The sequence below is a fragment of the Pseudorca crassidens genome, chromosome 3 (genome assembly GCF_039906515.1).
Source record: "Pseudorca crassidens isolate mPseCra1 chromosome 3, mPseCra1.hap1, whole genome shotgun sequence".
Taxonomy (NCBI): Eukaryota; Metazoa; Chordata; class Mammalia; order Artiodactyla; family Delphinidae; genus Pseudorca; species Pseudorca crassidens.
Genome location: NC_090298.1, coordinates 25,028,287 through 25,100,375, shown reverse-complemented (window position 1 = coordinate 25,100,375; position 72,089 = coordinate 25,028,287). Strand labels below are relative to the sequence as shown.

The following is a 72,089-nucleotide window of genomic DNA, read 5'->3' as shown; positions in this document are numbered from 1 at the left end:
AATCTATAATTTAATTCAATGAGCTTTGAAGTAGAATGGTACATACTGCTATTTCTAGTTTAAGCAATACAGCCACAGAATTTTTATTTGACAGGGATTGGGACATCATCCCATTTCTTACTGATTTAAGTTTAACAACAGATAGACATCTCATAAGGAATGAAAACAGAGAGGGCGATAGAAATGTTACCTGGGGAAAGAATGTGTCAAATGCTCTCAAGTAAATTAAAACTATAACATTTGAGGTTTTGTCTTGTTTTGGTAAATGCTATTTTTGTTAATTTTTTTTCAAGTCTCCACTTTATAATGAAAAAATAATTTGAGTACCTAGGCAACTTGTTAAGTCTCCTAAAGGTTTTGGTGTTTAGAACTCCCTGGTTATACTATGCACATAATGAATTGTCCCCTTGATGTGATAAATTATGTATTAGAATAATGGACATATCAATCAGTGGAGCTGTGTAAGTGAAACACACAGCTTTTGGCAAAGCAAATTCTGCATGTTTGCATTTATCACCCAAATGCCTTGACTTTGATGTAGACCTTTGAGATGCATTTATTAATCATGATTTCATTAAAAATGTTGGCTAACTAATGACTTTTATTTGTCAGAAATATTGCTGATGATATACTGCTGGTATCCAAAAACACTAATCTTCTTTTTGCTACTTAACCTTCTGTGTGATTGTTAAACAGTAACTTGCATGAGACATCATATTTTAGATTACTAGAAAGGTCTTGGTGTCAGAACTAATCAGATTGTGTATTTGCTGATAGCAGAATGGTGTGGCTTTTTCAAGTACAGTTCCAGTTAGATGTCCACTTACATCTGTTGAAGAAGGAAGAGTTCTACTCTAGGGGAAAATGAGTGCTTTTACTGTTATTATGAATGGAATGATTAATGGTACAAATTGTTAGCGTTTTAATATATGTCAGTGATTATGAAAAACTTGGTTTGAGTAAACTACTCAAAATAACCAAGTGTATTTTCCTTTATGACCTCTTTTTCTTCTATAAATAAAAATACCTATTGTGATACAAAATCTAAGCAAGTTACTCTGTGGGGAAAGAAAATTGAACTTTTCCATAATCCCAAAGAATTTACAGTCTACTTGGCTAGACAAAAATTGTTACGGAAAGTGATAGACTAATAAAATACACTATATATTCGTGAAATACCTATAAATAATAAAACAAAAAATGGGAAAATGAATAATTCAAAACATAGTACTGTTGCTTTAGAAAAGGAGAGAGATCTTTGTGATTTTTTTCTATAAATTATATTTAGTAGATACAGTTTATAATTAGACTAATAATTTGAAGTTTCCTGGGATAATCTATTTCCTGGTGTTTAGAAAACAGTCATTGAAGTACATTATTGAGTCAGTTTTAGGGTATGATATTAACTTTGTAAGTTTGTTTTTCTATTTTCATAAAAGGTAAATTATTATAGCTTCATTTACTAGAACTTACTTAAAGAATGATTCAGTTAATTTTCTAGGTAAAAAAATAGGTGCTTTGTGTGGTTTTATTGCTAATTAAAATCACCCAGGTGAAAAGGTGCTTAGGCTCCATGTTACGTATCTAAGAGTCCTCAATCTGGAATTGGTGACCACATATTTTTCTGAGTAACTAGACATACACTTGGCACTTGTAAGAGCCAAGTCTCTTGCTGGATCCTGTCTATTTCTCTCATACATTCTCTTGTTGATTTTCATAAAATGGAAAACTTCCTTAACTCAAATTTCTTTGTTGTTACACATAGATATAAACCAGAAGAAACTTACAAAGTTGAAGTGAATTGCCTCTGAAGGCAGGTCTTTGTCTTCTTTATTATAATCATTCTAATACATTTCAAGTTATAAATTAGGGGGGTGTGTGTGTGTGTGTGTGCGCGCATATATATATAGAGATAGATATGTATATATATAAGACTTTGATTAAAAAGTAAATACCTCCTTTTAAAAGGAGCCAGTAGAAGAGCAAGCCAGTTAGAAGGAAGAGAAAATAAAAAGGCCTGGAGGCAGGAATAAGCTTAGTGTGTTCAGGTAATTGTGGTGGGGAAGATGGGAAAGAGATTGCAAGAGTATAATGGATGAGGAAGAGTCATCTCAGTAAAAAGAGGAGCAATTGAAGAATAGGAGAGTATAAAACGACTCCTGGGGCTTCCCTGGGGGCACAGTGGTTGAGAGTCTGCCTGCCGATGCAGGGGACACGGGTTCATGCCCCGGTCCGGGAAGATCGCACATGCCTCACGCAGAGCGGCTGGGCCCGTGAGCCATGGCTGCTGAGCCTGCGCGTCCAGAGCCTGTGCTCCGCAACGGGAGAGGCCACAACAGTGAGAGGCCCACGTACCGCAAAAAAAATAATAAATTAAAAAAAAAAAAAAAAAAAAACGACTGCTGTGAGGTGTGTCTCTTCTTCAAGGTTGCTCTCTGAAATTGGTTGTTATCTGGAGATGGTTCGCTATTCCCATGTTCAGTCCACACTCAACTATATCCTTCCCAATTGATTCCAAAGGCCATTTGGGAAAAAAAGATTGTTTCATCTTTGTCCTAGGTTTCCCCGTCCTAGCAAAGGATCTGAAGCATAAAAAATCCACAAAATGTAATTTGCTTTCTTTTTGTTAATTGGAGATTGAAGAAGGCCTTAGAGATGTAGTTGCAACCCATAATTTTATAATGAAAAGATGAAAACAAGTAGTAAGACAAATATCATTTGGTAGAGTTGGGATTATAACTTATGATTCTAGTCTCCTAATGCAGAGTTGCAACCTTACCTGACATTGTTATTAACAGTCTAAAGGGAAATAATGCCATTTGCAGCAATATGGATGGACCTAGAGATGTCATACTGAGTGGAGTAAGTCAGGCAGAGAAAGACAAATTACATTCAACTTATATGTGGAATCTAAAAAAAAAAGAATACAAGTGAACTTATTTACAAAACAGAAATAGAGTCACAGACGTAGAAAACAAACTTATCGTTACCAGAGGGAAAATGGAGGGAGGGATAAATTGGGAGATTGGGGTTGACATGTACACACTACTATATATAAAATGGATAACTAATAAGAACCTACTTTATAGCACAGAGAACTCTACTCAATACTCTGAAATGACCTATATGGGAATAGAATCTGAAAAAGAGTGGATATATGTGTATGTATAACTTATTCACTTTGCTTGTACATCAGAAACTAACACAACATTGTAAATCAACTATACTCCAATAAAAATTTTAAAAAAAAAGCACACAGGAAGTGGAAAAGAGAAGTCTAAAGGGATAAAGCCAAAATATCCCTAATAAGCCAAATAAAATTTGGGAGGGTCCAAGAAATTTTGAAAGGTCTTGAAGAGCTAAATTTAATACTAGAATTTTTAAAATAAAAGAGTTTTTAAAAGGGAAGTTTTGTTGTTGTTGTTTATTTAATCAGTTTAATGATTATCAAGTGAGAATCAGAGAAAGATGTGTTTTTCAGTTTTCAACTTGGATGAAATGCACATCATCTTGACCCCATAATTCTGTTTTTCCTAAATGAATCTATTATGTTTTGTGACGAAGATATCAAGTCATCAAGAAATTAAAGAAGCATCAGCAAAGGGAGACTAGGACAGGGGTTCATCCATGGTAAATTTTCATTTTATTTGTCAGATTTTAGAAATCAGCTGTTATAATGCATATAAAGAAAAAAATAAATGTTTAAATATTGTAAGAATTTAATTTCAGAGAGTGTGCACTCTTACTTTTTTGGGTATCATCCTATGTGTAATTATCAACCCAATGAGAATAAAATATTATTCTTTTTTTAACATAATTTCCATGCTTGCATCATGTACAATGTAGTAAAATTAACCACCTTAGCATGAGTTATGTCTTACTAACTAAATAGTTCATTTAAGTGTAATGGCATAAGGAACATGACATTAGGTTGTTATAAGGGTAGTTTATGTAAACGCTTTCCATGGAAAAAAAATTTAACCTGGGCCTGAACTACGAATCAGTAAACTCCAGGTTATTTGGAGGAATATGCTTCTTATCTTGAGGCAGAAAGTGCACTTTATTTTCAGGAAGCCTACGTAAGTTTTTGGCTCATATCCCTAAAGTACCCTGTTTCACTTCTGTTCTATTTGCTTACTCTGCCTAATTTGAAAAAAAGTTTCCCTTTTCAACACAAGTGCTATTTTAATAACTCCCTTAAGGATCCAGGGAGAGAGAAAATCATCAGTCCAGCTTCCTCTATGGCTTCTGCGGTGGAGAGATGAGCCTGTTAAACACTCTGTGTTGATACCAAACACCTAAGGTCACTGACAGGGATTAGAGCAAGAGAAGGCGAGGAAGACTATCTCTAACAATGTGGGAGGTGGCGGCTGTGAATGAGGCCTGGGGACTCATATCTTTGTCAGCCACACATTGTTGAAAGTGGGAATCTTGGGATGAAGCTAGAATGAACTTCTTTGGAGCAAAAGCTGTCATAGAAACTGAACAGTAGAATCCCTCATTTATAAGTAAGGAAATTGATGGCCGAAGAAGGTATGTTTTATATGACAAGTTTGTGAAAGGTATTATACAGTTCTGAATTTATAAAAATCTGAGCCCATTGCTCTTTCATTTTGTCCATCCAACTAGTTAAAATTTAAATAGCATTTATTTATCAGGAGTCTATTTTGTGCCATTAATTTCCTTATTGGAAATTGACAGTGAGCCACAAAAACCCTGTTCCTACCCTCATAGAAGTTACTTTATGTGAATTAGATCGACAGATATTTGTGTAGTAGCATTAAATAGAATTTTCAAAGAAGGCTTTAAAATACTGTGAATATTTTTCCTTCAGACAGATGGTACATTAAATCACCAACAGTCAGAAACTCATTTATCCATTTTCCTCTAACCCTTAGGCCAGTTGAAAAAACAAATCTTGCAATAAAATTATGCTATTATATTCCAAGTTTAAAATTTTAAAAAATTCTATTTCTTGAGAAGTCCAGAATTGTCTTCCAGTAAAACCATTATTAAAACCAATATGATAATGAAATAATTGGTAAAGACTTGGACTTCATGGAAGTTTTTCCTCCATTGAGCATTTGACTCCCATGCATAAAAGATAGAATGATAAGGAATGAATAATAACATCTTTGGAGGATGTTGCATTGCTTGAGCAAATATAAGAATGCAAATTAAAAGCATGCCTCAGTTTTACACCTCACAAGTTATGGTGGTGGACACAAATTCCCTGGCTCCAAACAATGAAAATTTGGTCACTGTGAATCAAATGAGGAATCAAAATATCCAAAGCTGCATTTTGAGTTAGGCAATTTTGTCTATAAACTGTTCAAATTACATAGAAAGAATGATCTCAGAATTGAAAGCAATGATTTTGTCCCTAATTACTTTAATATTTAGCTTAATTTTCTGTTTTCCTTGTCCTTTAGAGATAATTACAATGAACTACCCCTGCTCTATTCCCACCACAAACATATGGAAACAAAGCAAAGATTCACAGCTCTAAGGAATGGCTTGTCTATAGAGATGGAAGGAACAGAACCCTGAATTAGCTTCCCACTTTCCACTGATGTATTAGCCCAGTGATACTGACCTCAGTTCCAATATTGTGCGTAGCTTTGTATGTTCTGCTTTTGTGTATTTTCTTAGACAGTAAAACCAGGGTGTTCCAGATGCTCCAAAGGAAGGCTTGATAACATATTTACAGCATGCAGCCTGGATAATAATGTGAGTTTGTGGATGAGACAATGTCAAAGATTGTTATTATCATGAAGAAAAATAGAGCGGATCATTATCAGAACCACTGATGCTGCTAGAAAAAAAGAGTAGAAGGAGTATAAGATTTTATTTGCATCTGTATTTTACTTCCTGTTGATGAGTATGTTATATAGGAACAAACTATTCATTTTAAGATTGCTAAGACATTTTTGGTGTTTCACTGAAAGAAACAATACAAAGCAGGTAATTGAGAAATGTACCTATAAGAAAATGATTTATATCTGGGATATACTTCTAAGGAACTGAGAAATGCACCTATAAGAAAATGATTTATATCTGGGATGTACTTAATTCTAAGGAGTACCTGATCAAGCGTTATTCCCATAACACTTTTTAAAATAATGATAACAGATGGAATTATGATAATGATTCTACACTAAAGACATATTATTTCCCTTAATAATCTTTAAACTTCCTAGAGTGTAATGCACAGTGAACAGTAATCTTTCTTAGGTTAGACCATGCACAGTGTTGTTTTCAACTTGTTTGCCCAATTTGGCAATATTATCCCTACTGTACATGTCAGATGTGGTCTACCAAATAACAATTAATAAGATTAGGAATGCTTCTTAATGAGGAGGTTAATGAAAATGTTAAGGGAGAAATCAATGGGAGTCATACAATGAAATACAATGGATATAAATTTTCTATAAATTAAGACAAAAAAATTTAATCTAAGATGGTGGTAGGACCTAGATGAATATTTTATTAGTAAATCAATCCCATATGCACAAAAATCTAAATGATAGGCTCTGGGGGTTCAAATACTAATTTTTAATTTCCTCCTAACTGTGACATTTTAAAACCCTGCACTAACTCTGTTCTCTTTTGTTTTGAATTTCTCTTCTATTACTGATCCTCTTGTGCCTAATTCACACTATTCATGTCCACATTATCATGTTCTTGGCTGACCATACCCTTTAATTAGTATCCATATTACTATGCACAGAGAATTCTAAGTCTCTAAATATTCAAAGTTTACAATAATTATATGTTTTTCAGTCATACTTTTCAAAAGGGTTATTTTGATCTAAACACCATTTTTAAAATACTGCCATCAGTATTTTTGTGTGTGTTAAGAGGGACAATTCATAATTTCTCTAATAAAAAAAACCCAAATCTCAGTGTCTTAGAACAATTTCTAATTTCATAGTTTAGTGAAGGTCAAGTGACTCTCTGAGGCGTCTCCTCCATCCCTTTTTCCAAATGTTACATTTCATCTTTCTTTTTACACATAGAATGCCCTTACTTTTGCCCTCACTTTTGCCCTAAGAGTGACAACACAGAATTTCATCATTCAGTCTCCACAGATCAAATCCAGAATCTCCAGAAAGAATGAAAGGCATGCAGAGTTTCGGCTCACCTGATTCTTGAAATCCACAGAATCTGTATAATGATACAAGTATCCAGACTTCTTCCACTGTATGGCTTTGTCTATTGTAACTCTTTGAATTCACCCCTGAGGACTGAGGCCAATAATTATGCAAGAGAATAGAGGACATTTCAAAAACCAGGCTTAAAATGTCATATTCCTGTGTCCAGAACAGAGTTACACTTAGCAGCAAGAGGTAACTGGTAATATATTCTTCTTGTGTGATGAGTGGAAAAATGAATTGGTTTGAGGAAAATAAAATTATATCTGCCACACCAGAATCGCTTATGTTTCTTCACCCAGGACTCTACAGTTCTGCTCTTTTTTAATCTGAAATCAACATATTGTTCCATCTATACTATGCTTTCTTCATCAAAATGAGAGTAATATCTTTAATGTTAACTCTTTATTGCTGGAGTAATAAATTCATGATTGAATCTAAACTGGGGTTTAAACCTAAACTTAGGTTCTTAATCCTGCCTTAGACAGTAACAAGAAAAAAAAAACAGGGTGCTTTTTGTGTAACATCATCAGTATCTTCTCTGACTACAGTGGCAAAGGGGATTTTAGAATTTGGAATTTACCTGCCCTTATCTAGAAAATAGCAGAACTGGTTAGACAGGTTTCTTACCTGAATGCTATTAGCCAGCGTTCAAATTATCTAGAATTATATCTGATAAAATGTTAGTTTAGTCTTTTGGGTCAGATAAATATGCTCTTTCTACTCCACATGTGTGTTTTTCACCCAGTGTTGGATGCATTGGCTGTTAAAAGCGTATCTACAATTTGGTCCAAACCATTTCCTCTCTTATAATCTTTCTTTATATTAAAAGATAAACTGAGCTAGATTAGAATTTTCAAGAGTTTACTTGATTAGATAGATTTTAATCCTGCAGTGGCCAAATCAAAAGTGACTAGCAGTGCTCTGCCGACTGGAGTTAGGGGAAATGCTTTCATAGGGCAGGGCAGACCCGGAAGCACAGCAAGGACGTTGATTGGCTGTAGCTTAAGTCATTGCCTTATTTGGGAAAGCCTAGTTTGCTGTTTGTGATTGGTGGTTCTTAAATTTTTTTTTCTGAGATATGAATGCCTTTATGGAATTGACTCTGGCGTAGGTTTTGATTTGCTTATATAGGCCACCAAGGCATTAGTGCCACCTCAGTCTAATGACTTCTTGTTTAATCACTTTAACATGTGCAAAGATATAGGCACAATACTAACAACAACAAAAAGAGATGAAATCATTATTTTTTAAGTTTGTTCGTATTGATCACATGGTTATGTATAGAGACATTTCCTAAGACATTTAAGTAACTGTGATGCCCTATAAAATACATGCTCTTCCGTGTTGAAGTGTAAAAATGAATGAGTGTAATCTACTGAACCAACAATAATTTATCCCTAGACAACAGACCAGGGGTCATTACTTGATGTCATTCAGTCATATGCATTGTCTAGCACAGGCTTTTCTGAATTGAGCAGGTGTCCCATCTTTGAAGTAGGGAGTAAGCATCAGGATTAAGTGCTTTAAAAACAGCAGTGACAACAAGAAGTCATTTTTATACCTGATTGGAGGTTATATCTTGGAGAATGCAATGTTGAAATTAAGCTTTGTTCTGATATTCTGAACATAGAATCACAGCAGATCTTAATCCTGTGTTAAAATTCTCTACAGTGCTTTGAATTGAAACACTTTTGCATTTTCCAAAGCATTGAATTAAAAAAATAACAAACTTCTAAATGATATTTAGATAGCTAAGTGATATCAAAGATACTCTGAAAATTAAACCTACTTCTTTATTTATATTCAGTCCATCTGAGCATAGCTTAAATTTTTCATCTAATGTCCATCCGACAACCTCAACCAATTCTGAATAAATCTCAGTGTGAACAAATATTTATAAACTCTGGTAATAGCATGAGACAAATCAATTGTCTTAACCCACCATTTGGAATGTATGTCCTTGAAATTACTATACTTCTTCAAAAAAAAATCTCAAGATATTTATATACTTTCTACTTAGGAGAGTTTATAGTTTTAGTTGAAAGAAAGAAATTCAATAATTAGCCTTATCCATTTTCCTACATATTTATTGAGTCTCTATAAATTTTTGTATTATAAAATTTGTCATTCAAAAACCTTAAGTTTCAAGAAATCGAAACATACATTGGGAAAAGGAGGAGAGTCCATTAGGAAGATACAAGGGTGCGGGACCAAGGAAGATGACACATTTTCTTTTTCACACACGTGTTCCTTCTCCTTTCCTTGCTTGGTCCATGAAGGAACTTTTTCTACTTCACAGTACACATGGTATGCAAAAAGCAACCCAAACCATGGCTTATACCTCAAATTCACTTTATGTAATCCCAGCTAACTAGAAGAGCTAGGGAAGAGATTTTAAAAGAAGGGAGTGTTTTGGATAAAATTCATTCAAAAAAAAATACAAAACAAAAACAAAGAAAAAATCACTTTATTTTTCCATAGAAAGCTTGAAACTCACTGTCAAAAGCAAATCTAATTTTGTCTTCAGTTCTTCTTCCTCATAATACAAACTTTAAAGACTGCACAGATTTTTTTTATAGCTACAAATATATGCAGTCTTACATAGAAGCACATATACATGTCAGTTTTATTAGTCCTAACCAAGACTAGCTTTGAAGGAATTTTCCTGGAGTGAGAAATAGAAAGTTTAGTTGGAACTAAAATTAAATAAAAGAAATGGATTAAATCTATTCTGGGCAATTTTTTGAAGCAGTTTATGTATTTTATTGAAAAATGTCACATCATAGCTAAACAGATTGTTTTCTGTTAATCTACCATATTATTTCAACAGAGGTACTGGTTTCAAAAAATATTGCCTCATTTAAATGCTAATATAGATACCGCTATGGAGGTCTCTTAACAATTATGGGTTCTGAATACTCTAGTTATAGAACATTTGGACTTTATAAAGTTCCTTTAGTTCAGTTAAAACACTGTATCTATAAAGGGAAAATGACTTTGTCACTCTGTTGGTTCCTAATATTATTAAATATTTATTAAGATTCAATAGTACATTAAGCATTTATAAAGTAAGAATAGAATAATGTTTACTTTAATTAGCCTAGTATCTGAAGTCTCTTAAGGGAGATGGATATACATTACATACGCTTATGTGTAGCTTTTCTGGTCATAGATAGGATTCAGAATCACAGTAGCTCAGGTATGTCATCTTTTATTATTATGGAATTAGAAAAAAACACAGTTTACCTAAGTCCATGATAGTAAGCTCCTTAAATTGTAGACCGATATGTCTTTGAGATTGCCCTTACTGCTTGCACAGTTTTGTTCTTTCTAATTTTTATTTTGATGTTTATTCCACTAAACATTGTTGATATCCACATTGATCAAAAAGCAGTATGTATATTTACGGCTCACATTAAGATGATATAATTTCTGTGTGATGTATTGAATCACCAACTGTTAGAGCCTCATGAGACTTCTAAGATAAACTCATTCACTTTGCCAGAAAAAATTTATGGCTTAGAGAATTTAAGATCCATTGACAGTCCAATGCTTTTATCAACCTGTCAGTTATGAGGACAGACAGACAAGTGATCTTCCTTCTATTGTTGAAATATTTCTTATACTTATGTGGTAGATAGTTCACCCTTTAAAGTGAAACATTTCTCATTGATTTCAGGGTTAAATGTTACTGTTTTAATGTTAATAATATAGAAATACACATAGACCAAAGACTAGAAATAAATTTCTATTCTTACTGTTTCTAACCCGATAATGGGAGAGTGGGAATGACTCTTCAGTACTACCATGTGCCGAGAGATGACTCAACATTGTCCTAACAGTCTTCTCTTTGAATCACTGTGAAATCAGTGCAATGGAGCATGATATTATTTGGCTTCCACATGACAGGAAAGGGTTATTTGCCTATTAAGTTTGCCTTTGTTCTTTTCTTATCAGGCTGTGATATGTCCAGTGGGACTACTTGGTATCCAAAGGCAAATATAGAGACGGAAATCACCTGTTGTACTTGGTGGTGAAGATGGTGATGATGATAATGATGATGATGATGGATGTGGTGGTGGGAATGATGATCATGATGTATAACATTGATCTAGGATCTCCTATAGGCTAAGCATTGTTCTTATTATTTTAAATGTATTATCCCATTTATTTATCACAATAGTTTTATGAAGTAGCTACTATGGTTATCCTCTTTTTTACCTCATATATAGAGAGGGAAAGTACCTATATTCAAACACTGCACATCTTACTGTAACATCCACATTCATCCCATTTATAGAGTGTACACTCATATTTATTAATACTCTCATCAGTATATATGACATATATATTATATACTTACATGTTTATATATATAATGCATCATATGTTTATTTTAAAGAGTTTACAGTTAATTTGAAGATCTCAAAAAATGTTATTGAATTCCAGTTTGAGATCTCCATTTTTATATCACCAGTAGAGAGCATCTATGTGTACTATCTTGAAGTGATCACTCATTTTTGTGTGTGTGTGTGTGTGAGCTGATTTTTTTTTAATAGATTTTTATTGGAGTATAACTGCACAATACTGCACTAGCCTCTGTCACACAACAGAGTGAATCAGCCACATGCACACATACATCCCCGTATCCCCTCCTTCTTGAGCCTCCCTCCCACCCTCCCTAACCCACCCCTCTAGGTTGTTGCAAAGCACCGAGCTGAACTCCCTGTGCTATGCTGCTGCTTCCCACTAGCTATTTTATATTTGGTAGTGTATACGTGTCAATGCTACTCTCACTTCACTCCAGCTTCCCCCTCCTCCCCATGTCCTCAAGTCCATTCTCTATGTCTACATCTTTATTCCTGCCCTGCCACTAGGTTCATCAGTACCATTTTTTTTTTTTTTTTAGATTCCATATATATGTGTTAGCATATGGTATCTGCTTTTCTCTTTATGACTTACTTCACTCTGTATGACAGACTCTAGGTCCATCCACTTCAGCAGAAATAACTCAATTTCGTTTCTTTTTATGGCTAATATTCCATTGTATATATGTGCCACATCTTCTTTATCCGTTCATCTGTTGATGGACATTTAGGTTGCTTCCATGTCCTGGATATTGTAAATAGTGCTGCAATGAATATTGTGCTACATGTCTATTTTTGAATTATGGTTTTCTCAGGGTATATGCCTAGTCGTGGGATTGCTGGGTTGTATGGTATGGTAGTTCTATTTTTAGTTTCTTAAGGAACCTCCATACTGTTCTCCATAGTGGTTGTATCAATTTACATTCCTACCAACAGTGAACTAGGTTTCCCTTTTCACTACACCCCTTCCAGCATTTATGGTTTGTAGCTTTTTTGAAGATGGCCATTGTGACCGGTGTGAGGTGATACCTCATTGTAGTTTTGATTTGCATTTCTCTAATAATTAGTGATGTTGAGCATCCTTTCATGTGCTTCTTCGCCATCTGTATGTCTTCTTTGGTGAAATGTATATTTAGGTCTTCTGCCCATTTTTTAATTGGATTGTTTGTTATTTTGATATTGAGCTCCATGAGCTTCTTGTATATTTTGGACATTAATCCTGTTGTTTCATTTGCAAATATTTTCCGTTGTTTCATTTGCAAATATTTTCCGTTGTTTCATTTGCAAATATTTTCCGTTGTTTCATTTGCAAATATTTTCTCCCATTCTGGGGGTTGTCTTTTCATCTTGTTTGTGGTTTCCTTTGCTATGCAAAAGCTTTTAAGTTTCATTAGGTCCCATTTGTTTATTTTTGTTTTTATTTTCATTACTCTAGGAGGTGGGTCAAGAAAGATCTTGCTGTGGTTTATGTCAGAGTGTTTTTCCTATGTTTTCCTCTAAGAGTTTTATAGTGTCTGGTCTTACATTTAGGTCTTTAATCCATTTTGAGTTTATTTTTGTGTATGCTGTTAGGAAGTGCTCTAATTTCATTCTTTTACATGTAGCTGTCCAGTTTTCCCAGCACCACTCATTGAAGAGGCTGTCTTTTCTCCATTGTATATTCTTGCCTCTTTTGTTGTAAATTAGTGGCCATATGGGTATGCATTTATCTCTGTGCTTTCTATCCTGTACCATTGATCTATATTTCTCTTTTTGTGCCAGTAGCATACTGTCTTGATTACTGTAGCTCTGTAGTATAGTTTGAAGTTGGGGAGCCTGATTCCTCCAGCTCTATTTTTCTTTCTCAAGATTGCTTTGGCTATTTGGGATCTTTTGTGTTTCCATATGAATTGTAAAATTTTTTGTTCTAATTCTGTGAAGAATGCCATTGGTAATTTGATAGGGATTGCATTGAATCTGTAGATTGCTTTGGGTAGTAGTCATTTTCAAAATATTGATTCTTCCAATCCAAGAGCATGGTATATTTCTCCATCTGTTTATGTCATCTTTGTTCATCAGTGTTTTATAGTTTTCAGAGTACAAGTTTTTGCCTCCTTAGGTAGGTTTACTGCTAGGTATTTTATTCTTTTTTTTTTTTTTTTTTTGCGGTACGCGGGCCTCTCAGTGTTGTGGCCTCTCTCATTACGGAGCACAGGCTCCAGACGCACAGGCTCAGTGGCCATAGCTCATGGGCCTAGCTGCTCCGCGGCATGTGGTATCTTCCCAGACCGGGGCACAAACCCGTGTCCCCTGCATTGGCAGGCAGACTCTCAACCACTGTGCCACCAGGGAAGCCCGGTATTTTATTCTTTTTGTTGCAGTGGTAAATGGGAGTGTTTCCTTAATTTGTCTTTCTGATTTTTCGTTGTTAGTATATAGGAATGCCAGAGATTTCTGTGCATTAATTTTGTGTCCTGCAACCTTATCAAATTTGTTGATTAGTTCTAGGAGTTTTCTGCTGGCATCTTTAGGATTTTCTATGTATAGTGTCATGTCATCTGCCAACAGTGACAGTTTTACTTCTTCTTTTCCAATTTGTATTCTTTTTATTTCTTGTTCTTCTCTGATTGCCATGGCTAGGATTTCCAAAACTATGTTAAATAATAGTGGTGAGAGTGGACATCCTTATCTTGTTCCTGATCTTAGTGGAAATGCTTTCAGTTTTTCACCACTGAGTATGATGTTTGCTGTGGGTTTGTCATACTTGGCCTTTATTATGTTGAGGTGGGTTCCCGCTGTGCCCAGTTTCTGGAGAGTTTTTATCATAAATTGGTGCTGAATTTTGTCAAAAGTTTTTTCTGTATCTATTGAGATGATCATATGGTTTTTATTCCTTAATTTGTTAATATGGTGGATCACATTGATTGATTTGCATATATTGAAGAATCCTTGTATCCCTGGGATAAATCCCACTTGATCATGGTGTATGATCCTTTTAATATGTTGTTGGAGTCTGTTTGCTAGTATTTTGTTCAGGATTTTTACATCTGTGTTCTTCAGTGATATTGCTCTATAATTTTCTTTTGTTGTGATACCTTTTTCTGGTTTTGGTATCAGGGTGATGGTGGCTTCACAGAACGAATTTGGGAGTGTTCTTCCCTGTTCAATTTTTTGGAAGAGTTTGAGAAGGATGGTGTTAGGTCTTCTCTAAATGTTTGATAGAATTCGCTTGTGAAGCCATCTGGTCCTGGACTTTTTGTTTGTTGGACAATTTTTAATTACAGTTTCAATTTCTTTACTTGTGATAGGTCTGTTTATATTTTCTAATTCTTCCTGGCTCTGTCTTGGAAAATTGTACCTTTCCAAGAATTTGTCCATTTCTTCGTGGTTGTCCATTTTATTGGCATATAGTTGTTTGTAGTAGTCTCATATAATCCTTTGTATTTCTGTGGTATCAGTTGTGATCTCTCCTTTTTCATTTTTAATTTTACTGATTTGCATCCTCTCCCTTTTTTTCTTGATGAATCTGGCTAAGGGTTTATTAATTTTGTTTATCTTCTCAAAGAACTGGCTTTTAAGTTTATTGATCTTTGCTATTGTTTTCTTCATTTCTGTTTCATTTACGTCTGCTCTAATTGTTATGATTTTTTTTTCCTTCTACTGACTTTGTGTTTTCTTTGTTTTTCTTTCTCTCATTGCTTTAGGTGTAGGGTTAGATTGTTTATTTGAGGTTTTTCTTATTTCTTGAGGTGAGATTGAATTGCTATAAACTTCCCTCATAGAGCTCCTTTTGCGGCGTCCCGTAGGTTTGGGTCGTCGTGTTTTCATTGTCATTTGTTTCTATGTATGTTTTTATTTATTCTTTGATTTCTTCAGTGATCTCTTAGTTATTTAGTAGCACACTGTTTAGACTCCATCTATTTGTGTTTTTCACAGTGTTTTTCCTGTAATTGTTTTCCAATCTCATAGTGTTGTGGTCAGAAAAGATGCTTGATACGATTTCAATTTTCTTAAATTTTCTGAGGCTTGATTTGTGATCCAAGATGTGATCTGTCCTGGAGAATGTTCTGTGTGCACTTGAAAAGAAAGTGTATTCTACCCCTTTTGGATGGAATGATCTGTAATTATCCATTAAATCTATCTGGTCTATTGTGTCATTTAAAGCTTGTGTTTCCTTATTTATTTTCTTTTTGGATGATCTGTCCATTGGTGTAAGTGAGGTGTGAAAGTCCCCTACTATTATTGTGTTAGTGTTGATTTCACCTTTCATTGTTGCTAGCATTTGCTTTATGTATTGAGGTGCTCCTATGTGGGTGCATAAACATTTATAATTGTTTATATCTTCTTCTTGGATTGATCCCTTGATCATTATGTAGTGTGCTTCCTTGTCTCCTTTAACAGTCTTTATTTTAAAGTCTATTTTGTCTGATACGAGTATTGCTACTCCAGCTTTCTTTTGATTTCCATTTGCATGGAATATCTTTTCCATCCCTTCACTTTCAGTCTGTATGTGTCCCTAGGTCTGAAGTGGGTCTCTTGTAGAAAGCATATATATGGGTCTTATTTTTGTATCTATTCAGCCAGTCTGTGTCTTTTGGTTGGGGCATTTAATCCATTTACATTCAAGGTTATTATCGATATGTATGTTCCTATTACCATTTCCTTAATTGTTTTGGGTTTGTTTTTGTGAGTCCTTTTTCTTCTCTTGTGTTTCCTGCCTAAAGAAATTTCTTTAGCATTTGTTGTTAAGCTGGTTTGATGCTGCTGAATTTTCTTAGCATTTTGCTTGTCTGAAAAGCTTTTGATTTCTCCATCAAATCTGAATGAGATCCTTGCTGGCTAGAGTATCTTGGTTGTAGGTTTTTCTCTTTCATCACTTTAAGTATATCCTTCCACTCCCTTCTGGCCTGAAGAGTTTCTGCTGAAAAGTCAGCTGATAACCTTATGGGGTTTCCTTTGTATGTTATTTGTTGTTTTTCCCTTGCTGCTTTTAACATTTTTCTTTGAATTTAATTTTTGTTAGTTTGATTAATATGTGTCTTGGAGTGTTTCTCCTCGGGTGTATTCTGTATGGGACTCCCTGTGCTTCCTGGACTTGGGTGACTATTTTCTTTCCCATGTTAAGGAAGTTTTCCTCTATAATCTCTTCAGCTATTTTCTCAGACCCTTTCTTTTTCTCTTCCTCTTCTGGAACCCCTATAATTTGAATGTTGTTGCGTTTAGTGTTGTCCCAGAGGTCTCTGAGATTGTCTTTAATTCTTTTTGTTCTTTTCTCCTTATTCTTCTCCTCAGCAGTTATTTCCACCATTGTGTCTTCCAGCTCACTTATTCATTCTTTTGCCTAAGTTATTCTGTTATTGATACCTTGTAGTAGATTTTTCATTTCACTTATTGTGTTGTTCATCTCTGTTTGTTTGTTCTTTAGTTCTTCTAGATCTTTATTATTTCTTGTATTTTCTCAATCCATGCCTCCATTCTATTTCTGAGTTTCTGGATCATCTTTACCATCATTTCTGTGAATTCTTTTTCAGGTATATTGCCTGTTTCCTCTTCATTTATTTGGTTTTGTAGTTTTTTACCTTGCTCCTTCATCTGTGACATTTTTTTTTGCCATCTTATTTTTTTTCTGATGAGTGGGATTGTGTTTCCTCAGGTTGTTTGGCCTGAGGCTTCCAACACTGGAGTTTGTAGGCTGTTGGGTAGAGCTGGGTCTTGGTGCTGAGATGAGGACCTCCAGCAGACCTCACTCAGATGAATATTCCCTGGGGTCTGAGGTTCTCTGTTAGTCCAGTGATTCAGACTTGGAGCTCCCAGTGCAGGAGCTTCGGACTGACCCCAGGCTCACGAACGAAGATTCTGCAAGCTGCACGGAGTGGGGAAAAAAAAAAAAAAAAAAGCGAGGGGAGAACAATAACAAAGTAAAAAAATAAAATTAGACTAGGAAACTAACAGATATGTTAGAAAGAATATTAAAATAAAAATATAGATGAAACAACAACCAGAAGGTAAAACAGAACCACAATAGTAAAAGAGAGGAGAAGAAAAAAAAAGGTGGAAAAGGCCTTGGCTGTGGAGGGTGGGGCCTAAGCAGGGGCGGGGTTTGGGTGGTGGGCAGGTCCTATGCTTAGGACCCCCAGGGATGAAAAAGGCCCTTGGGGGTGTGGAGTGTGGGCCTTAGGCTCTATTGAACAGAAGGGGCCCAGACGTGCCTCCCGCCTGTGGTCTCAGAGGGTGGGGCCCCCACCTGGGAGCCCAGCAACTTCCTGGGCTCGAGTGGGCAGGGCACACGTCCTCAGCTTCTCTCCCTCTCGTCCGGTCCTGGAGGGCCCCTCCTGCCTGCCTCTCCTCTCCCCCCACCTCCCTCCTATGTCCCCAGGACCCATGTGGCCTGGAGGGGACTTTAGAAGGCAGGGGACCTGGCCTGGGAGCTCAGTAGGCTTCTGAGGCTCGAGTGGGCAGGACCAAGCCCTCCACTCCTCTCCCACTGCTCCAGTCCTGGAGGGCCCCTCCTGCCTGCCTCTCCTGCTCTCTTCCAGCTTCCCTCCTATGCCCCCAGGACCCACGTGGCCCAGATGGGGCCTCTGAGGCTATAGGACCGAGCCTGAGAGCTGTGCAGACTTCTCCAGCTGATTGGGCAGGGGATACACTGAGCCTGCTCCCCCCTGATCTGAGCCCCCAAGGGTCCCTCCAGGCATGGGAAACACTGCCCCCTCTCAGCCACCCCTCAGGGGTGCCAGTCCTATCTGACCTCCACTTCTCCTCCCCCCTTAATCCCCCCACATCCTACCAGTTTGCTTGAGGGTTCCTCCCGTCACCTTGGGTGTCAAGGTCTCCCACCAGCATCCTGCAGGCACCCTAGTTGTGGGGAGACGCGAACTCCGCATCTTGCCACACCGCCATCTTGATTCTGCACCTGAAGTGATCAGTCTTAATAAGGTTCTCATACACTGTCTTTCAGGGCTGTAGGTGAGAGCATTCTGTTTAATATAAAATGTTATGGCCACCTTAATTTATTTATGCTAAGTAATAAAGACCATGGTGCAATTTCCAGTAATTTACACTTTAGGTCATTTTCCTTCTTAGACAATTTTACATTTACATTTTAAATTATTTTGGGTTAATGTAGTGACTCAGTTATTCATTTCACAATGTTTGGGAAAAAATCAGTGGTCCAAACATCTTATAAAAGTATATATTGATATGAACTGACTCTAAGTCAGACTAGATTAAAATGGGAGGTTATTTGGAAATTTCCTAACATTTATATAAAGTGAGTTGCACTTACTTTATCTTCAGTGTAGCCTGAAATGAGAATTTGCTATATAAAGAATATTATTTCCTAAGATTAGGGTAGTTTGACTAGATGCAGCATAAATAGTTAGGTATTGCAGGCTGTTTAAAGCGACAAGTTCAATGATTGAAGACGATCATCTACTTTTACCTTTTCCCCAGCAGGTACATAGGCTCCCTCTAATACAAATCATGTAGTTCTTGTTATGGACTGAATGTTTGTGTGCCCCACAAATATATAAGTTGAAGCTCTAACCACCAGTTTGGCTATATCTAGAATTGGGGCCTTTAAGGCAGTGAGGTTAAATGAGGTCACAAGGGTGGGTTCCTGATCTGATAAGATTAGTGTCCTTAAAAGAAGAAATATGAGAGTGTTCCCTGCTCTTCTCTGTCTTTCTCTTTCACTCTCCCTGAGTGCCCAAAAAAGAATTCATGTGAGAACACAGTGAGATGGCAGCCACCCCCAAGATGGGAAGAATACTCTCACCAGAAACTGACCATGCTAGCACCCTGATCTTGGACTTCTTGCCTCTAGAACTACGAGAAAGTTAATTCCTGTTGTTTAAACTACCTAGTCTGTGGCATTTTGTTGTCTCAGCCTGAACAGAGTGATAGTTTCTAAATATAATTTTTCCTGTTTCTTTTCATATCACTGTACAGTAAAGTATTTTTGTACTAAAATTATTGGGGCAATACCTTGGGTTGTATTTAGATTTTGTCTTTCATCTCAGTTTAGCTCCCAGAGTTATTATGTTTGACCTTAGCATAGTATTCAGGGGATATAGGCATTGACTGCAGACTGTGAGAGTTATACCTCCTTAGAAGAGGTCATCAAAAAATGTGACTGCCAGTTGACCTGCAAGCTGGACTGGGCCATTGGAGGCTCCCCACTCCTTCCCCTGTCCCTGGAATGTGTGTTCCGCTTGCCTTCCCCAACCGCAGAAGCTGCTCCAAGGAGACAGCTTTGACATGGAAGTGTGATGTTGAGACTGTCTGGGCCTAGGTATGTGATTGAACCTGGTTAAGGCCTCCTGGGTATGTGACTGAACCCAGGTAATCTTAATTTTTAAGATTCCGGTGGGCAGGTATGGAAATCTATTCATCTTGCAGCTGCCTAATATAGGCCTCATAAGTAAATTCCCTTGCTTTTTAAAATTAGCAGCCGCCAATCTGGAGTGCTCTGCCTCTCTCTTCAGTGTCTCTGCCCACTGCATAGGGGACCAGTTTCAGATTACACCTGGGAAGCTCCCATGAACCAGCATACCTAGAGACATGTATCTTTCTTTTTAAATCCTCAGCTCATTTTTTAAATTGTTTGATCAAATCTTTTCAAAGTCAAATGTGAGAAGCCAAATAGTTAATACTTAATTGTCCCTCCAAAGCTTTGTAATAGAAAAATAGAAATGAGAGATATTTATTTCCAAGTTTAGAATAGGGTTAGGGATGCTGAAAATCATTGGGTTGTCTTTTCACACAAATTGCATACTTGAAAAAATGTCCTGGAACTAATTTAGATAGCAAGATATTCCTGAACTCGGTTATACATTCACCTCTTAAGCTCCACTTCAGATTTTACTATTGCACGTGGGCAACAGAGGACTTAAAGCAGAGCTAGTCTGGCAAGGCCAGCATGAGGCTTTCCTATATTGGTTGTGAAACTGAATATTTAGACATTTCAGTTAGTTAGTTAGTTGTTTTATATTGTTACCTTTTAATAAACAGCTTCTGAAAGTATATTCTACTTCTGAAATAGTCTTATTTAAATAAGAAGGAAGTAGGTCTTTACTCTTACTGAGGCACCGGCAAATCTTAAGCCACCTGAGAAGTCTTGGTAATCTGTATGAACAATATTTTTTGAGAATACTTATTTAGAGAGATTACAATATTGGAAAGCTCCTAAAGGTCATTAAATTCTTAACCTATACTAGACAGAAAGGTGAAGTAAGATTTCAATATATTGACTAGAGAGCTCTAGGCTGTTAATGCCAATGTTATAGCTGTGACATTATATGAGACCTTATCATCTTTATTCACTGTTATACTATAATTAGTATAGCTGTACCATTATGATAGTAAGGATTAATTACACAGGCTATCAGTATTCTTTGTAAATAAACGATCACTTATTTATAAGTGTAGTTAATATGATATTGATTCGCCAGCTCATTGTGGAATCAGTGTCAAATCTCGACATTAGGCAAAGAAATTTTTCCTCAAGGATACAGCCTAACTTAGTGAATGGCTTAATATTTTCTGATTTTATACAAAACTACTTTTACAAAGTTTGATGGATTATAATTTAGATTAAACTATTTTAATGGATTCTGGAGGTGGAAGTTTTTCATCTTGATTGAGGTTCTCTCTAGAAGTATCTGCCTCTGAAGAAATTAGATTCCATTAACTGTTTGATTCATTTAACCTGCAATTCTCAGAAAACAAACACATTCGCCATCACCAGAGGCTGAATATTTGAAGAAGAGACCACTTTGGTTTTATAAGCCTGTGGAATTTTCCATCTGCTCAGTGTGCTTAGGTAAACTGTATCTATTTACTCTGTGCCATAGAAGGACTGTAAAAAATGGTTCCACTTTTTGGAACTTATCCAAATTAAAGAAATAAAGTTTCCATAGAAATACAGCTGACTCCAGTCAGCTATGTGCTCCAGTATATCTGTGTTTTCTAACTTGTTCTCCGTTCTAAATATGCTTCTCTTCTCTGAAATGCCTGTCTCCTTTGTGCGTACAGTTATTTAGTGGTCCCTTATTTTATCTGCCTGCCAAAATCCACAGAGAAAGGAAACGTGCCATCCTTACAACTTGCATAGGCAAGTTTTGAGATTTTGCAACTACAGTTGTGCACGTATTGAACGCTCCCCTTCCTCCTCGTGCATTTGCATGTGGAAATTGCATGCTTTATTCAATCCCCTAGATAATTCAACTTTGGGGTGGAAAAAACAGATTCTGAATTGGTATTAGCAACTTGAATGTATATTTACTGACTTTTTACGTGACGTCATTGTAAAAGTCAAGAAAATATCAGAGAGTCTCAGAACTTTATGTTTAGGCCACTTGAAAAGTGTTCCAGGTTCTTCTCTTGGTTCCTTCTGTTTTCTGCTCCACACTGAATGCGAAGAATGTTAAAAAGCCAACATTCTGCCAAAAAGCAATTACCTTCATGAAAAGAGCTTGAATAGATATCTAAATGGACTTACATATGCTCAATTACATTATGTGAATTTTCACTAAAATTATACTTTTAAATATACTACAAGTTTATAAATCCTGAAAATAACTGGCTTTGTCACCTGGAAAGTTTCTCTTCAGTAGCCATGCCCTCCACATGTATACTGCATAACCTGAGAAGATACAGAGTAGATAATGAGAGATACTTTACACCAAAGGAAAGAAAAATTTAATAAAAAACAATGATTATACTCATATTGTTTTCTTCATTTTATTACCTTTCTATAAGATTCTTTAAAATTACTACAAAATATAAAACTAAGAGTAGGCTAAAACATGAGAACTGCAGAGTCAAGATCATGATGTAGGAATCTCTGTGTTAGTTCAGGATAGTTGAGTTATGAGGGTAAGATAAAGCCAAGTGTGGAGTTAAGGGCACTAAGCTATGCAAGCTATCGCCTCCCCCCAGGATCTTTTTCCATCAAACCTCCTAAGATCACTGAGAAGACTGATCTCTTGTACTAAATTCACCAGTGGACATTATTGACCTGACTTTGTAGTTACTGTGGAAATTCTAACAGCTTACGTAAAGTCTCTCATTGGAGAAATTTATCTTTTCTGACAACCACATGGTGTTGTGACCATGAAATAATGGGATATAAAAGGGTCTGTCTTCATATACTTGGCAGTGAATTCTTTATAAACATCTCCCTATTCTGTGGTGATGGGAAAACAAAACAAAACAAAAACTCAAGATTTTGGGGGCTGGTTTTCACTCATGCTTTATTGATTACTGTTTTATGAAAATTGGCCAAACCTTTATCTCTTTGGATTTCAGTTTTGTATTATATAAAATAGAAATTAATAGTCCTTGTTTTTCTTTGTGCTTCACAGGAATTTTGTAAGTAATCAGAGTTTTTAAAGTTTGTGTGTATGTGTGTGTGTATGTATGTGTGAATTAAAATATTTTGAAACATGTAAACATCTAAATGTTAGATAAGAGAAATAAAAAATAGCCCAAAAGGAATATTTTCTTTCTATAGGAGGGTCATTTCAATTTTAATCTTTTTAAATCTTTTGATTTTATATAGTACTGTACATTCATTCTTCATGTCCAAGTCTGTCAAACTGAACGTGATTTTATTGAGTGTTTATAGCATGTGTATACTGGACTAGGCTGGCCTTTATAAAAATTTAATGTCTGCACTTAGTCTGTAGTTGTGCTTTCTATTTTGCTAGAAATGAGATTCTCTTTTTGAAACTGTGACACTGGTATTTTGATCACATCAGGCATCTTGCTTCTTTTCTATCACACTGCTATTTGCTTTACAAACAAACATGGTTGTTTCTCAGCTCCCACAGCTGTACACTCCACTTGCTCTATCATTTTAGGTCATTACAATTTTAAACACAGGGGGCCTTGACAAATCCATTCATGAAAGGTATGTTTCTTATTTTTTTCTATTCTTGTATTCAAGTCCAGGAAATAAATGTTATCCCTCCTCTTGAACTTGGAAACATGGGGAATATCCTCCTTCATTCTCCTCTCCAAATTTCACTAGGTTTAGAGAATGTGGTGTTAATAGAAGGTATTTTCAGCATCAGTAACATTTTGGAGGCTGAGTGTCCTTGTCATTTTTAATTCAATCTTAGGAAAGATAAAATATTTTCCTTCTTGAAAAGATGGGTAACTAGTATCAGAATTACATATAAGTAAGTTGCTTTTCAAATATTTTCAAATACTGTGTTCTAAATGGTAATATTAAACACTATATAGCTTACCCGAAGGTGGATTGCATATATCATCATTAAAACTAAGACAGGTGTAATAATAAATATTGCCTCATATAGATAAGGTCCAGAAATGTCTGTAGTCTTGTGGGTAGTCATCTCCTGGAGTATAGGGGTTTAACATGGAAATTCTGATATATACTGGAATCAACTTTGAAAAAAATAATTTGTTCATAGATGATGTATGTTCATAAGAAATGCTAAGATATGCATTTAATAAGTGGTTACTGTGTTTCCTATACTAAGTGTTTTTTACATGGTATATAATCTTAGGTGTTATATAAAAATAAGTTTTATTTTATAGCATCTATTAAACACCTATTTTTATTTATTTTTTTAACATCTTTATTGGAGTATAATTGCTTTACAATGTTGTGTTAGTTTGTGCTGTATAACAAAGTGAATCAGCTATATGTATATGTATATCGCCATATACCCTCCCTCTTGTGTCTCCCTCCCACTGTCCCTATCCCACCCCTCTAGGAGGTCACAAAGCACCGAGCTGATCTCCCTGTGCTATGCAGCTGCTTCCCACTAGCTATCTGTTTTACATTTGGTAGTGTATATATGTCAATGCTACTCTCTCACTTCGTCTCAGCTTACCCTTCCCCCTCTCCTTGTCCTCAAGTCCATTCTCTACCTCTGTGTCTTTATTCCTGTCCTGCCTCTAGTTTCATCAGAACCGTATATATTATTTTAGATTCCATATATATGTGTTAGCATATGGTATTTGTTTTTCTCTTTCTGACTTATTTCACTCTGTATGACAGACTCTACATCCATCCACCTCACTACAAATAGTTCAATTTCGTTTCTTTTTATGGCTGAGTAATATTCCATTATATATATGTGCCACATCTTCTTTATCCATTCATCTGTCGGTGGACACTTAGGTTGCTTCCATGTCCTAGCTATTGTAAATAGAGCTGCAATTAACATTTTGGTACATGACTCTTTTTGAATTATGGTTTTCTCAGGGTATATGCCCAGTAGTGGGATTGCTGGGTCATATGGTAGTTCTATTTGTAGTTTTTTAAGGAACCTCCATACTGTTCTCCCTAGTGGCTGTATCAATTTACATTCCCACCAACAGTGCAAGAGGGTTCCCTTTTCTCCACACCCTTTCCAGCATTTATTGTTTGTAGATTTTTTGATGATGGCCATTCTGACCGGTGTGAGGTGACACCTCATTATAGCTTTGATTAAACACCTATTTTTCAATGAGCGACTTTGAGGTATTAAGAGTCGGTTGAAATTTCCACAGCCAAAAAGATGTAGTCCCCAGATTCAAAGTGAGGAAGAAATTTTGCTCTTATCCACTTAGGTACAGCTTCCTTCATGCCTGAAGTCTATCCTATTTCCTTTATACCTCTTCCTCATGGAGCAGACATAAGACAATAAATAAATTAAATGAATTGACTTTCTTTAAAGATTTTAACTTCTTTCAGAATATTTCAGTATATGTATATGTAATGTAGATGGCAGTGATGCTTATGGCAGGATCAAGGTCTGTATCTGTAGGACCATACTTAAGGGAATATGTGTATTCAGGTGCTTGGTCTACTTCATTTATCTCTCCATCTAGAACTGGAGTTGACATGCCTGTTACACATATTCCATTTATCTGTCTGACTGTTATTTGTCAGTTTCTCTGTCTAGCAATCTACTTTAATATGCATCTAATGTGATGGTATATATCATTGTTCAACCTCAGAATGCTTGCTATGTCCTATTTCATTTTTCATTTCCTTCCCCATCTAAAAGATTTAATGATTTCTAAAATAATGGCAATGGATGCAATTCATACTCTAACAGGATTAAGCTGATGTACTTGAGACTATAGTAGTATATATTTTGTTCCTCTTTCCTCTGTTTATTTAATTGTGCTTATAACATTATGCATGTAGATATAATACTGAAATCAGGAGTGACTGAATTAAGTATACACTTACTATAAATATTTATTTTCATTGTAAACACACATCTAAAATTTTATAGGCATATTAACCTCAAACAATATGTTATGTCACTATGGTATCATATCTAACTGGTCCTTCATATCTAATTCACTGGGTTACACAGTAAAGTGTTTTAAAGGGCATAACTTTTGTCCACAGTGCTTTATCATAAGATTCTAAGAAGCTGATGTAAGCACATTTAGTTGAAGCAGGAGTAAATTCTTATAATGGCTAGCTTGGGCAGTAGACCCACTGGGGTGTGTAACTCTCCTCCAGTGATGACTTACAACCTTGGGCAAGATACTTAAATTTTCTAAAACTCAGTTTTCTCAAATAGAAATCAAAAAAGTTGTCTCAAACTGTCACTATGGGATTTCTGCTTCTAGCTATAATGGAGTAATTGCCACCAGATTACTAGACTAGCTCTCCTGGGGAAAAAAAAAAAAAAAAAAAAACCACAAAGAATTGTTTTTCAGATGTTGGACATAAGCAGCATTATTCTATGATACCTAAGAAAAGGGAAGTTAGTATGATAATCCTACACTTTGCATGGAGGCCCTTTCCAAATTGCAGTGCTGGGAAGTAGCACTGAGGTTGATTGTGGAACCCTTGAAAAGTTAGTAAGGTAGAGAGATTAGACTTCATGGCAGCAAGGTTTGCTGAAATCTGTGTGACAGGGTGTTGAACAGAGAAGAAGGTTCACAGATTCATACAGGAGTCTCTAAGTTTTTGATCATATAGTAAATATATGGTGAAGATACAGTGTGAGTCTCCGTAGACTGACAGAGAAAAATTACCTCGAAGCAGTGGAAACTGCACAGTATACTGGGATATGTAAAAATTCCAAACAAGCAGTCAGGAGACATATTTAAACACCACAGGCATTCAGTTAAACCCCTGTAAGGCCATGCCTCAGAATTAAGGTAATTCTCATGAGAGATTTTATAGGCCTACCCTAAACAAGCTAAAAATAAATATCCTAAAGATAGAGCTGACCCATTATTAAATTAACTACCTGACCCCCCCAAAAAGAAACTTAAGACAAAATTTATTCTCAACATTATAGCATTTATAATGCCCAGCATACAACAAAAAATTACTAGATATGCAAAGAAGCAGAATGAATCTCACTGTATTACAAATATATGCAACAACCTTATTGACTGGGGTGACAAAAATAGTGCTGACCTCAGTAACTTTGGAAAGGACTAGAGTCTGTTAGTCCAAAGGCAAATAAACTGGACATAGGCACTGTACACTAACTGATGAAATTTCTTCCATTAAGGGTGCAGGTTAACAATATTGATACTCTATTCATGTACACAGGACTGAAAACATTGTGTCAATTAATGGCATTTGGTGGGAGCTAAGGTTTTCACTCTTGGAATGGAAATTTACAGATAAGCATGAGAAGGAGGCTAAAATGAGCCCTGGGGTAATGAATTCTAGATGGAAACATCAGAATGAGTTTGTGCATAGTTTAATATAGATGCAGATGGTTACATATAGAAATATATATAGATAAGTGAAAATACATAATAGTAAACAGGCATATATTTCCATTCTCTTTCAGCTGAAAGAGCCTTGAAGCAAAGACTCCAGTAGCAGCAAGCATCCCCAGCACTCAGATCTTGGTTTCTAATACCATTCTCCAGTAAAAGGAGCCAGGGCTCCTTGGAGAAGTGGTGCCCATAATACACAAACTATAAAAAATGATCGTGGAATATCCACCACACATATTTATGGGAATATGGCAAAGATGCATAGTTGGTGCAACTGAAAGAACTCCCAGCATTTTGAGCATAAAGTAAAATTGCATAATGGCCCCGAATAAAAATATTTATGAGTCTGTACTGATATGAGTAAATGACTTAAATATCTAAATAAATGGGGAGAATAAAAAAGTCTCATGTGTAAAACAATTCAAATAATTTATGTATAGACATATTCTGCCTTCGAGGAAGTTGTGCATAAATCCCCACTTCTTAAGTGGGGACTGCCATAATAACCTTCTTCTGAAGAGTACAGTATAGGAAGTGAGGAAAAAAGAGGCATTTCAGAGTGTGAGAAACTTGGCAAACGCTACCTCAGCCATGAGATCAAGGTCAACAGAAAATGTGTTAATTCATGTTGATAATATGTACCCTTATTATGATGTGATGAAAATGGCACCTTACCTTTGTGGTCTTCCTCTCCAAACACATAGCCCTACTGTAATCATGAGAAAAATATCAGCGAAATCCCAATATTGTACCTGAACAGTCCTCCTGAAAACTGTCCAGATCAGCAAAAATAAGGACAATCTGAGAAATTGTTACAGATGAAAGGAGCCTCAGGAAAAAATCACAATCAAATGTAATGTCGTATCCTGGATGGGATCCTGGAACAGAAAAAAAGGCATTAGGTAAAATCTAAGGAATTTGGAATAAACTATGTATTCTAATTAATAACAGTATATCAATGTCACAACCACATGACGTGAGTAATGCCAGGCAAGAGCCATCTGCTTGAGAGTTGTCAAACCACAAGACCATGAGAAATAATAATTTGTTGTCTTAAACCAATAGTTCATGAGTAACATGACTGGTTACTCAACAGTAGGTAACTGAAATGGAAGAATCCTCCTACAGGGAGAAAACAAGTAAAAACAACAGCAACAACAACAAAAACAGCTGCAAAGATCACGTACACAAAATTTTAAACATCCAGGAAATAACCCATAATAAGGGAATTCGTATGGCTCAGAGGGTTAGTGACCTCAAGAACCTGTGACAATCGATAATCTAAAAGAATACATATTATGTAATAGGGCTGTGCTAAGGGCAATAAATCAGACTGTCTTTGTATTTTACTGGTGAGATAGGAGCATATTCTAATCAAAGCTGAGGCATGTGAATTATGAACAGTGCTGGATATATGTTATAAGGAATGCAAAGTGTATGACTTGAAGTGAAATAGTATTTAATAAAACTTAGTATCATTTATATTTAGAAGCCAAGGGAGTAACCAAAAGTTCTTATAATAATCTAATTAACTTGACTATACTAAGTACTTTTACTAGTAGTTTGTTTTATTTTATAGCAATAAACTATGCTAGAATAATAATTACGTATTTAACTATATTATCATTAACTTGCATTGTTTTAAAGTATCAACTGACTGAAGAGAACGTGCTAGCTTGAGAATATTAAAGAACTAGGTTATAAACAGATAATTAAATGTGAGAATTAATTTTGTTTAATGGACGCAATTACCTTATGTGAACAATATAAATCATTTAAGCTTTGCTTTTTTTATTTTTTCACTATTTCTTTTTTTTTTTTTTTTTTTTTGGCAATATGCGGGCCTCTCACTGTTGTGGCCTCTCCCGTTGCGGAGCACAGGCTCCGGACGCGCAGGCTCAGCGGCCATGGCTCACGGGCCCAGCCCCTACGCGGCATGTGGGATCTTCCCAGACCGGGGCATGAACCTGTGTCCCCTGCATCGGCAGGTGGACTCTCAACCACTGCGCCACCAGGGAAGCCCTCACTATTTCTTTTTCTTTATTTCTTTTTATTATTAACATTTTTATTGGAGTATAATTGCTTTACAATGGTGTGTTAGTTTCTGCTTTATAACAAAGTGAATCAGCTATACATACATATATCCCCATATCTCCTCCCTCTTGCGTCTCCCTCTCATCCTTCCTATCCCCCCCCAGGTGGTCATGCATATTCAAAAAGTCCATAATTATCATCTATGAATAATAAGTAGATATATTTTTAGTCAAATTACCTACTATATAGAGGAGTGCTAACGTTGCTTATCCTTACAATGAACTTTCAGTTGCAGGTCACGCTGTAGCTAAGCATCTGCTGTGGCCATATGTTATCTCAGTAGATTGCCACCAGGTGAAATTCGTTATGAGATATACCAAATTCTAAAAACTATCACAGGAGATATGCTATAATACATAAGGTTTTCACCAAATTCTAAAAACTATCACAGGAGATGCTATAATACATAAGGCTTTGCCCTGATTGGCCTCCCAGTCCCAATGGAGGAGGTAATTCCACATTTCAGCTAATATTTTGGTTCCTGCAATGAAGCTGGAAAATATTTCTTGCAGTATAGAATCTGCCACTTGCATCTAGAAAAGTGAGTATAAGATTAAAAGTTGGAGAAATAATTTACTCACCATGGGAAAATATTTTTGAGGGCTAGAAAACAAAAGTGTAAAGATGATAATATTTTCCTTTCATTATTATTCATGCTAGCCTGACCTTAAGTTTCTCACTTCCAGAGACTCCCAAAGGGTGATTAGATTTTTCACCTATTTTGAGGCACCCATGGTAGTTTAGCTACCTTCTATAAACCATGAACATGCTTGATTCAGTTAGGTGCTTTCAGTCCTTTAAATTCTTAGAAGTTTTATATCATACTTAAGCTGTTATGTCTGTTTTTCATTAACATAGATGAGTTTATTTGCTTTTAAATAAAATGAAGTCTCAATCTTTCAACAAAGTATATTAAAATATATTAAGATAATATAAAAGTACATTAATATATTTACCACAAATAATTTTAAAATAAATGCAAGTATGTAATTTTTCATATTTAAGTTTTCAAACAGCAGTTTGGCAAAGAAGAGGAATGGAGAATTTGAAGTGTGGAAAACATCAGCATAGCTAAAAGACTATCTTCAAATAGACAGAATGTAGCATTTTACATTTAAAAAGTACATAAAAAGCATGTATCTGTATGTTAAAACAACATCCATTAAATTGCTAATTTTTAAAAGTTAAAGCCCTTTCTAATCTGATCACCTGGAAGAAAGGAAGTTTATTATGTTTGTATTAAAATTGGGAAAATGATCTCTGGTAGACAGAATTCTAAGACACTTCAAGTGATCTGCCCCCTGATATATGTGCCCTATGGAATTCCCTCCTCTTGAGTGTAATGAACCTGTGCATATGATGGGATGCTATCCCTGTGTTTAGATCACCAATCAGTTCACTTTGACTTGATCAATAGGGAGATTTTCTTCAGTGGACCTGATTTAGTGAGGCAGACCATTTAAAGGAAAGTGAAGCATCAGAAAGATGCTCCGGTGTTAGCTTTGAGGACACCAACTGCCATGCTGTGAAGGCCATGGGATAGAGAACAATGAGTGGCCTCTTAATGCTGAGGGTCTCCATCCTTTAAAGTTATAAGGGAATTAATTTTGCCGGTAACCGATGAGTTCGGAGAAGGACTTCACGTCTAAAATGGGATTGCAGTCCCTGCCAAAGCCTTGATTTCAGCCTGTGGAGACCCTGGATAGAGGTCCCTACTATTTGAACTATTTTACTGCTTCAGGGCAGGGACTGTTTTACAGTAGTGGGGTTCAACTTCTAGAACGTGGCTTCAGTGTCAGTTTGGGGTGGACGAGATTCATTCACAATCTGGAGAAATGTTTCTCCAAGGTAATTAAAAGCAAGGACTGGGAAGACCCCTATGGTTGCTTGGAGTCCCTTCATTGAGAACTGGGAGGTTGGAAAGGCTGGCTGAGTGAGGTGAAGGCGCCTAAAGTGCGTAAATTTGCAAACAATCTCTTTTCCAAGGTCCTTGCTCTTTGCAGTAATAGCACAGAGTAGCAGGGTTTTGGTTTCATTAGGAAGCCCTCAATTACTGGACTTGAAGATTAAGAACTTTGGTGGTCTTTTTTTGAGGTGACAGCTAGAGTGTGAGAGAGTTGGTTGGCCAGATTAACTAAATTTGGAGTGGACATAGTTCCCCATTCCATCCTGGTCCTTTTTACTGTAAGGCAAAGATCCTGGTTCACCCCATTAATAAATACAGATTTAAAGCTACCTGGGTAAAAATCAACATTTGAAGGAAGACCAAAATTTTCTTTAAAAGCGATCTGAAGTTGATTACAGTGGTCATGAACAGGTTCATTAGATGTTTTGTGTACAACCTGAATTCTGTTCCAATCAACAGGCTTTGGAAGATCCCTAGGAATTGCTCAGTGAAGTCACCTAGCAATTGCCCAAGCCTGATCATATCATATATCAGTGGGCTGCTCTCCCAGTTGTTATTCTTAGAGACCTTTCAGGGTTTTCCCAATTAATGATTTTCATCCAATGCTGGGCCAGGCCTTCACTTACAAGCATATGAACTGGCTTATATAAGTCAGGGAAACCAGGTTGATAAGTTTGTATGACTATATTAAATTCCTCAGCAGATATGTGAGGATCTTTGGTTACTTTGGGAAAATCTTTGACTGTGGCTGTTAGTTCAGCTTCAGTCCAGGGAATATAAGAAATTAAAGGGTTAAGCTGCTGGATCCTCAGAAGTCTTAATTTTAAAGGGACAGGTATGTAAAAGTTCAGAGGAAAAGGAAGTAGAGAGAGTTTTTGAGAAAAGGAAAAGGGGGATTTGAGGGTATAGAGAAGGCATAGGCAGCATAGAAGGGAAGGAGGAAGATGGTATCAGTGATGGATTCTGGCCACCAGGAGCCAAAGGAGAGAGACAAGATGGTGGCAGAGGCTGAGCCTAAGACAAGGAAGCCAGGGAGGAAAAGCCTTGAGATTTGGGGGCCTTTTTATCTTTCTTTAATCATTTGTTTGCCTCAGTTAACCTTAAATTCTTGTTTTGCAGAGAGGCAATTTTAGGCTTCTGATAATGTCTGGAAGCCTCAAAAACACCAATCGCAATAAACATTCCCATAAGTTCTGAAAATTTTAAGCTATTGTAATCCAGTTAGGTTTTACGGTTATTAGGTTTGGGGATTTCAAAAGTTCCCCGTAATGACCATTGATATTCTGAATTGTTTTTGGTCAAGTTGGCCCATTTATTTACAAAGGCATATGAGGAAGGATCATCGTTTTTAAACATAAAATCAGCCAGAATCCTTGTAGCTGAGGGCACCCTCAAAATATTTCGATAATTGGAATCCCATTTCTGAGAGGTTTTTCTCTAGAGTAGAAGAAGTTTTCCAACAGCTTAATAATTTACAGCTCAAATAGTGCAATTCAGTCAGCCTTCAAGCTAATCCAGCCAATTCTAAGGAAATAGCTTAGTCCAAGAAGAGCCATGCCAAAGACTTTTCAGCCAATTTCCATAGAATGACCCCTATTTCATAGGAATGGGCTGAAGGCTGGACAGCTGGTACAATTTAAGTGAAGCAGCCCCTTTTCTTAAAGGAATGGGCCAAAGGTATTTTCAGCCAGCTTTGGTTGAAACAGTCTGATGTGAGAGTCACAACTAAAGTACCAAACAAGTACCTATATACAGAAGAAGGCCTTAACCAGAAAGACAGAACCTTAAAATAGATCCTGAATAAAGCCTGGAAAGCTTCAAATGCAAAGAGCGTGTGAGCCTGGATTCAGGAGAAAGAGATGTGCGTTCAGACACCAGGGTCAGAGAGAAAAGCAGTGCGCAACAGTGGGCTCAATTGCAGGTATCACACCTATTTGCTCACCAGCCCTGGAGCATTTGTGGGTCTTCACCGGTCCCTGTATGGACCACCAAAATGTTGATCTGAAACAAAGAGACTGCCAGATGTTTGTCCAGCAAAGATAAGTTTATTCAGTATTAGCAGAGAATCTCAAGTATCAGCAAGCCATATGCAAGTGCCTGCATGGCAATGGAAGGAGATCACTTAAAGAGAGGAAAAGGAAGTTGGAGGGCTAGAGTAAACAAAGAGTCCATGGCTTTTGATTGGCTGAGTTCTCGCCAGGAAAGAAGGGGAGTCTTTCTTCTTGGGCTCTGCGATTGTCTCAGGGTGTGAGAGCAGCCCCCTTCTGGTCTCCTGACTCTATTTAATTGAGGTTTCTGTTTATCATTTAATTTTTACAGAGTGCTATACATTTGGAAGGCATGAAGTCTGTATTTTGAGGTTGAAAACATAGTAAATGGATGACTAACACCCATGTGTTATATATTATACATTATATGAATATCATATAATGTATAATTAATTCTCCCTGGGAAGATCATAATAACAATCTTTCGAAGATTTAAATCATCTAATACTATGTGAAATGAATCCCCCCACTATATATATATATTTTACATATATATAAAAAAATATATAAGATAACTGCTCAAAACTCAACAATTCAAAGTGTTAGCCATCTTATGTTTAAGAGAGAAAATATTTGTATGTAACCCAAGTCAGAAGGCAGGAGGGCACCACTTAATAGTTCTGGTTGTGGAGCCACGATGAATGGTTGAGAAATGTCAGCTCTACCTCTTACTGCCTAGATATTTCTAAACAAGTCATTTAATCTCTCTGTGCTTCGGTTTCTAAGACTCTGAAATGGGGATAATACTGACTTCTTGTGTGTTAATTCTTTGAAGGCTGCATGAATTAAAAGTATGTAAAATCTTTGTTTCTTACACATAATAAATGCCTAGAATTATAGAATTAGCTTTACTATATGTCAGGAGGACCTGAAGTGCAGTTATGCAAGATACTACAAATGTTCATTTTTTTGGTTATTTCTAGGGAAATCATACATAAGTTGAAATAATTCTTCTCAAAAATGGAAACTCTAAAAATGAAGCATTGTGTTTCATGCATGCTATGCTTATTTATTTTGTCATGGTCTTTAAAGAAGATGATGTTGATTTTTAATATAAAATTAGTAATTGATTTGTTTCGTTTGCTCTATTCGACATTGTATTTAGTGTTCTTATTTCCCCTTAAAGTTACTGTATCTGTGTGTCTTAACTACCCTGCTTGGTTTTATCATGTGGTCATATTCCCGGTTTGCTCCGTTGTTTGTAAAAGTGCCAAACTGAGTTCATCAAAGGAATAGTGAATACTCCATATGACACTCATTATTTTGATTTTCAATAAATAGAGTAAATTGCATCCACAGTTTGTTCCTCATTTCACTTTGAAGTGAAACAGATAGGTTTTCCAATGATTATTCTGTCTTCTTATTGACAGTAACTGGTCTCTTACATGAATGTCAAATAATGGTTCTATTTTATAACCAAAATTGTAAATTTTTATCAAATGCAGGCATCAGGTTATTAAATTGATGATGTCTTTTATGAAAATTGGCATTGATTGAGCAATACAGCAGAGAAAGTACATACTGCCCCTATAGGAGGCAGACTAATGCATTTCCTCACCCCTAGGGTACCCACGTCCTAATCCCAGGAACCTGCGCATATATTGTGTCACATGGCAAAAGGTAATTAAAGTTGCAGGTGGAAATAAATTTGCTGAGCAGTGGACCTTACCATAAGGAGGTTATTCTAGATTATCGGGATGGGCCTAATGTTATCACTAAAAAGTAGAAGAGAAATGCAGAAAGGGAAGTTAGAAGGATGCAGTGTGAGGATTCAATCTGCCTTTTTGAATTTGGAAAAGGTGGTCTTGATCCAAGGTGTGAGGGGAACCTCAAGAAGCTGGAGGAGAAAAGGGAACAAATTCTCCCCTAAGGCCTTGTAGAAAAGAACTCAGTCCTGTCAAGCCCTTGGTGTTGCCAGGGGAAACCTGTCAGACTTCTGATCTACAGAGCTGTCAGACACTAAATGTGTCTTGTTTTAAGTCACTCTTTGTAGTATTTGTTACGACAGCAGTAGAAAACCAACACGGTGCCCATCTTCTGAGGGTTACCCTCCTAGCTGTCTCATAGTCCAAGCAGACTGGGTACAAATCGAGCACCTATGACCACAGACAACACTTAATTTTTAGACGGTGTATTTGGCCGAGGAAGAATATTTCCTGAGCCTCCATTACAGAAATGTTACGAGTGTGACAACCAGTCTACCGACAGGACTGCATACAGCTGTTGAGGCCAATTTTATAAAACCCCAAGCCACTTCCTTTCCAGGAGAAAAAAAAATGTTAGCTTAACATATCACATGAATCTATTTTATATACTTTGATAATTTTCACAATAATTTTAAATTTTACTCAAATTGTGGTAAACATCATACAGTTTTCCATTTTCTGCTTGACAACTTAGAGATAGGGTCCCTAGATCCATTGTTCAAAATGTTGTATATGTATATATAGATATATAGATAGATATAGATTTACATATTTAAATTATGTATAATTTAGCCTTTTGAAGACAGGAAAAAAAGAGGCAACATTTGGGTTTAGTTTTAGAAATATATGGCTATATTCACTTATGAATTTGCCCTACTGAATTGTAATGTGCTTTTTCTTCCTTCCATCCTCTCACAAGAACATTCTTGCTTTGCTTGCCAGCATTTGAAGAGGAATGAAAGAATTAGTTCATAAACACCTTAGGTGTGAAGCAGTAGGAAATTCCTTCCTAAGGTTGTCATGTTATCTTTCTGGCCACCTGGCCTATGTTCTGACATGAGAGAGACCAGTTTAGTTTATTTAAAGCTTGAGCACATCAGTTCTTCAAGAGAAGGCTAAGAATCTAAAGGAAGTACTTCACTGCTTCACAGACAAGTACTTCACAGACAAGAAATTACTGTGACCTTGACTACATGTTTCATTAATAGTGAGATATTTTCATTTCAAGTGTCTTTTTATATTAAAGGAGCAGGTTGTGTTGAACCTGAAACCACGGAGAGAAAACGTGACATATTTAAGGATTGTCACTTTTCATTATTGTAACTATTGAGACTATTTGGTTTATTTCCAAAATGACAATGTGGTACGTATTAGAAACAGCAACCTAAAATGTGGCAAACATGTTTTAAAAAGGTTTACTTTTAAACTTTTTAAAAATATATTTTTCATCTATCAAATAAAGCACTGGCTTATGAGTAATTATTTTAATTTTTCTCATTTATCTGTCTCCTCTCCCTTAAAGAAGCACCGCTAACCAACTTCATAATGGATTAGTATATTGCTTCCTGCTGCATTAAAATGTGGCATGTGGCATGGAATCGACAAATTTAAAATTCTTACAAAATGGGGATAATACAAGCAAGAGTCAACACACATAATTCTTACCATGAGAAGGCACTGTTTTAAGCATTGTTTATGTACTAATTCACTTAATTGTCACAAGAGGTCGGAATATCATGCTTGCATTTTACACAAGACAGGTGAAGTAACTTAACCAGAGTCACATAGTGGATCTGGTAAACATAACAATCTTGCTAATAGAGAAATTTTCTTTTTTGTGCTTTTACCAAAGCTTATATTAAAATTAGTTTAGCTCTTTGGTTGCAAATAACGGAATAAATTCAAGAAAGAAAAGGCAAAGCAGTAAAAAATACATATATTTTAAGGGCATAGTAGCATCTCATGGAACACAAGGATAGGAGGTCCTAAAAAAGACATTGGAACCATGCAATAAGAAGCACTGAGAATCTTTATTTCCACCTTTCATTTCTTATCTTTCTCTTCTGCTGCTTTAGTCTGTCTTCTCTATAGACTAGTCTTTTCTGTTCCCTTATCTTCATGGTCCATAGAAGCTAGCCACCATAACTCTCATGACCTGTCTCTTCATTCCATGACCAATCCATATGAAGCTTGTCCTAATTATATATTCTTATGCTAAGAAATTATATTGGTCAAACTTGGCTTAGGTACCCATCTCTGTCAAAACAGTTCTACTGTTAATAACTTCATTTTGAAATACCTTGAATATAAGAAGTAGAAGAGAGGCAATTGACTAGAAAATTCCATAATTTACATTGGAATCTTCCAATGTAAACTAATATATTTTAATATGCTAATGTATAAATTATATATTGTTAATTCAAGCTCATGTGATACCAACGAGAGGCTGATGGTCTCTTTCTATGCAAATTATATGACTAGACAAAAGAACATCAAAACTAGAATAAGAAGCTGTTCTTTGGCTTCCAACTCCCCTCTAACAAACACACACAAAGGCTTTCCACAGAGAAACTCAATAATATGAAGAATATTTATATTGATTATATTAAATTGATATACACTTGATTGATACACATTTTTGTAATACAATTTGGCAAAAAATATCGCTAAGTGTGAACAAGCAATTCATTAAAATCCCATGATTCTTTATTCTCTGTTCTTTGGTTATATGGAAATTCTTGATTTTTTTAAAAAATTGAATTCCATTACATATATATGATAAAAAATAAGCAGGTGTAATTGGAACAGACAAGTTATGGTACTTCCTTCTACACAAGTATCATAAATATTTGAACAGTATCTTCCTGACTAGATACTGTTGGAAGCTTACTATGAAAGAACTAAATTCTGCTAAAACATTAATCTTATGGATTTGGGGGCTTGCAACACACTCTAGAAGACTCTCAGTGGCCAAAAATAGTACTAAGCTTATGGGAATGGTAGGGTTCTCTGTGGGGTGGAGGGATTAATTGTGTCAGTACCAGCAGGAGATAAGACCATGGCCATGGGATGGTCCCATGTCAGCAGAAGGAAATGAAAGTTCTCTCCGAGGGAAAGCATCATTAATTTAGGCACCAGGTTTCCACAGTCAAATATCACACACACACACACACACACACACACAATCACCACTAACAAGAATCTGTGGGACAAAAAAGCCACAACAGATTTAGACTCTCGTGGACTTCAATGTTGACATTTCAAGAAATGAATATAAATTAACTTTAAACTCTATGAGGAGGAAAAGGTAGAATAATGGAAGTGAGCCAGCAACAAGTAAATAAGGGGGGAAAAACCCACAAAGTACTATATGGATATTATTTTTTAAAAAAATGAAAAATAAGTAAAATGAAACAATACATTGTTTAAGTGTAAACGTGATAAAATATAAATAAAAGGGCTTACCTGGTGGCGCAGTGGTTGAGAGTCCGCCTGCCGATGCAGAGGACACGGGTTCGTGCCCCGGTCCGGGAGGATCCCACATGCCGCGGAGCGGCTAGGCCCGTGAGCCATGGCCGCTGAACCTGTGCGTCCGGAGCCTGTGCTCTGCAATGGGAGAGGCCACAGCAGTGAGAGGCCCACGTACCACAAAAAAAAAAAAAAAAAATATATATATATATATATATATATATATAGGCCAAGGATGATAAGTTTAAAATTCAGGTTGTTATTACCTCTTGACTGGGAAGGGGGGCTCTCAGGGATTTGGAATCCTGAAAGAGGAAAGTGTTACATGGAGAGTGATAGGGTTCTTTGTAGTAAGTTGCAGTTCTTAAATTGTAGGTTCTCAGGTACTCTTTTATGCTTCAAAACGTATATGCATGCCACAAGTATTTGTATATATATCAAATATTTAAAAATAATAAATAAAACTCTTAAAAAGGAATATATTAATTATATAGGCTAATATAAAATTAAATACTGTTTTATAAACTAACTTTAAACTTTGTACTTTAGATTACACAGGATCACAAGGTCTCAATGGGTATCTCCCGGGGAGCCATATATTCCTGAAGGTCCTGAAAATTTCTCTTTTTTCTTCTCCCACTCTTCCTCCTCCCTCTCCTCCTTCTCCTTGGTGGTTACCATGAGAAAAATTTAAATGTCTGCATTTACTTCAATTTTAAGTTTAAACAATGTAGTATATTCTGCATTATTTCAACAGTTACCTTAGAGCTAAATAGTTAATTACAACTATATTGGCACCATTACAGAATGAATTCAGTAAGTGGATTTATTTTATGATTTGTTAAGTCAATGAATCATTTTACTTTTTAATGGTTTCAGGTTAATGAGAAAGAATGGAGGCCGAGGAAAAAATAAATAAAATATTCTTGCTAAGACAAGGTCAAGGGATCTCATGGTATAATCATTTTAGAGTAGTTTGAATAATAACACTAAAATTGATTCCAGAATGGAATCATCACATACCTAAAACTAGAATAAGTATGTGGAATTCAAAAAACCCATGTTAGTGTGGCAAAATTGTTCTTGTATTTTAAGAGATGATTTAGTTTCAGCAAAGCATTATCTGCCACATTACATCAATTTATTATCTAATTCCTCAGTATTTAATGTACTTTAAATTTAGTAATATTTTTGGTTTTGTAGTTGTGTAAATAGTATAATAGTTTCTTACTAGTTTCGTGTTTGTGTATACTTAATTGACTTTATGATTAAATAATTTGTCATCACTGAAAGACTTTTTTAAAAATTAAACGTATGAGTAGTTTAACATGGTTGAGATCACCAGATTAAATCTGGAAAAGCTCTGTTAATTTTCAAGAGTGGTGTATTTCTGTTGACTTCTCATTTCAAAATCTGAGGGACTTATAATTAATAGAATAAAAATGCCCAGCTCAAATTCCCATTATAACGTACTAAAAGGAAATTAAGCCAATACTATTAGGTAGCGGGCAAGAAGCAAAACATGTTTTATGCTCCTACATTGAACATCGTATAATGTCACTTGTTAAATTTTTTATAAGAAAATTTGGGAGATGTTATATGAACTTCTCATTAGAAAGGTATTATAACTAGTTCTGTAAAATATGACTAATATTTTATATTCTTGCACAGCATTCCAGCTCACTGCATTTAGCCTGTCACATTCAAGATATTCACGTTTATTTTGATGAATTGATGAATGAATGAACAAATGAACAAATAAGTGAACAAATCCTGCAGGAATCTATTTTATATCTTCAACATCATTCTCTTTCAACAGAAGATGTATTCCAGGATACTAACTGTCAGAAACTGATTGTCTCTTTTGGTCTATGGCCTGATTCTTTCATGCTTCCTTTAATCTCTTCCTGTTTTCTTGCTCACATGCTTCTTATAAGTGCATCTAGATATAATTAAGTATCTAAGATGCTTTCTGAAGCCAGTGTCATTTCACTATTATATAATAAAGACTTTAAGTAGAACAGCTTAAGTTTGACTCTAATGTGCAGTAGATATGACATTCCAAAGATGAATCACCATTTGAAGAATCTACAAAGAAAATTTAAAATAATTAAAATAAGTTGCTCTTAGTGTTTTGAATCCTCTCACCTCAAGTATATAAGAGATGAAGAGAAAGAAAGGAGAGAGGGTTTGGGGGGAGAAGATATTGGGAGGAAAATATTTTTGAATAAACATGTGATGTGATATTCTCTACCTCCCCTCCTCCAGGTAGGATGTGATATTCCTTCCCTCCCCTTCTCCCTCTCTCTGCTTAAACATTCATGTGGGGCACAGGCTCTCACAGGGATCTATAGAAAGCTTGATACGTTACGCCTTCATTTGGGAGGCAGGGTGGACTAGGGTCTGACTCTCACCTTGGAACTCTTGCAAAAGAAAAAGGACTTAATAACTCTTCGGAGAGTGTTGCTATTTTGGGGTCGACCTACATACACTCCCTGGATACGTCCTAACAATAGATGAATGCCTGTAGAGTTCTCTCCTAGCTGATGTGAACTGCGTAGAGAGCAAGCCATCCTGACTTCTGTCCAAGAGCGCCACCTGGAGTCACGGAGGGAATGAAGCAGCAAGAAGCTGAAGATGCATATTCAGAGCTCAGGAAAGAGTGGCAAAGGGCCACCTAGAACAAAGTCAAGAGACAGGCACGGGGGAGAGAGGTGGCCTGCAGAGAATGTCAGAAGAACTCAGAAAAGAAACCCTTGCAAAATATGTCAGGAAATTAGAGCTGAATGATGGTTATAGTAAGATCTGTCCTTACCTTGAAAACAGCATCTAGAAAAGAGGGCAGGGAAGGAGTTGTTTGTGAGAGAAGTTTAGATGAATAAATAGAAAAGCCAACTATACCATTTTTAATCTTGAAGGCATCCAGCCTGAAAAAGGCTGGTGTTAATATAAAGTCCTAAAAGTACGCTATTAAATCAAAATTCCTCGTGGTGATGAATATCTTGGACTAAACATTCTAATTACTGAATTGTGTCTGTGAATAACAATTTAAAGTATCCCTAGAAGAAATTTTATCTAAGAGTGGGCAGGAGAACCCTGGTAATTACCACACTAGGTATATTTTAAAGGGGCAATGGGTGATCAAAGTAAATTTGCATTTTGGATACATCAGAAAGAGTTGTCCAACCTCCAGGTTACATAAGAAAATGTAAAACTTTTCTTAAAAAGCTAATTCAGTTCTCTAAACTGTCAAAATAAGGGACTGTGTTCTTTGACAAGGTTGCATTTGGTTTTATTTCTATTTCCTCTATTTCTTTTGGATTTATTGCCCAAATTCTGTGTCTCGACCAAAGCTGAGAGTGAGGGCAAATATCACTATCACAAAAATTCTGTTTCTAAGAATAAATAGGAAATTTTAACAAACATTTGTTATTATCACAACTTAACTTTTAAACATTTTAACAGTTAAGTATTGAAAGCTTAATGTTATAGCAAAGAACAGCAACTTCCTCACTGTCACCTGCCAGATTCCTGTTGTAGACACTGCAATGCACTTTTGAAATATTAGACGCTCATTTTCAGCTAAGGTCAGGGAGAAGCAAGTTTTTTTTTTCTTTCCTCCTTTATAGTGAGTGTCTGAGGTTGTCTTATCTTTTCTTTAACTTACGGATTTGGAGATATCTTCCATGGTGAGATGCAGTTTAATTTAAGCAATCTGACAAGTTAAAACTTCATACACTGCTTGCAGAAGAGGCCATCTGAAAACGTTTCCAAACAGAGTTAAGGCTGTCACTTTCAGTTGTTTGCTTTAAATTTCTTTTATATTTGCTCCACTTGCTGCTTTAAAAAATCATCTGAGGGGGCTTCCCTGGTGGTGCAGTGGTTGAGAGTCCGCCTGCCGATGCAGGGGACACGGGTTCGTGCCCCGGTCCGGGAAGATCCCACATGCCGCGGAGTGGCTGGGCCGGCGAGCCATGGCCGCTGAGCCTGCGCGTCTGGAGCCTGTGCTCCGCAACGGGAGAGACCACAAGTGAGAGGCCCACATACCGCAAAAAAAAAAAAAAAAAATCACCTGAGCGCTCAGTCATAGGTGTATAAATTTGGCAATGGTGCCATTTAATTGTTTATCAAGAAAACAAAATCATCTGGATTTTCATCTGTTTCTGCTTTCATTGCACACCCATTAAATTTAACATCTTTGCTACAAGAGATATAGATGAGGTCTTTACAATAGGTCTCATGAAAGAAGTGCACATATTTTGGAGATATATCAGTATCATATTTCATCAGCAGCTACCAACAGTTGAATGACTTCTTGTGTAAGTGTGCATCAGTTGTTATTGAGCTCTGCTGTGTTAGTATTGCTGTTTGCAAAGTAACATATTTAAGATTTCTATTGCTCAAGCAGCCTTTTCACACTGTAATAGCAGCTATTACATCTTATTTGAACATTTTGTGTAAACATGACAAGATACTTACAAAATGTTTTCCATGTCATTAGGTTTACTTAGGGCTAAGGAATATGAGGAAGATAGATTGGTTACCAGCTGGCTTACAAACAGTATTTTTACTTTCTCTTTTGCTGTGATATAATTGTTTTATGAACACATAACTGCAGCATGTAAACAAAACAACATATATGCTTTTGATACTTGGATTTATCTTTATCATATTTATCTCATTGTGACAGGAAACTGATTTTCCATTCTATAAATTTTTTTTCAATCATATTGCCATGTTGTTAGTTGAGTAACATCCTGAAATCTCTCATCAAGCAAGTAAACAGAAACTCAAGTTAATCGTAAATTGATGACACTTTCTACATAAAAATTCATTCTACATTTCATAATATCTGATGTGTTATACATTTAAATAGCACAGTTTATTATATAAATAACGTTAGGTAAGAATTTTTGTGCTACTGCAGTAATTTGAAGAAAATATCGTGGTAGCACAGGGGAACCAGGAACAAAAAATGCACTGGTGATGGAAAACTTTTGAGGGAGGAGATATTTTAATTTGGTCAAAAAGAATTAGTAAGAGTTGTACAGACTAAAAGCTATAAAATGACTTGGCTCTGCCCTTCCTCCCTCTTTCCCTCCTTTTTTTCCCTTCATTCTTTTTATAAACTGTACCATTGGTTTGGGTTTTCCAAAGTTTCCAGATGTCTATGAATAACTAGGGATTATTCCTCCATGATAGGAGTATGTGTTATGAATATCAGGCATAGTGTCTCAAAAAGAACATTGAGTATTCTCATTTCTTTTCGTGGACTGTTTGTAAAAGAATCGATTTAAAAAAATTTTACTATACATGGTTATTTATGTTTCACGATTAAAATGATCGTCTCTGGTGACTGTCAAATTGTGTCCAAATCCTGGTCTCACTACATATCAGTTACGTGATTTTATGCTATTTTCATTTTGTTAACAGTGGAAAATAATGGCATTTACTTGATAGAGTTATTGTGAAGCTAGCCCTCGTCCCTGCTGTCGTGAAGAAGCAGGAGGCCAAGAAGGTGGTAAATCCCCTGTTCGAGGGAAGGCCCAAGAATTTTGTCACTGGGCAGGACTTCCAACCCAAAAGGCACTTCACCTATTTGTGAAATGGCCAAGCTGCATTGAACTGCAGTGGCAAAGGGCTGTCCTCTATAAGCACTTGAAAGTGCCTCCTGCAGTTAACCAGTTCACCCAGTTAACCAACCCTTGGACAGCCAAACAGCTACAGAGCTGCTAAAGCTGGCCCACAAGTACGTATCAGACAGAAAGCAAGAGATTGTTGACTCCACCTAAGAAAAAAGCTGCCAGCAAAGGGGATGTCCCCACGAAGAGGCCACCTGTTCTTCAAGCAGGGGTTCATGCTGCCCCCACCTTGGTGGAGAACAAGAAGGCTCAACTGGTAGTGACTGCACATGATTTGGGTCCCGTTGGGCTGGTTATCTTCTTCCCCGTCCTGTATCTTAAAGTGGGCGTTTCCTACTGCGTTATCAAGGGGAAGGCCAGGCTGGGGCATCTAGTCCACAGCAAGACCTATCACCATCACCTTCACACAAGTTAACTGAGAAGACAAAGGATCTCTGGCTAAGCAGGTAGAAGCTATCAGGACCAGTTACAGTGACAGATATGATAAGGTCCGCTGTCACTGGGGGAGGCCATGTCCTGGATCTGAAATTGGTGGCTCGCATTGCCAAGCTGGAAAAGGCAAAAGGCAAGGAACTGGCCACCAAAATGGGCTTAATGTATACTGTTGAGTTTTCTGTACATAAAATACAAATTCTCCTTCAGCCAATATTGATTGAGGAAAAAAAGAAAAAAAAAAAAACTAGCATAGAGTATTTCCATTACATATGGCTTACACATGTTAAAATAATCCATTGATTTCTTTTATACATTTATTTGTTTGTTTGTTTTTGGCTGCGTTGGGTCTTTGTTGCTGCGCGCGCGCTTTCTCTAGTTGCGGCGAGCAGGGGCTACTCTTTGTTGTGGTGTGTAGACTTCTCATTGCGGTGACTTCTCTTGTTGCAGAGCACAGGTCTAGGTGCATGGGCTTCAGTAGTTGTGGCTCGTGGGCTCTAGAGCACAGGCTCAGTAGTTGTGGTGCACTGGCTTAGTTGCTCCGTGGCATGTGGGATCTTCCCGGACCAGGGCTTGAACCCATGTCCCCTGCATTGGCAGGCAGATTCTTAACCACTGCGCCACCAGGGAAGTCCCAAAAAAGAATCAATTGATAGCTAACTTTGGTGTATATGCTATTTTTGATATTCACTTCCCTGGTTCTTCATTTTAGATCAAGAATTATACCCTTCTCCTTTTTATCTTTCTCACATGTTCTTTTTTTTTTTAAGACTTTAAAAAATAAATAAATTTATTTATTTAGTTTAGTTTTGGCTGTGTTGGGTCTTCATTGCTGCATGTGGGCTTTCTCTAGTTGCAGAGAGCAGGGGCTACTTTTCGTTGTGGTGCGCAGGCTTCTCTTGTTGTGGTGGCTTCTCTTGTGGAGCACCGGCTCTAGGCGCACAGGCTTCTGTAGTTGTGGCTCGTGGGCTCTAGAGCACAGGCTCAGTAGTTGTGGTGCACTGGCTTAGTTGCTCCGTGGCATGTGGGATCTTCCCGGACCAGGGCTTGAACCCATGTCCCCTGCATTGGCAGGCAGATTCTTAACCACTGCGCCACTAGGGAAGTCCCAAAAAAGAATCAATTGATAGCTAACTTTGGTGTATATGCTATTTTTGATATTCACTTCCCTGGTTCTTCATTTTAGATCAAGAATTATACCCTTCTCCTTTTTATCTTTCTCACATGTTCTTTTTTTTTTTAAGACTTTAAAAAATAAATAAATTTATTTATTTAGTTTAGTTTTGGCTGTGTTGGGTCTTCATTGCTGCATGTGGGCTTTCTCTAGTTGCAGAGAGCAGGGGCTACTTTTCGTTGTGGTGCGCAGGCTTCTCTTGTTGTGGTGGCTTCTCTTGTGGAGCACCGGCTCTAGGCGCACAGGCTTCTGTAGTTGTGGCTCGTGGGCTCTAGAGCGTAGGCTCAGTAGTTGTGGCCCACGGGCAGTAGTTGCTCCATGACATGTGGGATCTTCCCGGACCAGGGCTCAAACCCATGTCCCCTGCATTGGCAGGCGGATTCCTAACCACTGTGCCACTAGGGAAGTCCTCTCACATATTCTTTACAAAAGCTTACACTGTGCTTTTCAATATCATTTCAAGAAAGTACTTATTTCTCAACAGTCATTCAGTATGCAGAGATGCAGTAGACTCTTGACTCTAAACCTGTAATTTGTCTGCATTTTAAAAATACCAGAGGCTAATATTTTTCCTTTCAATAAAACCAATGTCACCTTGTTTTTCTGTAGAACCATTAAAAGGTCTCTATCAGCATCTTTACCAAAGATGCTTCCCTGTCCTTGTAATTCGTGCTTCAAATACTTTGCTGATTGTGCGTTCACTCAGATGATATTTTGAGTCCCATTTATAGTAGATCTTTGACTGTCCTTTAAACTAGGTGTAAATCTGTTTTGCCCCTAAACGTAAAACATTTGGGAAATGTTAATCCCAAGCATTCCTTGTCACTGTTCTCTTTCACACTTCCATTGCATTGTGCCTTTAGAAACGGGAAGAGTTGAATGTGTGTGTGTATGTGTATACATATATATATATATATATATGATTGTAGATAAATTAACTCTACAGGTTTTTAAGAAATTTATATTTAATGAGAAAGAGAAAGAAAGAGACAAAAAATTAGTTCAAGAAGCTCATACCATTACATGTCATGCTGTAGAGTGGTGATACATGCTATGGGGATATAGGAAGCAGAGAGGACAATAAGTAGTGACAGAGAGTTGCTGTTTTTTGCTAGAACTGACAAAGTACTCCTCTCAGATAAAGTCACTTTTAAATAAAACCTTGATGAAAAGGAGGGGATAGCTATGTGACTGTTTGAGGCTCCAGCATTCCAGGTAGAGGGAACAACAAGTACAAGTCCTTGAGGTAGGAGCATGATTAGGAGAGTGTTCAAAACATATAAGGAGAGGGCTTCCCTGGTGGCGCAGTGGTTGAGAGTCTGCCTGCTGATGCAGAGGACACGGGTTCGTGCCCCGGTCCGGGAAGATCCCACATGCCGTGGAGCGGCTGGGCCCGTGAGCCATGGCCGCTGAGCCTGCGCGTCCGGAGCCTGTGCTCCGCAACGGGAGAGGCCACAACAGTGAGAGGCCCGTGTACCGCAAAAAAAAAAAAAAAAAAGAAAAAGAAAAAAAAAATACAAGGAGAATAATACGGCTGGAACTTAGTAACTAATAAAGATGATAGCAGTTTAAGTCTTAATGTCAGCCAGGGAGAGAAGGTGTGAGAGACAGTTCTTCCTGAATGTATTGAATTGAGCACCTCTGCTTTTGACAAATGTGTGTGTGTATATATAAAATAGGGGATTGGAATATGACACCCCAAAATATGCCCCTTATTTTGAGCTAAAAGCATTTGAAGTTCAACAGAGGGAAAAGAAGCTTTCCCAGAGTTTCCCTTATCTGACTAAACCTTTGAGGTATGAGGATTGCCATATATCCCCTCTCTTGGGAAGTTTCAAGACCACAGTGAAGAGGAAAAGTTGGCACTGAAATGGACCAGCATAAACATTACTCCATTAATTTCCCCCATACGTTTGCCTTCCCACAGTTTGCCACATTGGAAGCCTAAAGTCTTTTCTTTTGTCTGTCACTTCTATACACATTTATCGTTAACATTCTAGATAAGCTAAATTTCTAACCATTCCTTTAAGTTACTCATCACTGAGTTTCTCCTGCAAGGATGCACACTACACACTCTAGTAAACTCCATTTGTTTTTTCTCTTGTTAATCTGTCTTTTGTCAGTCTAATTCACAGGTCCCAGCTAGAGAAACTAGGAGGGTGGAGGAAAAAGTTTTTTTTTTTTCCTTCTCTACATTTTTTACCATCTTTAAATGAAAACCATAGATTGTTTAACCAATGTATGCATAGTGTTTTTAAAGGTAATATACTATCCTAACAGTAATATGAAGGAAAAATAAAAATAAAGTAACCTATAAAAGTATGCATTTCAATACAAAGGCACAACTATACTTTATGACACAATAAAGCTGCTAGATGCTTGCCCTCATATGTAGAATTACTGTGACCCTTGCAGCTATGCCTGTAGTCTGTATTGGCAACTCAGCACTACAGACACTTTGGGTTACGGCTTTCTGATTGCTCAAAAAAGTGAACAATGCTTGCTTGGCAAAGTTTTGATGAAAACACAGTCCTAACTTCACCTGATTTGCATAATTTTTGTCTTCTCTGAATAGGAAAGTAATTTACATTTAAAGTGGTGTTTGAGTCTAAGCCAGACAATAAAAAATACTGAAACATGCAGGGCAATTCTTTGTTGTGTGGTATTGTCTTTGAATTTCAGAACTCCTGCTCTCTCGCCTTACCAAATACAGTGTGTCATAGTCAGTAGGATAAACAAAGCACTTGGAAAAATTTCCAAAATTCTCCCTTGCATCTTGAGAAAGATCTTAGTTTTAGTCTGTTCTAAGTGTAATGGGAAACTGTTGTAGTCTTTTTTTTTTTTAACATCTTTATTGGAGTATAATTGCTTTACAATGCTGTGTTAGTTTCTGCTTTATAACAAAGTGAATCAGTTATACATATAGATATGTTCCCATATCTCTTCCCTCTTGGATCTTGCTCCCTCCCACCCTCCCTATCCCACCCCTCTAGGTGGTCACGAACCAACGAGCTGATCTCCCTGTGCTATGCGGCTGCTTCCCACTAGCTATCTATTTTACATTTGGTAGTGTATATATGTCCATGCCACTCTTTCACTTTGTCACAGCTTACCCTTCCCCCTCCCCATATCCTCAAGTCCATGTTCTAGTAGGTCAGTGTCTTTATTCCCATCTTACCCCTAGGATCTTCATGACCTTTTTTTTTTTTTTTCCTTAGATTCCATATATATATGTTAGCATACGGTATTTGTTTTTCTCTTTCTGACTTACTTCACTCTGTATGACAGACTGTAGGTCCATCTACCTCACTACAAATAACTCAATTTCATTTCTTTTTATGGCTGAGTAATATTCCATTGTATATATGTGCCACAAGCAATCTTTAGAATGAAAAATGGAGCTAGAGGAATCAGGCTCCCTGACTTCAGACTATACTACAAAGCTACAGTAATGAAGACAGTATGGTACTGGCACAAAAACAGAAGTATAGATCAATGGAACAGGATAGAAAGCCCAGAGATAAACCCACGCATATATGGTCACCTTATCTTTGATAAAGGAGGCAAGAATATACAGTGGAGAAAAGAGAGCCTCTTCAATAAGTGGTGCTGGGAAAACTGGACAGGTACATGTAAAAGTATGAAATTAGAACACTCCCTAACACCATACACAAAAATAAACTCAAAATGGATTAAAGACCTAAATGTAAGGCCAGAGACTATCAAACCTTTAGAGGAAAACATAGGCAGAATACTCTATGACATAAATCACAGCAAGATCCTTTTTGACCCACCTCCTAAAGAAGTGGAAATAAAACCAAAAATAAACAAATGGGACCTAATGAAACTTCAAAGCTTTTGCACAGCAAAGGAAACCATAAACCAGACCAAAAGACAACCCTCAGAATGGGAGAAATTATTTGTAAATGAAGCAACTGACAAAGGATTAGTCTCCAAAATTTACAAGCAGCTCATGCAGCTCAATAACAAAAAAACAAACAACCCAATTCAAAAATGGGCAGAAGACCTAAATAGACATTTCTCCAAAGAAGATATACAGATTGCCAACAAACACATAAAAGAATGCTCAACATCATTAATCATTAGAGAAACGCAAATCAAAACTACAATGAGATATCATCTCACACCAGTCAGAATGGCCATCATCAAAAAATCTAGAAACAATAAATGCTGGGGAGGGTGTGGAGAAAAGGGAACCCTCTTGCACTGTTGGTGGGAATGTAAATTGATACAGCCACTGTGCAGAACAGTATGGAGGTTCCTTAAAAAACTACAAATAGAACTACCATATGACCCAGCAATCCCACTACTGGGCATATACCCTGAGAAAACCATAATTCAAAAAGAGTCATGTACCAAAATGTTCATTGCAGCTCTATTTACAATAGCCCGGAGATGGAAACAACCTAAGTGTCTATCAACAGATGAATGTTGTAGTCTTTTGAAGAAAAATGACATGATCAGATTTATATTTTAGATGAATCATTCTGTTGATTAAATGTTCAGCTTTAGGACATGAGAATTAAAAATCACAAACCAATGGAATATTTTATATACTTTTTGTTTGTTTGTTTTGTTTTTCTTTTTATTTTACCCTCAATATTTCAGAATAAGATATTTTAGGGAAAATACTGAATTCATTTAAAACAAAAACATTTTACCAATTGTTCTGTTTATAATACCTAGTTATCAAATTTAAATATTATTGTAGGGAACTTCAGTTTGACAAAGTTCAAGGATGGAGACAGTTAGGAAAACAGTCCAAAACTGCAGATTTGGAATTGTTATTCTTGAGTTCTAATAGTGTCTGTATTATTAACTGCTATGTGAAAGTGGGCAGCAGCTTCTCCACACTTATACATATAAATCTAAAATTGTGTTCTACCTCTTAATGACACCACATTATAATTAACAGTATATTTGGGAGGTAAGTAATTTCCTTTTTCATTGCAAGAAAATACATAATCCAGCAATGAACCAAAATAATGGGGATCATTTTGGCTTAAAAATGACTTTCTGTTTATCCTTCTCTCTCTGACTGCTTATATCTCCTGATACAAGCTTTTCCACACCATAATTCATCCTGACCAGGGTAGCCAGGAAGACTACTCAAATCAAAGAGATATGTGGTCCCAATGGAGACAGCACTTCTCTCTGAACCTAATATCATACTCGGTTGATTCAGAAAACGGTGTTTAAGAGAGGTGTTTTTTTCCTAGGCCCAATTCATCAAATATATCAGAAAACTTTTCACACTAAAAACCTGTGCTTAGCAATAAATCACTCAACAGTATCTTAAGAGAGGAAAAGAAACGCTGCATTAGTTGTTTCAGCAGTTAAATCAGTCAGGAAGGACACACCAGTTGAGGAATTTTAACAGTCAAATCTTATTTATGAACAATCTGCTAAGGTCACCATCAAGTTTATCATTAATGCTGTATATGAAAGTATTTGATTTGATGTTAATGTCCAAATATTAACATATAGTATGAAGATTAGTAAAAATGTGGGTCCAGGATCAAACAGCAATCGAATATAGTGTTAGGGGATGTGTGGTATTTCGTTTAAAAGTGGGGACTTTGGAGGTTGGCTATCTGGGTTTAAATGTTAGCTCTACCACTAACCAGGTGTGTTACCTCAAGCAAGTTATTTTTCTTTACTAAACCTCAATTTGCCTCTCTGTAAAGGGATTTCTAACTACATGTTTGTTGTGAGAACAAGATAACCCATGCACTTAAAATATATTTGGTGAACAGGAACTCATAGATAAAGATTTGGCACTACTGCTATAATTTAGAAGATTAGGTGTACTAGATATTTATGTTCCGCTTTAAGAAAGAGGGACAAAATTTTGACACAGGATGAGTGGGGATATATAAGTGTTTGCTACATGGTGCTGAAAAGATATATTTTTCCTGTTGTATAACTGTGATGCTTAAATAAGTTTTTCTTTCTTTTTTAAAGTGGAAGAGCTCACATCTGAACTTAAATTTCTTTCTGCAGAATAGGCAGCTTTTATTGTCACAGCAGGGATTAAGGACCAGATGTATTTGTTGACAGCACATAGATTCTTAAGTACACTTGCATACATGGCTCCAGTTCATGCCCTTTTATGAATTTCCTAGTATTTAAAGACAAAAAACAATGGTCATTGTTAATTTGATGGCAACAATTAATTCTACAAAGTCCTAGAATGGAAATGAGGAGATAACAAAAAATTACCATTAAAAGCAAAGGAAGTTAGAGTATGGAGATTACTTAGAAAACAGAAAACCTCTGCTTTCACTGAAGCCATTTAAACAAATTTACCCAAATTAGGATATTTTACTAAATAATACAAATAACTGCGTCCATTTTAAACTTCAATTTTAATAGACATCTTTGGTAGAACACATTAAAATTTCCAGAGAAGGTAGAATAAAGAAAGAAGTTATAGACATCTCCTGGTAGGTGAGACAAAATCTTATTCTAAATCTAAACATTAACAAATAAGCATTAAAGTTTTTCTTAAAAAAAGAGGTAGGGAAAAAGCTAAAATAATCCAAGATACTTTATTAAAGTTGACAAACTGTAAAGAAACACACAAAAGACAAGAACATTGCAGAATAGTTATCATATCTTCAAAGATTTTAGTAATACTGTTTTCATGGTCCTTGAGAAACAAAGGCAAAGAAGATATGGCTCCTGGCTTTAAGTTTAATGTGTTGGGAAGCAAATGAAGAGTTACAAGAACATTGATGAGAATTAAACTGCAGGTATTTATACAGTGCTGAAAGACTAAAATTAATCAGTGAAGAGTTTGATGGGAAATAGGAATTAATGAAGGGATGAAGCCAGGGAAAGAAACAATTAAATTTAATTTTGAAGATGCACAGTAGTTACTCAGGATCCTCCAGGAGACCTGTGTTATAAGCAGAGAAAACAGAAAAAAAATATTTGCAAGTCTGCAGTGACACTTGGGAAGTTATAATAGTCTGAAATGAATAGAAGGTACATCCAATGGAGTGGAATGGCCAGAGGATGATAAAAAAGGAAAACATGAATATACCTGGCCTTCACATTTCTTACAAAGAGACATTAGAACTCTAGTGCCACAATGCTTAAAACTGTTTGCCAGGGCAATGTTTTTCCACTTCCTGATGAAAAGTCTTCCCTTAAAGCACTTTACTAACCGCCCTTCCCACAGCATTGCTCAACCGAAGCCCCATCAATAGAAGACAGCTTATTGCATTTTTCTTTCTTTTTTCTTTTTTTTTACATCTTTATTGGAGTATAATTGCTTTACAATGGTTTGTTAGTTTCTGCTTTATAACAAAGTGAATCAGTTATACATATACATATGTTCCCATATCTCTTCCCTCTTGCATTTTTTAAAGGTGAGTCAGCATGTAGTTCCTTGGGAGTGATATTTTCCACCTTCAATCACTTGAAAGTATAAAGAGCTGATAGATACTTCTTTACTGAAGTCCATTTTGATAGGCGAAGACATATAAAAGATGCTAGAGATGAGGACATTTCCAGCAAGAGAATGAAACAACTATTGTAAGGAGAGAAGTCTTACTTTTTCTGTTTGGTCTCTGGTGCTTATCGTGTTCCTCAGTAAAGCTGAGAAGAGAATCTGCCTTTTTATTTCTTTATTTTAGTTCATTCACACAGTTTTTCTGGAAAATTTAAGCTAAACCTTATTTATAAAGTTAAATGTCATCCAACGTCATGGTAGAAAGACATACCAAAAAATAAAGTAAAATTATATGTCAAAATAAATGGTGTTGTCTTTGCAGACTCATGTTAGCCTACGAATGCAGGAAAATCAAAACTTGCTATTACATTATTAGAACTATAAAAACACTATTCATCAAACTGAATTTTGGGGGGAGGGGAGGCCCAGAGGAGGATATGAGGACTAGAGTATTACTTTTTATGGTTGTTAACTCCTCTATTTTATGTTATTTGTCCATCAGGTGTTGAAGACGTTATTGTGCTTCTGTTGTTCAATATCTGTACTGTAACTTTTTGCTGTTCTTTTTTCTGAATGATGTTCTCATCTGTTAGTGCAGATAGAGTTGTCAGCAGCGATAGTAGCAGAAGGAATCACCATGATGTTCTGGAAACGTTTGTAAAGACAGAAGGGTCTGAGAGTCTCAGGAGGGCTGAGGACTCTCTCTTCAGCTACCATTTACCCAGACACGTACTTGGCAATATTGATTAGGTGCTTGCTATTTATCCCGTGACTTATTTAGGCAAGGGTATGCAAACCTGAATGAAACAGAGTCCAAAGCCCGAGCGGCGGCTCCACCGCAGAGTCAATTCATGCATACACCAAGGTTGCTGAGGCTACAGTTCTCCCCTCCTCTCCCTTGTTATTAGTGTTGGTAATTAATTCGAACAAGCCCCTCACCTCCACTTCAGAGTGGATGGGACGAGGGGAAGTACTGAATATGAAGGTGAAGGTGACATTAGGGTACTACTAAACCAAATGAGTTCCCTATAAATTCATGTTTCTTTGAGAAAGATATTTACCTTTGGTGGTGTCACATTCAAGTGTTTCTATTGCTAAGAATCTAAAAGTCAGTGTAGACCATACTGCAGTACTAATGGCTTTAAAGCAAAGTTTTGAGATATTTAAAATCAGATGAAGGAGATTGGCTAGGATTGATAATTTTATTTGTCTGAAGATAACTGCTCTCTATGTATGCTCCGCCTTAAAATTAAGCCCACACATGTGCATATTATATTTTCCACAACATATAATATTAAAGTATTTCTTTTATATTTTGAAATGTAAAAATTAAGTGGGTATGCCAGATATATAAATGTATTCCAAGGCAAAGTGCATGCAATAGTGCATAAAATAAATGGGCTCCAAAAATTCTATTAATGTAAATATATGATCAGTGTAGTCTTTAAATATAATATCTGATATTTCTTTAAGGTATTTGAGGTAACTTGGACTGCCTTATGAAAATAATCCACTTGCAAAAACTATCCTATGTGTTACTAAATGTCAAATGTTTAAAAGGAAGTATCTGCCTAGTTTATTAAAAGTCAATTAAGCAAACTTATGTTTAACTTTCTATTAATACGTCAGTGAAGCTGCACTGCATAAGGGACAGAGGATTTTATCACCCTGGTAGAAGTGGGAACCTGAAAGCTATTGAGCACTATAGATTTCCCAATGTATCATAATTATAGAAACACCTGTGTTAAATAACTCTGAGTTGATCCACTCTAAAAATATAGAGTGCTTAATAGTCCTGAGAAGCAAACTCACTGCCAACAAGCCACAGGTGTTCACCAGGGGAAGCCATAAAAAATGTGAAGATGAAGGATGTGATGACATTTCCCAACTCATAATGTATATATCCCGAAATGAACTTACGCATCTATAATTGAGTTGGGTTTTTAAAAATTGTTAATGTGGCATTTAGGTTATTTTTAAAAATAAAAAGCCATAAAATTTCCAAAATGTGCATAATATATTAGTTTATAAAATTGGATGCAAAGGGATAAAATTAAGCTAGAATCAAAGGTTTAATTTTTAAAACTTTTTTTCTTATTAGTGATAGCAGTTGAATTGCCTGTTTCCTATATTGAATCTAAAGTTTATGCAGATAAGTAATTATGTGAATGAATCTTCATTATAATAAAATACAGCTTTTTGAATTTTATTAATTCAAGCAACAGCCATCAGATGGACTATTTACTACAATAAAAAATTATAATCATGTTTCACCTAAGATTTTGTTATTGTTCATATAAAACGTTGTAACCACAGGGAGCTGTAATCAAATTGCTCCATATTTCTTTAACATGTACACTAATCTTTCTAGTTAATTCCATTCAGCATAAAAATAATACGTACTAATGCATTTTGCAAGCTTTATTAATGCCTTCCAGACATTCATGTTTGTTAACTGAACACATTTGATTGTCTATGCTGATGGAAGACTACAGAAGCACGGATAACTAAAAATAGTATGTGGGCTTCCCTGGTGGCGCAGTGGTTGAGAATCTGCCTGCTAATGCAGGGGACACGGGTTCGAGCCCTGGTCTGGGAGGAGCCCACATGCCGCGGAGCAACTAGGCCCATGAGCCACAACTACTGAGCCTGCGCGTCTGGAGCCTGTGCTCCACAACAAGAGAGGCGGCGATAGTGAGAGGCCCGTGCACCGCGATGAAGAATGGCCCCCGCTTGCCACGACTAGAGAACGCCCTCGCACAGAAACGAAGACCCAGCACAGCAAAAATAAATTAATTAATAAACTCCTACCCCCAACATCTTAAAAAAATTTTAAAAAAATTTAAAAAAATAGGTAATTCAGAAAATGCTGTGCAGTTAAATGCACATACACAGAAACATATTCACAGATGTTTGTTCAAATATATCTCCCCTTTGTCAGTCTTGTAAGTAAATGATCCAAAGTAGTTGATGAAAGAGAAGTGGTTTCTGCCAAAGTACATGCAGATAAAAAAATATGTGTCACCATCTGACTAAACATAGAAAGAGAAGAATGTCTGTTTCTACCTCTAGAACCTAATCTATGAAATTATGATTCCATGTAGGTAATCCAAACTTTCCTCTAGGTTGGTTCCATCTGAGGTGGTCCAGTTGTAATACCAGGGTGTTACCAGTCTACAGGGAAAAGTATGGGTTAAGGTTATAAGCCAGTTTGATTGGTAGTTCTGACCAGTAGACCAGAGTCAGCACAGTGGACTATAAAGCAGAAACAGAAATAATTCCAAATTCTGACTTGCTCCAGACGCGCAGGCTCAGTGGCCATGGCTCACGGGCCCAGCTGCTCCGCAGCATGTGGGATCTTCCCGGACCGGGGCATGAACCCGTGTCCCCTGCATCGGCAGGTGGACTCTCAACCACTGCACCACCAGGGAAGCCCCAAATTCTGACATTTTTAAAGTATATTACTAAGGTTATTTGTTTAACTACATCAAAAAAAAAATGCCAGTGGTATAAATAAGATAGAAGTTTACTTCTCTTTTGTGTTAAGCATGACGTGCTAGGAGTGGCAAGGTGATAGGTTTCTTTGCTCCATCAGGTCAGGTAGGCATCGGGGCTTCTTGTACTTTGTTGTTCAGGCCCCTACTGCCAGTCGCCTCGCTACATGACCAGAGGTGGTTCACCACAACCATGTCCACTTCTCAGCCCGCAGACGGGAGAAGAGGAAATGGAGGACCAGCAGTTTCCATTCAATGAAGGTGACCTGGGAGGAGCCAGTATCCTAGTTCCCAGAATTTAAACACGCGTTCCAGGCTGGCTGCAATGGAGGCTGTGAATATAATCTCCAACTAGGGGCTCATTTACTCAACTAAAATGTGGGAGTTCAAAGACTAAAGAAAGAAGAGAAAAATTAATATTTGAAGATAATTACAGTCTTTCCCAGAAGAGAGAACAAAGAGAAAAGATTACAATAAATTATAATGAATAGCCAGGACATTTTTTCCCCAAGAAATGGTTGAAATCAGGTGAGATTCTGAGGAAAGAAAATGAGACCACCCCTATTGATTGTAAGAAGTTCCCTATGGAAAGATTCTAAAAATGTTAAAAGGTCCCATCTTCCCTGTTGAAACAGTGACCATCATTGTTTCTAATAAATGAGGCACTATATTCTGAAAAAAAATTGTTTGAATTTTATATTAAGTAGAAAGAGCTTGAAGGCATAGTAGTGTTCGTATTTTCCAGTGTTCTCCAAGATATGTTCCCTTGGATACTAGTCCAGTGAAATGGTTATTGGAAAAATTTTTTTCTTATCAAATAGGTTTGGGAGACATTGACTACTGTATCTCCAAGTAGACAGTTACAAAGTCTAAGTATATTAATACACATTGCAACACATAGTAAAGAGAACTAATTAAATGCCTTATTCTAAATGCATTAATCACATAATTTTTATTCAAGTAGCACTTATCAATGCATTTTGACATAGCCTTTTGAGGAAACTGATTTAATCCAAACTCTTTATTTTACAAGATATTATAACAAATGAGGACAAAGCATTTATATACCTTAATGAGAACTAGATAAGTCAATTAACCTAACACCATGCAGTGAAGTCGCAGCTTTTAGTATAAACAATTTATTGATTTAATCCAGGTGCTCAGCAGACTATGGTTCATGGGCTAATTCTGGCCCACTGCCCATTTTTATAAATAAAGTGTGATTGAACAGTTGTACTCATTCATTTATTTATTGTCTATGGCTCATTTCTCACTGCAACAGCAGAGTTGAGTAGTTGTGACAGAGATCGTATGGCCCACAAAGCTTCTAATATTTACTATTGGGTTTTTTACAGAAAGAGTGTTTGTTGACCCCTGATTTAATTCATTCAGAAATATAAGTTAAATATGAGTCAGTATATCTCAAGTACCCCAGTATATCTTACTTCGAGAAGAAAAACAATTTGACATGGAATTGAATTAAGCTCGAGGAAAACTTGGAAGCAGTAATTATACTTCTCTCAACATAAGTGTTTTTTTCACAAAAATTATTGGTGAGCAATTCAGATGAATAAAATTTAAGATCTCTCAACTGAGTTTTATCTGTTACTTGAAACCACTAAACTCCATTGGTACCATTGTATTAAGCATTGATAATGTGGAGATGAATGAGCCATAGTACCAGCTCTCGAGTAGCTCACTGTCCAGCAGAGAAGATAAAAAAGAAATCCATCAAGTATTATATGATGACAAGATCTCTAATAATGTTCACCAAACTCTATCTAAGAAAAGGGTATGCCACATTATTTTAATGTAGCTTTTCCCCCTTTTCTCTAACAGTTAACATATCACATATACATCAGGTACTGTTCCAATATACTAACTCATATAGTAATCACAACAGCTGTAAATATATTGGTTCTCAGTCTGAGAAGACACAGATCTAAGGGGAGAAAAAGTATTTTACTCAGAGAGAACAGAATGTGCCAAGACACAGTACAATAGAGGTGCTGAAACAAGAGAAAGTGAGCAAAACTTCTTAAGTTTTCCTTTCAAATGCAGTATCAAGAAGGATAGGAAACAAGAGTGTATGAATCAACTCGGGAGAGCATCTTGTCTAAAAGATTTTGTCCCAATCAGAAGAAGGATAATAAAAAATGTCAAGTGTCAGAGGGCAGATATTGATGTAAGATAAATTCAGAGACAATTCTTAATATCGTTATTTTAGTTTAGTCCATTTTTACTTTCTGGCATTAGATGTGGCGAGATCATACTGTGAAATTTCTGAGTGTCTCCATTGATGGTTTGAATTACTTCACAAAGCTCCACATGATGGATAATTCCCTCAAACTATATAGTTTATGTACAAGCTGGCATTATGTGGATAGACTGGCATTGATAACATATCAAATTATCTTAAGGGATTATCTAGTCTAATATCTTAATTTACTCAGAGTGTTTAGGCAAGATTTATAAAGCTACACAGCTAATGCCATCATTATGATTTCCAAAATATTAGAAAATCTTTATACTTCAGTGTAGCGACTTATATTAGTTATAATACAAAGTTATGTTTTACTGAAATAGAGTATCTTACATTTAAAATGTTGATTCTATCTTAATTAACTACGTCTAAATTTATAGCTAGTATTTTTGAAAAGCATTGTTTGGAGTAAGACATTTTAAAATGCCATTGGTAAAGAATTCAACTTGTTAAAAATCTTAAAAGATGCATTTCAGTAGACATAGAGATAAATGTATAATTTTGGAAGAACAGTCTCTCAAATTGTATAAAAATGAAATGAAAATAATTTCTGCCAGTCATAAAATTAAGCAAACATATTTAGTTACATAGTAAAGACAAGTTTGGCAAACTTGCTAGAAAGTTTGCAAGTCTGGCAAATTTCCTTGCTAGAAAAGTAATCAAATATTGAGATCAATAAATATTTACATGGTACCTGGAAAACCAGAGGCAGTCTTTCTCCTGTACCTTAGACTGAGTACTAGACTAAAGAATAATGTCCAATTCTGAACTCTAAAATTAACTTAAGATTCATGAGATAGGATTGAATAAATATGTAGTTACCCAATAAGAAATGTAGGAATATCCTTGAAAGAAAACCAAAATAAATAACAGTGTTTAATAATATTTATTTTAATGTTTATATATTATAACAATTGAGAGCAAATGAGAGACGAATCTGCAGCCTGAGGAATGTATGTTCATGAAAGAGAATGCAAATAGTAAGCATGGGATTACTTTTAGTAAGATTAGTAAGAAGAAATATAGGATTAATAAGAAGATTCACTTCCCAAACTCCTCTGTTGAAAAACTAGGATTGGTCATATCTGTCTGGGATAGTATCCTAGAGAGCCTGTGATTCTGGGATGGATAGAGAGGTAATGAATAGTGACGCAGCAAGCATAGTAATAAAACAAGACATCTGTCATTAGAAAGATCATCTCATACCTAAACTTTGTCATCAATAGATTGTAATGTTCTCAAGGGGGAAAAACATGAAACAAAACTATGTAATGTTCATCTTCCATTGTTCAGTGGTCAAAATAAGTATTCTAGAACCAGATTGCCTGAGTTCAGATCCCAACTCCCCATTTTATTAATTCTGTTACCTTGGGAGAGTCAATTAATGTCTCCATATCTCATTTTTAACATCTTTAAAATGGGAATTATATTGAAACCTGTCTTTTGATTTGCTATAACATTAACTTTTTCATAGAAGACTGTCTGACACAGATTAGGCCTTACAAGTAAGATATCTCTAATGGCATGTACATAATAGACGACTCTGTCAATGCTTTTTTTAAAAAAGTTTATTTTATATTGGAGTACAGTTGATTAACAATGTGTTAGTTTCAGGTGTACAGCAAAGTGATTCAGTTATACATGTATCTATTATTTTTCAAATTATTTTCCCACTTAGGTTATTACAGAATATTGAGCAGAGTTCCCTGTGCTATACAGTAGGTCCTTGTTGGTTATTTTTTTAAATATAGCAGTGTGTATATGTCAATCCCAAACTCCCAATCTGTCCCTCCCCCCACCCCACCATTCCCCCTTGGTAACCATAAGTTCATTTTCTAAGTCTGTGAGTCTGTTTCTGTTTTGTTAGTAAGTTCGTTTGTATAATTCTTTTTAGATTCTACATATAAGCGATATCATATATTTGTCTTTATCTGAATTACTTCACTTAAGATGATAATCTCCAGGTCCATCCATGTTGCTGCAAATGGCATTATTTCATTCTTTTTAATGGCTGAGTAATATTCCACTGTATATATGTACCACATCTTCTTTATCCATTCTGTCAGTGGACATTTAGGTTGCTTTCATGTCATGGCTATTGTAAACAGTGCTGCAATGAATATTGGGGTGCATGTATCCTTTCGAACCATGTTTTTCACTGGATATATGCCCAGGAGTAGGATTGCTGGATCACATGGTAGCTCTGTTTTTACTTTCCTAAGGAACCTCCATACCATACTCCATAGTGGCAGTACCAATTTACATTCCCACCAACGGGCTAGGAGGGTTCTTTTTTCTCCACATCCTCTCCAGCATTTATTGTTTGTAGATTTTTTTGCTGATGACCATTCTGACTGGTGTGAGGTGATATCCTATTGTAGTTTTGACTTGCATTTCTCTAATAATTAATGATGTTGAACATCTTTTCATATGCTTCTTAGCCATCTGCCATTTGGAGAAATGTCTATGTAGGTCTTCTGCCCATTTTTTGATTGGGTTGGTTTTATGATACTGAGCCTCATCATCTGTTTGTAAATTTTAGAGACTAATCCATTGTCAGTCTCAATGTATGCAAATATTTTCTCCCATTTTGTGGGTTGTCTTTCTGTTTTGTTTACCATTTCCTTTGCTGTGCAAAAGCTTTTGAGTTTAATTAGGTCCCATTTGTTTTTTTATTTCCATTACTCTGGGAGATGGGTCCTCAACAAAATACTTGTAATCCAAATCCAACAATACATTAAAAGGATCATACGCCATGATCAAGTGGTATTTATCCCAGAGATGGGAGAATTTTTCAGTATCTCAACTCAATCAGTGTGATACATGACATTAACAAATTGAAGAACAAAAACCATATGATCATCTTAATAGGTGCAGAAAAAGCTTTTGAGAAAATTCAATATCCATTTATGATAAAAACTCTCCAGAAAGTAGGCATAGAGGGAACTTACCTCAACATGATAAAGGCCATATATGACAAACCTACAGCTAACATCATAATCAACAGTGAAAAGCTGAAAGCATTGTCAGGAACAAGACAAGGATGTCCACTCACCACTTTTATTCAACATAGTTTTGGAAGTCCTGGCCATGGCAATCAGAGAAGAAAAAGAAGTAAAAGGAATACACACTGGAAAAGAAAAAATAAAACTGTCACTGTTTGCAGATGACATGATACTATATACATAGAAAACCCTAAAGATGCTACCAGAAAACTACTAGAGCTCATCAATGAATTTGGTAAAGTTGCAGGATACAAAATTAATACATGGAAGTCTGTTGCCTTTCTATACACTAAAAATGAAAGATTAGAAAGAGAAATTAAACAACCATTTACCGTCACATCAAAAAGAATAAAATATCTAGGAATAAACCTACCTAAGGAGACAAAAGACCTATACTCTGAAAACTATATAAAACACTGATGAAAGAAGTCGAAGATGACACAGATGGAAAGATATACCATGTTCTTGGATTGGAAGAATAAATACTGTCAAAACAACTGTAGTATCCAAGGCAATCTGCAGATTAAATGCAATCCCTATCAAATCACCAATGGAATTTTTCACAGAACTGGAATGAAAAAATCTTAAAATTTGTATGGAGACACAAAAGACCCCAAATAGCCAAAGCAATCTTGAGAAAGAAAAACAGAGCTGGAGGACTCAGGATCCCTGACTTCAGACTACACTACAAAGCTTCAGTCATCAAAACAATATGGTACTGGAACAAAAACAGAAATATAGATCAATGGAACAGGATAGAAAGCCAAAAAATAAACCCACACACCTATGGTCAATTAATCTATGACAAAGGAGGCAAGACTATACAATGGAGGAAAGACAGTCTCTTCAATAAATGGTGCTAGGAAAACTGGACAGCTACATGTAAAAAAAAGGAAATTAAAGCACTTTAACATCATACACCAAAAATAAACTCAAAATTTAGGTATTTAGGTATTTAGGATTAAATACCTAAATGTAAGACCGGATACTATAAAACTGTTAGAGGAAAACAAATGCAGAATACTCTGTGACATAAATGTCAATGTTTATTTAATAAACTGAATGATAGTATAAAAGAAGCAAGGTTCTTATCCTAAACTATATTCCAAAGACTTTAGTGCTGTTTATTTATGTATATATGTTCCTTGGTTATATTAATATTAAAACCCAGAAGATATTCTGAGTGAAAGTATAGACAAGAGTAAGATAGGCACTTGCAAAATACATGGACTCTTTCAAGTTCTTATAGTAGCATTTATTGCCCTAAAATTTGGGGGTAGGGAGGTAAGAAAAGGAGGTCTTGAATCTGAATCTTAAACCAGCCTTTTACACCATATATATTATGGAATAAATAGCAAGAAAGTGTATCCTCTGTTGATATCTAGGCAATTTTCTCAACATTTTGTTGTCTGCTCACCAACGAAGAGCAACTGGGTTGGAATGTGTGTAAGCCTGGAGACTCTTGGACCTTTAACATAAAAATTAAATAAGAAGAGAGCCTGATCGGACTCTTCCAGCCTTTCTTTCTGCAGAGAATCTCAAAGAGCAAGGCCAACTCCAAAAGTAAACGTACCCACCTATCTCAATTTATCATGAAAAAAAATATGAATTGGAAAAAGAGATCCAAACACAGAGAAAAAATAACATATCTCTGCTTAGTGATATTTAATTTTTTCTTCTTTCTCAAAAGTTCAACTGCCAAGACTGATGACCTTTTTTGTATACTCTTGGATATAAAACTGGACTTGCCTGATTTTAAACACCCAACAGCTTTTCACTGATGGAAATACCACCTGCAGAAATACAATTCAGGGGACTTCCCTGGTGGTGCAGTGGTTAAGAATCTGCTTGCCAGTGCAGGAGACATGGGTTCGAGCCCTGGTCCGGGAAGATCCCACATGCCACAGAGCAACTAAGCCCATGTGCCACAACTACTGAGACTGTGCTCTAGAGCCCACGAGCCACCACTACTGATCCCATGCCAAAACTACGGAAGCCCGCGTGCCTAGAGCCCATGCTTCACAACCAGAGAAGTCACTGCAATGAGAAGCCTGCGCGCCGCAACGAAGAGTAGCCCCCACTTGCTGGCACTAGAGAAAGCCCCCACGCAGCAACGAAGACCCAGTGCAGCCAGAAATAAATAAATAAATAAATTTATAAAAAAAAAAAAAAAAAGAAGAAGTAGAATTCAGGCTGTCCAGAATCCAAAGCCTCTTAAATGAATTGTGTACCTGAAAAATAGTTAAATGATTCACTCAAATTTATAGTAATCCTTTGGTAGTGTTCTGAAATTATTTGCAAAAGGTAGACAGGCAGGCAGGTAGCTAGAGAGAGTCCCCAGTAGTGTTAAAAGAAATCAAAATGGTTTAATCACCCTGCCATAAAGTGAGATTGGCAAAGTTTATCCCTTGAAAGATATGAAATTATCATTTACAGTTGGGTGCCTTCTTGGAATTTCAATACAGTGAAGCTAGTCCCCAGATAGTAGTACCACTCTGTCTTTCAGAAAGTACAGATGACCCTTGAGAAACACAGGTTTGAAGTGCATGGGTCCAATTATACATGAATTTTTTTCCAAATAAATATGGTACCTGTATTTTCATTTTACAGATGTTTAAATTAACTAAATGTGAGGAAAAGTTTGTGCTCAATTAGAGACCACAATATGTGGAATCAAAAGAATTATGGTTTGACTATAATTCAAAAAGACACATGCATGCCAGCGTTCATTGCAGCACTATTTACAATAGCCAGGTCATGGAAGCAACCTAAATGCCCATCGACAGACAAATAGATAAAGAGGGTATGACACATATATACAATGGAATATTACTCAGCCATGAAAAGGAACGAAATTGGGTCATTTGTAGAGACGTGGATGGACCTAGAGACAGTCATATGGAGTGAAGTAAGTCAGAAAGGGAAAAACAAAGATCGTATATTAATGCATATATGTGGAATCTAGAAAAATGGTACAGATGAACCAGTTTGCAAGGCAGAAATAGAGACACAGATATAGAGAACAAACGTGTGGACATGAAAGGGGGTAAGTGGGGGGTTGGTGGTGGGATGAATTGGGAGATTGGGATTGACATATATACACTGATGTGTATAAAATAGATAACTAATAAGAACCTGCTGTATAAAAAAAAAAAAGTATGGTTTGAGTCCTGATTCTGTCCAGACTGTTTCAGCTTCCTACCCTTGGGTGAATCATTTATCAACTTCTTTGTTTTTGAGGCAGAGATAGCAGTAGGTGGATTTTCCACTCTGTGAGGTTTGGCACCCCTAATCACTGTGTTATTCAAGGGTCAACTCTATTTTATCTTTTCATAACTGCAAAAATTATTTTGCTTTTAATCGCATTAAAGGAACTAATGTCTAGATCTGTTGTCTGCTGGTGTTTTTCTGTCTATTACATTATCATAATTGTTTTTGCAAAACCACCGCCTCCTATGACAGAGGGGGAAAAATAAAGCTGCTGAAATTGGTTGTTTGGATTCTGTAATTCTAGGTGGAGTAGTCAAGGAATATTTGTGTCCTAAGACCCAAATGCATGCATTCCCTTATAAGGAAGTTCTTGCTGCTAAATAGTACTCCCATCTATATCTCAGCTTCCAAGTTCCCTGAATCAGTGGAACCAACCGATCCAAGCTCAACAAAGAGACTCTTGCCTTTTGTTTCTCTCCTCCTCTCATGTCCCTAGCACACTTTTTTACTTAGAACTAAGGACACAGTAACACTTTCATTCTTCTACAAGTCAGGCTCATTATGTCATTCAAATTTTCAGCAACTGTCCTGGAATGCATGCTAAAAGAGTGCAGAATTTATTTGATTCTATTTAACCCATGCTATATATCACTAAATATCTTGAAAAACTTTCAGGAAGGCTTTTGCTATGTTAGCGTGTTGCCAAAAGAAGTTAGTAAATATAGTGAATAAAAGCCAGCTAAATATTGTCATATTTATCAAGTGACTAATAGACTAACACATTTTATTTTTATTTCTTAACAAAGTAAGTAATGTAATAAGTAACTCTTGGCCAAGGGCAAACAGTTTCCTGATACTGTGTGTTTGGTTCTCTCACTTTGCTATGAACTAGTATATTTTTCATATATTTTGGGTCAGTTACTTTTATAGTGTGAAAAATATGTATTAGTTTTTACAATTTCCCTTCATTTTCTATTTTACTAAGAGTGTATATTTAATTGTGTCTGTGTCCCAGTTCCTATACTGGCAGCACTGTGAGAATTCTGTATTTCTCCATTCATCAGTGGGTTTCTCCAAAAATCTTCAAGGAAGTTCAGTCTATCACACCGATGACTCATTCAGCCCTGATCTTTGGGGATTATTCTTCCTATTGCAGACTTTCTGACTAAAAGATAATTCAGTTTACAGTGTTGATTTTAACAGAAGAAAACATGAATTATTTCTTGCGTTTCATAAGCACAACAGTTATGGGGAATGGGATAAAACACTTAAATATAGTACACTTAGGATGTTTTAAAGCCTCAGGAATTAGAGCAGGTTTTATGACTGTGTCAGATAAAAATGGTATTAAAATATTTGTCAGCCCTTTATAGCATTTTTAGTATAAAATAAAAAGTGCCTTTGGAAACAGCAATACAAAATTGAATGTTAACCATTTAGAATAGAAATTTGGCAGTAATATCAAGAGAATTAAGAACGTACATAATTCTCATAATTAAATAATAATTCCATTTCTGGAAATGTGGCCTGAAAAATAACCCAAAGTAGAAAAAAATATATATAGAGATATCTATTGCATTGTAATAGAGACAGTATGATTAGCACATACTATAATTCTCTGGAGCCCCAGATAACATATAGCAATAATGAGCAAATATTAAAGTATAATAAATTCATGACTGTGCTCAAAAGATGACAAATTTCTCTATAGTTCAGAAGTGGAAAACTATTCTCACAGTGTTACGTGGCGGGTAATCCCATGAAGCTCATGATTTTCAGCAAGAGCCTTGGAGATTTTGATTCCAGTATGGTGACTATCACCAAATTTCCCATCATATCACTGAGGACTCAGTGAGGCCCATCATTTTATATTAGGATCTGGGTCTGTACTCCTTTAAAATGTAGAGACAAACTGTGGCAGCTCTCTGGAGTTGCCAAATCTATAAAACTTTGCCAGTAATAAGTTTGAAAGAAGGAGGAGATGGCCAGAAAATGGGATTTGTGCCAAGGTGTTCACTGTGTCAGTGAAAAGATCTATGACATTAATTATATGATATGAGGCTAGAAAACCTCATTCTCGTGAAGGAATGCACAAGACTGGGGGTGAAGTGGCAGTTGACCATAGTGGAAGCATAACCAGATACACACACACACACACACACACACACACACACAGATTGAGAAAGAGAAAGCAAGAGCATGCTCGCATCCAAGATGAATATTACAACAAAAAACCTCTTCAAAGAGCTTGAAGAAAACTACCCACTAAGATCCAATTGTCATCAGTTTGTCTTAAAATAAGTGTAAGTTATAGAGTACTCTAAAAATAATTTAAAGTAAGTATGTTTAGTTTCCTCCAAGTGATAATGGAAAAAATAGCATACACAAAAATGATAATTTGTGATATGGAAATAGCAGATACTAATCAAAAACAGATTATTTATAAAAATAAACAATTAAAAATATTAGGAGTGAAAATTATAGTCATTGAATATTAAAAAATAGTATCACAGTATTTGGGGTGAATTCTAGAAATTACTCAGTTAAAGAAAGCATTAGAAGTATGGAAGATAGTGTTGTTTAATTTACCCAGAAATCTACACAAAGAGTTAAAGAGATAAAAGAACAAATGGTATGTTTAAAGCATCCAGAAATAGTTCTGGAAGTCAAGATTAGATGACTTATTAGAATTACAATATTTGAAGATATAATAATAACAGGTTTTTCTAGAATTGAAGAAAAACTGGCTTAAAATTCAGTGAGAGCCCATTAAGATAAATAAAAATAAATACATTCATTTTCTAAGGAAAAATCTGAATGCTAAATAAAAAAGAAAATTTAAAAAAAGCTATACAAAAGACACCAATTACATATCAAGGAATAACATTCAACAGTGAGTTGTCATCACTTTGGCAACAATAATATTGAGATGACTGTTAAGGTAGAATTCTACATCGAGCTAAAGAACAGTCAAGATTTAGGGTAAAATTACATTTTCAAACATACAAAAGTGAAAACAGTTTAGAGCATACATATTCATGCTGAATCAACTATTAAAGAATACTTTTCAGTAAGAATAAAATGCAAAAGGAAGGAGTGAGATGCAGAAAACAATGGTCATAAAAAATCAATATGTGATAACTGGATAGGACTGATGTAGTGGGTAGTTAAAATAGGCTAAGTTATTCCATTTAAAAGAGGATAAATTTTCAAATAACTTTAGAGTTTGTGAGTTGATATGTTTCTGTATGTTGAAAAATTATGGGTAATTACAAAGATACAGAATTAAATTTGTAGCTGTCAAACTAGCAGAAGACAACACATGGAAAAATCATATCAACCTAATAGAAATGAAGAAGACAGGGTGGGGAGATAAGCATGCAAATCAAAAACTATGGAAAAGAAACAGAACACTCAAACTAAGATAAAATAAATACATTATATCAATAATTATAGTACATCAAAAGGATTGCATTCACCTCAAATTGGTGTTTTTAAACTTGGCTTTTGTTGTTTGCTTGATCTACTCATAAAAGAATCGATACTAAATGTTACACCTAAAACTATGAAAACTAAGTGAAACAAAAAATAATCAAATAAAATATGAATATTACTATGGGATAGTGTATTAGTTTCCAAAAATATGCTATTGTAACAAATTACAACAAATTTAGTAGCTTAATAGAACACAAACATATCAATATACATTTCTGGAGGTCAGAAGTCTAAAATAACTGGAGGGGCTGTTTTTTTTCTGGAGATTCTGTTTCCTTGGCCTCTCAGCTTCTAGTGGCTACCTGTATTCCTTGGCTTGTGGCCCCTTCCTCCATCTTCAAAGCACATCACTCCAGTCTCTGCTTCCAACATCACATGGCCTTTTCCTCTGACTCTGACTCCTTCTGCATCTCTCTTATAAGGATTCTTATGCCTGCATAATTGAGGATAATCTCCTGATCAGTGTCAGATAGTCACATCTGCAAAGTGTCTTCTGCCATGTAAGGTAACATTCAGTGGTTCCAGCGATTAGGACATGGGCAATATTTGGGGGCTGTTATTCAGATAAACAAAGACAAAAAGATGAATGAGACTTATTAATTGGAGAAATATGATAATGATAATAATGATAATGTTAAAGTATGATAATATTTGTATAAATTTGAAAAATAATACTATAATACTTACAAGTTCATATATGTATAGGGTATATAAATGTAAATGTATAAAATTTACACATAAAATTTATACCAATTGCCTCTAGTGAGAGAAACATAGAAAAAGAACAAAATAAATGTTACTTTTGCTGTAAATTTTTATTTATTTTTAACAAATATCTAAACAATTATGAAAATTTTAAAATTTGCTGATTTCAGATGCACAATTGACAGAAGTTTATTATTATTTGGATCCTTTATCACAGTTGCTTTTACTAATATATATTAAAACAATCTAAACATTTAAATATGTTTTAACGGATGTAGATAAACTTCAAAGAATATCATAACATTGAAAATGATTGAGAAGTTTCTGTAACACATGAAAAAGTCTTATGTTTATAATATATGTATAAAAAGATTACAGAATTAAATTCACAAATGTATTATACATACACAGTTATGCACTAATTTAGAATAGTTCCTATGCCAAAGCTTTTACTTATATGTTATCCTATTTAATTTTTACTACTGCCTTCAGAGTTAAAAATTCCTACACTTATGATACCAATTTTACAGGTGAAGAAACTAAGGAATAAAATAAATGAGTAGTTGAACATGATTTCAAACCTATTCTGGCTGACGCTGAGCTCACACTCTTAATTCCTGTGCAGTATTGTCTATATAGCAAACAAGAATTACAAAACAACTATGTTTAGGAAAATATTTGAAAAACAGTAGGTCAAAATGTTAATGGTAATTGTTTTAGATTGTAGGCCTATGAATGATTATTTTTTCCTGTATTCTCAAAATACTCTATAATGAAATGGCATTTTGTATTATTTAAATGATGAAATATTAATTTTATGCAGGTGTAAAAGTGATATTGCTGAACATCAGACACTTCATTTATAGCACATGTGATCTGAAGTAAAATTAGGTTAATTAGGAAGTATCCATTTTAAGAATGATAAAAAACTTGGAAGAAACTGTGATTTTGGAAGAACTGTTATTGTCTTATTAAAAGAAGTCCATTAATAAGGAGTTCTGAAGATACTTATTTGATACCAAGGCATATAGTTAATGGATATACTTATAAAATAGCTAAATTTTACTTTCCTGTCTAATTTTCTAACACAGTAAAATTTCTGACAGAGTGTTAGACAAGGATAGTACATACATGGGGAATAAAACATGGGTCCTCCAAATTTTAATTACTTTATTTTTGTTGGCAGTGCTGTGTCATTTTTTTTGAATTTTTCTAGAAGTTTTCCATACTCTTGCAACATAAAACATTTTAATAAACTTCAAAACAATTTGTAACTAACTTCTACAGTTGAAATAATTTCATGTTTAAATATTAACTATATGATGATATACATCAATCTGGAGAGCAAATGAGTCTACAAACTATTAATTTAAGAAAGGAAGAACTAATAACCAGAAAACAATGAAGTAAATTTCAATAAATACATACCTAGAAATAATTATTTTAAATGTAAACAGACAAATGGCTCAATCAAGAGACATAAGGTAGCAGAATGAATAAAAAATAAAACCCATCAATAGGCTGCCTATAAGAGACTCTTCTTAGATATAAAGACAAAATAGACTGAAGGCGAAAGGATAGAAAAAAATATTCCATGAAAATAGAAAAGAAAACTGGGGTAGAAAATCTGAATAGTCTAATTATTAGTAACAAAATTGAATCAGTAATCAAAAAACTCCCCCAAGACAAAAGTCCAGTCCAGATGACTTCATAGGTGAATTCTACCAAACATTTAAAGAAGAGTTAATACCTATCTTTCTCAAATTATTCTGAAAATTTTAAGAAAAAAGGGACACTTTCAAGTTCAGTTTACAAGGCCAGCATTACCCCGATACTAAAACCAAAGACTACAAAAAAAGAAAATTTCAGGCCAGTATCACTGATGAACATAGATGCAGAAATTCTCAACAAAATATTAGCAAGCCAAAGGATCATATACCATGATTAAGTGGAATTTATTCCGGGGATGCAAGGATGGTTTAACATTTATAAATCAATCAATGTGTTACACCACATTAACAAAAAAAGTATAAAAATCATTATCATTTCAGTAGATGCATAAAAAGTTTTTGACAAAATTCAACAGCCATTTATGATAAAAATTCTGAATAATGTGAGTATAGAGGGAATATACCTCAACATAATAAAAGCTGTATATGACAAACCCACAGCTAACTTCATACTTAATGGTAAAAAGCTGAAAGGAACAAGGAACTGGGACGCTGAAAGGAGCAAGGAACAAGGAACAAGGATGCTGAAAGGAACAAGGAACAAGACAAGGATGCTCAGTCTTGCCACATCTATTGTACATGTATTGGAAATCTTAGCTGCAGCTATTAGGCAAGAAAAAGAAATGAAAGTTATCCAAATTGGAAAAGGAAGATGTAAAACTGTCACAGTTTGTAGAGGACATGATACTATACAAAAAAAAAAAAAAAAAAAAAAAAAAAAAAAAATCCCCAAATCTCCACAACAAAACTGTTAGAACTAATAAATGAATTCAGTAAAGTTTAGGATACAAGATTAATATACAAAAATCTGTTGCATTTCTATACACCAGTAACAAACTATTCAAAAGTAATTAAGAAAACAATCCCATTTACAATTGCATCAAAAGTAATAGAACACCTTGAAGTAAATTTATCCAAGGAGATGAAAGACCTATATATTGAAAATTATAAGACATTGGTGCAAGGAATTAAAGAAGATACAAATAATGGAAAGATATTCTGTGCTTATGG

General features: G+C 35.8%; 1 pseudogene; it reads left to right on the top strand.

Annotated features, from left to right (window-relative positions):
• The first annotated feature begins 35,007 nt into the window (after positions 1–35,007).
• Positions 35,008–53,926, top strand: LOC137220957 (large ribosomal subunit protein eL8-like; annotated as a pseudogene).
• Positions 53,927–72,089: the final 18,163 nt, after the last annotated feature.